General features: G+C 38.6%; 1 long non-coding RNA gene across 1 annotated transcript; it reads right to left on the minus strand.

Annotated features, from left to right (window-relative positions):
* Positions 1 to 16,613: 16,613 nt before the first annotated feature.
* Positions 16,614 to 53,099, minus strand: LOC129658558 (uncharacterized). The gene is made up of 3 exons (XR_008717403.1): positions 52,887 to 53,099; positions 30,714 to 30,794; positions 16,614 to 16,919 (listed from the first exon to the last, which is right to left on the minus strand). It is a non-coding gene; the product is annotated as an uncharacterized LOC129658558 (long non-coding RNA).
* Positions 53,100 to 72,089: the final 18,990 nt, after the last annotated feature.

Here is a 72,089-nt window from a genome sequence, read left to right on the forward strand (position 1 = left end):
CTTAGAAATACATCTTTTCCTATCTTCAAGACAACTTTTTTAGAAAAACAATCACTGAGTCAAACAATAAACTGCATTTAAGTCTTTTGATGCCCATAACCAGTTTACCCTCAAACAAAACAAAGCTGTACTTGTCCTCTGAAGCTAGGACAGCTGTTCAGAATTGTATTGACTTTAGCTGACTACGGATTTATGCAACCACAGTGATCAACCTAAAGAAGGAATGTGACTTTGGCTGAGTATTCTTGCCTGGAGAATTCCATGGAGGGAGGAGCCTGGTAAGCTACAGTCCATGGGTCGCAAAGAGTCAGACATGACTGAGCAACTTCACTTTCACTTTCTTTCACTTTTATTCTGCTAAGGCAATCTCCAAATCCCTGCAGATGACAGCCCCAGCAGCTGAACCAATTATGCTTCAGTGAAGAAGGACCTGCACCTTGCGTAATGTCCCCTACACTGATATCGCCAGTAGTTTATGAGAGAGCCCAGTTCCCCTCACTTTGATGTCACTTTCATCTTTGTTGTTTGAAAGGTGAATAACAATGTCTTGTTTGGTGGTTCAGATGATAAAGAATCTGCCTGCAATACAGGAAACCTGGGTTCGATCCCTGTGTCAAAAAGATCCTCTGGAGAAGGTAATGGCTACCCACTCCAGTATTCTTGCTTGGAGAATTCCATGGACAGAAGAGCCTGGCAGGCTACATACAGTCCATGGGGTCACAAAGAGTCAGACACAACTGAGCAACTATGCACACATATATGTATATATAGATAAATATATAATGTTATAAATATATAATATAGTAGATAAATATATAATGTTTAATTTATCTAGAAATTCTTGGTGAGATATATATATATATATATACACACACACACACACATATACATATATGTGGTAGGAAATTATGTTTTCCCAAATAGTCATCTGTCCCAGCATCATTTATCCAGTTGTCTATCTTTTTCTTCATAGCAGCATCGCTGACTCAGCATCGCCTCCTGCAGTCCATGGGGTCACAAAGAGTCGGACATGACCTAGCGACTGAACAATGAACAACAACAACAAATTCTTATTATACTAATATCCAAAGGATTTTTAATCACTGGAAAACGATTCCTGAAAAAACGCTCTCCAAAGTGTCAACTACATACAATGGTGCTCTATATAAACATTTTAGGCAAAGTTTCCTACCACTTCTCAAAAAAGAACAATTTGATATAAAGAAATTAAATATTAATAGGAATATAATTTTATATTTTGAATGATGATTTTTAATTAGGTCCAACAACTGCTTTACCTATAGAATGCTAATATTATTTAGAATCCTTATACACCACTTAGGCACATTTTGTTTAAATAGCTGAGATGATTCTTTCTCTATTACTCCAACCCATGAGATTAAATCCTATTAAAAGTAATTCACATTAGCATCATTAAAAAGATGATCCTTACAGTTACAGGCCTACATACAGTTCATTTCTTCCATTTTTTTTAAACAATGCAATTTAGCTGTGTGTTTATTTTCACTGAAAAAGAAAGAAATAGGAAGATAAAGGGGCTAATCTTTAGAAAATACTCTATTACTTTCTATGCCTTTCATCAAGCATTCAGAAGTGTGGTTTTCATTTCAGCCCATCTGTACACAATAAATTAGATAATAAAACAGAAGCAAGACATCATTTAATCAAACAATTTAGCTACTGAAACTCTATCCCATGAAGACACTCCCTCTCTGCCTTTTCTCAGAATAACGATACTCAGTCTCACACACTGGAATGCTTCAGCTGTGGGGGAAGAACTCTGACCTCAGGCCTTGTGCCACCTGGAGGAGTCCGAGGTGTCACCAGTCTCTCACATGGCTCGTAGTTGCTCAGTGAAATGAAAATTGTTCTGGACCACTCTATTAAAATAGTAACCCTACAGTTAGTTCTATATTAGTGCTCTTTGCCCAAATAAAACTTAACTCCCAATGTAATAAATCCTTAAAATGAAATTTAAAAGATGCTTCAGATATGCCTGCCTAATACTTTTACTTCTGTGAAAATGTGCAGGATAATCATGTCCATATTTCCATGTATATTATACCAGCTCCTGTCTACATATATCGTGCTAAGAATACATAACTAAAATTATATGGCAATATCTCCACAAATGATACTGTGGTTATTCAGTGGGGGAGCACAGGAATAAAGAAGAGAAAACTTGATCGATTACTTTCAAATAAACTGAAAAGTCTTTATTTGCATCATACATAGAAGTGTAGTGCTGATAAAGACACAAGATGAAACATCTGCAATGAACTCAGGCATTTTCTCTTTCCATTTCCCGCCCTCAGAGGACCCCAGAATTTACTCCCACAACACACTCTTGTTTTCCCTACTTCTGTATCAAAAGGAAGACACTTTCTCCTACAAAAAAATCTATCCTTCCTGTCTGCTCTCCATAAAGACTCAGCAAGAGACTTGCTCCAATAATTATTCTCTCTTCCTCCTGACCCTTCTCTCTCCAGGAGTTTCCTGCTTTTGGCCTATAATACTCATGCCCTCACTTCTAGTTGATCACATATTCTTTCTTTCCTTCAAGCTTCTGTATTCTGACTCATTTTCTCACCTATTTTTTCTTCAATTTGCTAAAATGTGTCTTCTCTCTTTAGCATGCCACTGAGACTGTTCTTGCTAAAGATCTAATTACTGAGTCCAATATATTATTTTCAGCCCTTGTATTATCTGTTGTCTTTGTTACATTTAACACTGGTAACTACAGGTTTCCTAACATCTTCTCCAACCTCTCTATAATGATTCTCATCCCTAGCTCTTTGGCTTCACTCAGTGCTCAGCAGCCTTGGATGATTCCTTTTCTTCCACCTGATCTTCATTCTGTAGTGTCACTGAGGTTCTTATACCAGGTTCTTGCATTTCTTCCTACATACATTCCTGGGAGGTGCCTGCCATCTAGATTGTGATTTCAAGCAGCTGTACACTCAAGGATCCCAAATCTCTATATCCAATCCAAATCTATTTCCTAAACCTTAGACAACTATGAAGTAGCTCTACAATAGAGTGATGAGCTGCCTTTTTGAGTCTACATAAAGATGATACAAACTCTTCAGTTTAAACTCCATAAGGTTATGCAAAATATAGACATGTCATCATGTCATTTAATTCATAATGCTAATGTGTATCTCACTATTCCTGAAAAAAAAAAAAGTTTCTACTACTCCAAAGACGAGAGTTTCTTTTTACTCTGCCAAAGATCATATAATAACTTTGACTTAAAAGAAACAGAACATAAGAATAAATGGTGATGTGAGATAATACATAAAATTTAATAACTCAAGACAATTTTCTTCCAAATGTATTTGGTAGGAACTCTCATTTGCATATTTTCCCAGTTGCTATTTTCAACTTTCTTAAATTGATAGGGTCACCTACATTACACTTGTTAATAATACATCTTTAATGTATGTGAGTATAAATGTTTGAATTAGTTAAAATATCACCAAAAGACCAGATTCTGTCTTGTAGATAATAGGGCTTGAGATGACTTCATTATCTAAAAATAACCAAACACAGTAGAGTTTGCTGTAATAAAAACTGATATACAATTCTCCATAAATATATTGTGCAGGAGTCTTAGATGTTGATCACACCTTCTTTGTATAAATGAAGGCTGAGTGAGTAATTTCTAGGCAGCATCATGTAGATCAAACAGAAAATGGTGCTAGCAGGAATATGTTTAAAGCCTTCAGGTTAAAGAAATGCAAATTTTGAAAGTGGACATTATCATCAGTGAATCCATTTAAACATGCTTGTTTTGACTATATAATTATTATGATTTGTCTACTAGAGACTTACTATAATATCTGCTCTCACATTTCAGTAAATCTCGATGGCCCTTCCTTCAAAATATTAATATATACAGAATCCAATTACTTCTCACCCTTTCCTCCACTACCACCTTAGAACAAACCATAATAATTTTTCTCTGATCAAGGCTATTGAGCTTACTGCATAATCTCCCTACTGGCACCTTTACTACCCCTACAGGGCATTCTCCACGTAGCACCTGGAGTATCTTTAGAAAACACAAATAAAATTATATCATTCTTCTGCTCAAAACGCTCACTGAGAATAGAATCCAAGGCCCTTGTAACAGTCTACAAGGCTCTACACAATCAGTACAACTCTTTTTCTTATACCCTGCCATGCCAGTCTCATCTCCTACCATTCTTTCCCTAAATCCATCTTTCAGTCTAATTGATTTCTTTGTCATTCTCATAACAGACTAAGGATATGCTCTCCTAAGGGCCTCAGCTCTGCGTAGAATGCTCTTTCCCCAGATACAGCTTAATCTTCTCTATACTTCCTATGTCTTTCTGAAAACTAAGGTTCAAATCCCAGCACCGCTCACCAGCATTGCTGTGACTCTACCACAGTTACCTATCCTTTTTCCTATCCCAGTCTCTTTTTTTGTAGATATGAAATAATAACACGTATCTGTGCCTTTGCTCTTATGGTTCTCTTTGTTCAGTAACCACTATACCCAGATTTCTGCTTAGGCCTACCACCTTTCCTTCAGGACTCTGATTATATTTTTTCTTTATCAGAAATCTTCTTTGGTCATCACATATAAAACAGCATACACATCACCCCCTTTATCTTCTATCTCCCTTTACTCTGTTTTATTTCTCTTCTGAGCCCTTTTTAACCACCTCCGGTATTGTCTCTTTACTCATTTGCTTATGGCCTGTCTCCCCTCACTAAAACAAAAAGTTCCTTTTTGACAAGTTCATCTGTTTTGTACATTGCTGTAACCCAGCATCTAGAATTGTGCCTGGAAAATACTCAGAGCTTAACAAATACATATTTGTTTAATAAGTTAAAGAATGAATGAGGGACATCCCTGGTGGTCAGGTGGTTGAGAATCTGCCTTGCAGTGCAGGGGGCACTAGTTCAGTCCCTGGCCAGGGAACTAAGATCACACAAACTGCAGGGCAGCTAAGCCCATGCACTGTAAGTAGGACCTGACACAACTAAATAAATAATCTTTTTTTAAAAAAATGAATAAATGAACATGAATTTCAGTCAGGGTGAATTAATTGTGAAATTAATCAGAGAAATTACTTCTGAAATACTACACAACTTTCAATATGAACTAAGTTTCTCCTGTATTACACAGTATATATCTAAAGAATGGTAGCCTTTACTTCAGTATGATTCACACTGTGTATGTTCACAAGATAAACTAGTTGTTGTTGTTCAGTCACTCAGTCGTGTCCAATTCTTGGCGACCCTATGGACTGCAGCATGCCAAGCTTCCCTGTCCATCACCATCTCCTGGAGTTTGCTCAAATTCATGTCCATTGAGTAGGTGATGCCATCCAACCATCTCATCCTTTGTCGTCCCCTTCTCCTCCTGCCCTCAATCCTTCCCAGCATCAGGATTTTTTCTAATGAGTCAGCTCTTCTCATCCGGTGATCAAAGTACTGGAGCTTCAGCTTCAGCACCTGTCCTTCCAATGAATATTCAGGATTGATTACCTTTAGGATTGACTGGTTTGATCTTGCAGTCTAAGGGACTATAAAGAGTCTTCTCCACACCACAGTTCAAAAGCATCAGTTCTTCAGTGCTCAGCCTTCTTTATGGTTCAAGTCTCACATCCATACATGACTACTGGAAAAACCATTGCTTTAACTATATGCATCTTTGTTAGCAAATTAATGTCTCTTCTTTTTAATATGCTATCTAGGTCTGCCACAGCTTTTCTTCCAAGGAGTAAGTGTCTTTTAATTTCATGGTAGCAGTCAGTATCTGCAGTGATTTTGGAGTCCAAGAAAATAAAGTCTGTCACGGTTTCCATTGTTTTTCCATTTATTTGCCATGAAGTGATGGGACTGGATGCCATGATCTTCACTTTTTGAATGTTAAGTTTTAAGCCAGCTTTTTCCCTCTCCTCTTTCACCTTCATCAAGAGGCTCTTTAGTTCCTCTTCGATTTCTACTATAAGGGTGGTGTCATCTGCATATCTGAGGTTATCGATATTTCTCCTTGCAATCTAGATAAACTAGGGACCTACCAAAATAAATACCAATCTAGACAATGCTAGCCCTGAGAGTAATTACAGAGTGGTTCAGAAACATACATTTTCATCAGCTATAATAATGAAATTATTTAACAACCTTTTGAAACCTCTAATCCATTTGTGTTTGCATAGTTTGGGGCATTAAATCCAAACTGAAGGATATCTGATATTATTATAAAAGCCAAGCAGGTGTGCAGGGATCCGCATTTATTGGCTCTCAAGAACCAAAATGATCATAGTTCCCATGCTAAGACCAGTTTAATTTCTTGTCAGCAGGTCTACTCATTGTTTTCCATGAAGAAGTACCGAGAGATTACATATCTTTAAGTAACAGGCTCATTTTAATGAACTCTTTTCCATATTTAAAACGACCCTACAACACATGTCTGCATCAAAGAGCCAAAAGAATTTAATCATCTCCAAAACTACATGCAAATTTTTAAGTTGAGGATTCTATTTTATATTGGAAATGTATCCTTCTTTAAGACCATTTTTTCTCTGGAAGCCATTCCTTGGCTAAAACAACATGAATTCCTAGCTGCTTTCTCAAACAGCAAATACATAAAGTTCAAATTAAATAGTGTAAAAAAGACCATCTTCATTATTAAAATGGGAAACCTCAAAAATAAATTTTCTACGAGACAGCAAAAGAGACACTGATGTATAGAACAGTCTTATGGACTCTGTGGGAGAGGGAGAGGGTGGGAAGATTTGGGAGAATGGCATTGAAACATGTAAAATATCATGTATGAAACGAGTTGCCAGTCCAGGTTTGATGCACGATACTGGATGCTTGGGGCTGGTGCACTGGGACGACCCAGAGGGATGGTATGGGGAGGCAGGAGGGAGCAGGGTTCAGGATGGGGAACACATGTATACCTGTGGCGGATTCATTTTGATATTTGGCAAAACTAATACAATTATGTAAAGTTTAAAAATAAAATTAAAAAAAACTTATATTAACTAAATCTATTAACTACTGCACTTTAAATTTCTGTCACGTTATTTTTTCTATTCACCGTAACTATGGGTATACTTCATTTTATTGCATTTAACAGAGAGTGTACTGTTTTTACAAACTGAAGCTTTGTTTGTGGTAACCTTGCCTGAAGCAATCTATTGGCTCCATTTTTGCAACAGCATTTGCTCATTTAATGTCTCTTTGTCACATTTGGGTAGCTCTCAGGATATTTAAAACATTTTCATGATTAATATATTTGTTTTGGAGATCTGTGATCAGCGATTTTTGATGTTACTAATATAATTGTTTGGGGGCACCACAAATCACACCCATGTAAGACAGTGAACTTATTTGAAAAAATGTTCTGTGTGTTCTGCCTGCCACTGACAGACTGATCCCATCTCTTATTTTCCCCTCAGGCCTCCCTGTTCCCTGAGACACCACAATATTGAAATTAGGCCCCCTAATAACCCTACAATGGCCTCTAAGTAGTCAAGTGAAAGAGTCAAACAATGTGACAGACTTCACTTTGTTTTATTTAAAAAATCACCAAAGCCACACTAACCTTCAGCTGCCAGCACCCTGATCAGTCAGGAGTTATTAATACTGAGGAAAGACTCTTCACCAGCAAAAAAATTACTCTTCACTGAAGGCTCAGATGATGGTTAGCAATTTTTAGCAATAAAATATTTTTTAATTAAGGGATGTACATTTTTCAGATATAATGCTATTTCACATGTAATAGACTACAGCAGTGTAAACATAACTTTTACATGCACCAGGAAACCAAAAAATTCGTGTGAGTTTCTTTATTGTGATATTCAGTTTATTGCAGTGGCCTGGAACCACAGTATCCCCAAGATATGCCTATATTCAAAGTTTTTGTAATATATCACAAGATTTAGTAGCTTAGAATTGGGTATTTTTATAATAGGCTTAGTCTGTAAAGAAAACATAGAAATGAAAAATGATTTTCACATTCACATAAAATAGAGTAGATGACTACTACTTGAAACTCTATACTATATTATTATATACAGTATGCTTCCAAACCACTTTGTGTGTATGTAAAGCTGGCTTTTACAATATGAAGCCATTGTCAAACAAATCACTTTCATGCTGAAGATGATGTAGAGAAAATAAATCAAGTCCAAATCAGATAAAACTCTATTTCATTATTTCCCTCCAGAAATATCAGAATTCATTTAACTATCCATTTGTCCTAATGAAATATTCTGTTGTACTCAAAATACAGGTGAGCTGAGCAGCATCCCCAATTTGATCTACTCTCACAAACCAGAACTGATATTTTCACAATGTGGTGCTGGAGAAGACTTTTGAGAATCCCTTGGACACCAAGGAGATCAAACCAGTCAGTCCTAAAAGAAATCAACCCTGAATATTCATTGGAAGGACTGTTGCTAAAGCTGGAGCTCCAGTACTTTGGCCACCCAATTCGAAGAGCTGAACTCATTGGAAAAGACCCAGATGCTGGCAAAGACTGAAGACAAAAGGAGAAGGGAGCGGCAGAGAAAGGGATAGTTAGATAGCACTACCAACTCAATGGACATGAATCTGAGCAAATTCTGGGAGACAGTCAAGGACAGGGGAGCCTGCATATTCCAGTCCATGGGGTTACAAGGAGTTGGACACAACTCAGCAGCTGAACAACAACAACACAACCAGAACAAACTACCAGAGTGGTGCAGCAGAAAGTACCATAGGTCTGGTTACAGCCCTGGCTCCTCAGCCACCTATGTGGCTTGATTCTATTTCCCCATGTGGGACATGTAAGAAATAAACCGGAGGACTTTTAAGGTCTCTTCTAGCTGTAAGTTTCTATATTTTCTTCCTTAAAACAAATATTTCTAAAAGAGTGAGATAGTTTGTTCCTTTGAACATTGCAGCAGTTGCATTTCTCTAAAGGTACAGAAGAGACCTATTGAGATGGACAGATTGGTAAAGTGGGAGATCTGACACTGTTGTCCACTTCCTGCTTTCAGAATTTTTATCAAAGTTTTTTCTTTATAAAATCTGATCATGTCATACCTCTTCTTCTCTGCTTGTCAATGGCCAATTTGGACATCTTTACACTTAGCACCAGAGACAACAATCATACAATTTAGTCCACTGAACTACTGCTGCCCCTTTCCCTGCCTTGCCTTTCCTTCTTTTCATATATCTCAGCAGACAACATCCTAAAACATTCTACACATCTGTACCTAAAGTTCCTCTACCTTTAATGTCTTTATTCCTTTGCCCCTTGGCAAACGCCCACCTATAGGGATGGTCCTTTAAAAAAGATATTTCTTTTTTTAACTTTTTGTTTTGTATTCGGATATGTCTAATTATGCCCAACATCAGGGGCGGTGACCGAGAGCATCATGCTGCAATGGTGCAGGAGGGGACGAGAGGAGCTACCCCATGTCAGAGGTCAGGGGCTGCGGCTGCACGGGTGCAGGAGGGTAAAGAGGAGCTATTCCACATTCAAGGTCAGGAGGGGCGACCTCGTCCAAGGTGAGGAGCAGCGGTTGCGCTTTGCTGGAGCAGCCATGAAGAGATACCGCACGTCCAAGGTAAGAGAAACCCAAGTAAGATGGTAGGTGTTGCAAGAGGGCATCAGAGAGCAGACACAGTGAAACCATAATCACAGAAAACTAGACAATTTGATCACATGGACCACAGCCTTGTCTAACTCAATGAAACTAAGCCATGCCGTGTGGGGCCACCCAAGATGGATGGGTCATGGTGGAGAGGTCTGACAGATTGTGGTCCACTGGAGAAGGGAATGGCAAACCACTTCAGTGTTCTTGCCCTGAGAACCCCATGAACAGTATGAAAAGGCAAAATGATAGGATACTGAAAGAGGAACTCCCCAGGTCAGTAGGTGCCCAGTATATTACTGGAGATCAGTGGAGAAATAACTCCAGAAAGAATGAAGGGATGGAGCCAAAGCAAAAAGAATACCCAGTTGTAGATGTGACTGGTAGTAGAAGCGAGGTCCGATGCTGTAAAGAGCAATATTGCATAGGAACCTGCAATGTTAGGTCCATGAATCAAGGCAAATTGGAAGTGGTCAAACAGGAGATGGCAAGAGTGAATGTCGACATTCTAGGAATCAGCGAACTAAAATGGACTGGAATGGGTGAATTTAACTCAGATGACCATTATATCTACTACTGGGGCAAGAATCCCTTAGAAGAAATGGAGTAGACATCATGGTCAACAAAAGAGTCCGAAACGCAGTACTTGTATGCAATCTCAAAAACGACAGAATGATCTCTGTTCGTTTCCAAGGCAAACCATTCAATATCACAGTAATCCAAGTCTGTGCCCCAACCAGTAACGCTGAAGAAGCTGAAATTGAACTGTTCTATGAAGACCTACAAGACCTTTTAGAACTAACACCCAAAAAAGATGTCCTTTTCATTACAGAGGACTGGAATGCAAAAGTAGGAAGTCAAGAAACACTTGGAGTAACAGGCAAATTTGGCCTTGGAATACGGAATGAAGCAGGACAAAGGCTAATAGATTTTTGCCAAGAGAACACACTGGTCATAGCAAATACCCTCTTCCAACAACACAAGAGAAGACTCTACACATGGAAATCACCAGATGGTCAACACTGAAATCAAATTGATTATATTCTTTGCAGCCAAAGATGGAGAAGCTCTATACAGTCAGCAAAAACAAGACCGGGATCTGACTGTGGCTCAGATAATGAACTCCTATTGCCAAATTCAGACAAATTGAAGAAAGTAGGCAAAACCACTAGACCATTCAGGTATGACCTAAATCAAATCCCTTATGATTATACAGTGGAAGTGAGAAATAGATTTAAGGAACTAGATCTGATAGAGTGCCTGATGAACTATGAATGGAGCTTCATGACACTGTACAGGAGACAGGGATCAAGACCATCCGCATGGAAAAGAAATGCAAAAAAGCAAAATGACTGTCTGAGGAGGCCTTACAAATAGCTGTGAAAAGAAGAGAAGCAAAAAGCAAAAGAGAAAAGGAAAGATATAAGCATCTGAATGCAGAGTTCCAAAGAAAAGCAAGAAGAGATAAGAAAGCCTTCCTCAGCGAGCAATGCAAAGAAATAGAGGAAAACAACAGAATGGGAAAGACTAGAGATCTCTTCAAGAAAATTACAGATACCAAAGGAACATTTCATGCAAAGATGGGCTCGATAAAGGACAGAAATGGGATGGACCTAACAGAAGCAGAAGATATTAAGAAGAGATGGCAAGAATACACAGAAGAACTGTACAAAAAAGATCTTCACGACCCAGATAATCACGATGGTGTGATCACTGACCTAGAGCCAGACATCCTGGAATGTGAACTCAAGTGGGCCTTAGAAAGCATCACTACGAACAAAGCTAGTGGAGGTGATGAATTCCAGTGGAGCTATTCCAAATCCTGAAAGATGATGCTATGAAAGTGCTGCACTCAATATGCCAGCAAATTTGGAAAACTCAGCAGTGGCCACAGGACTGGAAAAGGTCAGTTTTCATTCCCATCCCAAAGAAAGGCAATGCCAAAGAGTGCTCAAACTACCACACAATTGCAGTCATCTCACACGCTAGTAAAATAATGCTTAAAATTCTCCAAGCCAGGCTTCAGCAATACATGAACCCTGAACCGTGAAGCATATTAAAAAGCAGAGACATTACTTTTCCAACAAAGGTCCATCTAGGCAAGGCTATGGTTTTTCCAGTGGTCATGTATGGATGTGAGAGTTGGACTGTGAAGAAAGCTGAGCACTGAAGAATTGATGTTTTTGAACTGTGGTTTTGGAAAAGACTCTTGAGAGTCCCTTGGACTGCAAGGAGATCCAACCAGTCCATCCTAAAGGAGATCAGTCCTGGGTGTTCATTGGAGGGACTGATGTTGAAGCTGAAACTCCAATACTTTGGCCGTCTCATGTGAAGACTAGACTCATTGGAAAAGACTCTGATGCTGGGAGGGATTGGGGGCGGAAGGAGAAGGGGATGACAGAGGATGAGAGCGTTGGATGGCATCACTGACTTGATGGACATGAGTTTGGGTAAACTCCGGGAGTTGGTGATGGACAAGGAGGCCTGGTGTGCTGCGATTCATGGGGTTGCAAAGAGTCGGACATAACTGAGCAACTGAACTGAACTGATGTCTAATTAACAATGTTGTGATAGTTTCAGGTGAACAGTGAAGGGACCCAGTCATACATACACATGTATCAATAAAAGCCTTTATTATATTCTATTGTAACTTCTCTGTTAAAGTCTGTCTTACTAAAGCATTTCCTTTTGTGGGAAAGAGACTGTGTCTTACTTATCTTTGTGTTGCCAGTGCCTAGTACCATACCTGCTACATAGTAAGTATTCTATAAGTATTTGCTTTATATGGAACTATAGATAGATTGAGGCAATGAAAAATAACTGTGAACTATCTCAGTTGCTGCCTATATTAACACAGTTATCTAAAAATTACAAAAATATCCCAAGGATATAACAAGTATCCTCATAAGAAGTATAGGGGTGAAAAGGTTTATCAGTCAAAAAAAAATTAGCACATCCTTCACCTTGTATTTTTTAAAAAGCAAAGAGTAGTTATCAACAGAAATTTATTCATAAACACATTGGTTTGTTACCAGTGGATGAAACAAATTAACAGAGCTTGCTTAGTAATGAGAAATTTGGAAATTTGAGAGGTCAATTTTGCCCCCAAAAAAATCTGCTCCTGGACATCCTCTGTCACTTCTAAGCTCCTTTGAGCCTCACCATTTGCTTGTTTAATGAAGTCAAAATATAACAGAAAAGGATCTCTCTGCAAAGTCAGTAAAGTTAAGACTGCTGGTCATTAGGAAAAAAATAACTATTAATCTGGTGTATTGCAAATTATTTACGCAAACTGTTATTATTGCAATAGTAGGAGCCAGCTTCATACTATTTTGGGAAGAGTCTCCTATAAGCACAAAGTTATTGTCCTGAAATGGCTCTACAAAATTAAAATAGACTTTTAGAGAGCCCAGAAATAAATCAATGCATCTACAGTCAACTAATTTTCTTCAAGGGTGCCAAAACAGGGAAAGGACTGTCTCTCCAACTAGTGGTGTTCCACAAACCCAATATCCCAAAGCAGAAGAATGAAATTGGAGTTTTATCTCACAATATAACAAAAAATAAACGCAAAATTTACTAAAGACCTAAACCTAAGACCTAAACTTGTAAAACTACTAGAAGAAAACATAGGGAAAAAATCTTCTGATGTTAGTTTTGGCAATGATATTTTGGATATGACATCAAAAGTACAGGCAACAAAAACAAATGAACAAATGGGACTGGACAGAAGAAGACAAAAGGGATTGCATCTAACTAAAAAGCTTCTGCAGCTCCCAGCCTTAACATCCTCTTCTTGGAAACCTCTGAATAATAAGAGACAAGTGGAGGAAGAAGCAAATGCACAGGCTGAAGCACAAAAAAAGAAAAATGAAGTAAAGGTCCAAGTAAACTGCTAGCTGGTTTACAGGAGCAACAATATGGGAAGCTGGAGACCAAGGATACTAGTAGAGAATGTTGGACTGGATGCTACTGTCTAGAACTGTCTCACTGAATCTAGGCCATCCATTGCCATGTAATAACTCAATCATAACCATCTTCTAGGTAGGAATTATGATTTCAGTTTTTCACTTGAGACTGAAACAGAGATTACATTATTTTTCATATCACTTGACTAGTTAGGGTCAGAGCTACATTAACAAATCCAGAACCCACACTTGTAATCACATCACCCCATTCTTCAACACTGGACTACATTAACGTCTATACAAGAGCAATTTATTAAAAAAAATAATAACTTTTATTGGTGATTTTTCCTGAAAATAAAAATGAATCCTGTTCATTCGAGAACATTTTTGTAATCAAAAAAAATATAATAAAATTATATTTTAAAAGAAAATAACCCAAAGAGGTTGAAATACTACAAATTGTACCAGTGTGGTAACAGAATTAATTGTGGAATTTTAGGACCCACAGAAAGAGAGCAGTAGACCTCATTATCAATGTGTAAATCATGCTCCATTCTATAGATGATACTCTTCTTGATGATAAAGCAGCTACTACCTCAATATTATGTGATATTTTATGGATAAGTATAGCTGTAACACCAAAAAGTAGGGTACCAGTGGTCAGAAACATCTCTCTATAGTTATTATTCTTTGCTATGATTCACAAGAGTATAAAAGCTTAACATGAAAGGCATTTTTGTGCCAGCAAAGCATGTAATAACTTTTTCTGATAGGTTCCTCAATTGCTTAATTTTATTAAGAAAACATAGAAGAATATTAGAGTAGACTCATGATGTTTTTTTTTATTTTATATAACTTGGATAACATGAATATAAAGGTTGCTAATGCTAAGACTCTGGTTCGATCCTGGGTCAGGAAGTTCCCCCTGGAGATAGGTTCCCCTGAAGGGATAGGCTACCCACTCCAATATTCCTGGGCTTCCCTGGTGGCTCAGATGGTAAAGAATTTGCCTACAACGCAGGAGACCTGGGTTTGATCCCTGGGTTGGGAAGATCCCCTGGACGAGGGCATGGCAATCCACTCCATTTTTCTTGCCTGGAGAATCCTCATGGACAGAGGAGCTTGGCAGCCTACAGTCCATGAGGTCACAAAGAGTCAGACATGACTGAGCAACTAAGCACAAAGTTAAGACTAGGAAAGGATATTAGAATTGATCTAATTATATCTTTATCTTTTCTTACTTGGATATATTGTATATCAAAATCACATAGAAATTTCTAAACTTTTCCTATGAGTTCTTAATATGGTGATCTTATATGAAATATGGATCTACCCTGGAATGCTAAAAGGCCTCCATGAAGCACTAGAAAATTAGAAGAGCAAAACTTTAATTTTTTAGAATACTTCATATTCACTATGTAATTTACATAATAATATCAACTATGTGTTACAGTGACTACAACAACTTAGGTAACTATCTTGTGAAAATAATTATAGCAGATATATGTGTATATTATATTTTAAAATACTGATATAGATATATATTCATCCATCTAACAATATAATGTTGAAGGCAATAACATCCAGCCTATTAACATTTAGCAAGTGGTCGGTGCAAAATAAATATTACAAACTATAAGTATGTTTTTCCAAAAATGACACTTTCATTATTCTTTATTACAAAGGTTAAATGAAACAACAGAAATTGGCATGTGTAATATTTTCAATGATCTAAAATAGATTAGAATTGATTGAATGCATCTAAATGACATGAGATAAAGCATCTCTGTTTCTAAACTAAATTAGGATGAAATCTACATCTAAATCTATTTAATGCATCCTAGGCTATAAATGAAACAGTAGACATGCAGTGATAAATTATGTCAGTATTTTCTAGGCCTTAGCTTTTTAAAAAACAAAGTTCAAGTAGATCCTTTGATCAGAGTCAGACTGAAAATCAAGTGTGATGGATTTCAGCTGTTAGTCATGATTAGTGCTTTTATGATATTTAACAGAGGAAAATTTTCACATACCAAAAAAAAAATCCCATAAGATTATTGGTATTTTTTGATTAATCTGAAATCAATGAAGTGAGCTTCATCAATTATGTCATTCTGCCAAAATAATTAATTGCAAAATGTGTCTCATCTTCAGAGAGCCTGCTACTTAACTTTATCATTCTTATGACATTGCATGGTGGGGAAATTAATCACAGATGTATTCAAAAACAGTTATATAGAAATAAGTATTTTTATAAATTTCTACCTTCATCTTTGTATATGCTATAAACTGATGCCAAAATATCACAGATTGTATGTTATTTCTGAGTCTTTCCTGCTTATGTTCTCTGGAGTTCATGTAAAAGAAATTCTTAATCTTTTAGGAATCACGGACCTATTTAGAATCTGATGAAAGCTATGATATTTTCCTTTTAAAAAATGTACATATTCACAGATGGCATCCAATTTCAGATAATCTATGGGTACAGTTTAAGAACTTGTGTTCTGTAACAAATACTTGATTTTTCCAGAGGGGTGTATGAAATGTGTTGGACTTCTTAAAGAAAAAATGGATCAGTGAGCTTATTGAAGATAAGGAATCTTAAATTTTTGGGGGGGGGGGAGGTGGGGGGGATGTGATTACATCATTACGTATACCATGGGAAGTGGAGTTTATCCATCTATTGAGAAACATATCTCATTTCCATAGATAAATGCTTTTACATTGACAATGTGGCCTCCACTGGCTTATTCTTCTCTTTGGTGAAATGGCTTTTCCAAGTCTCTCATCACTGTCAATTCAAGTGGCTTAGTGTTGTCAGCACATGTCAAATGCTTTTTCTCCCCCATCCATCCATTTATTAAACAGATATTTAGGGGCTCTGTAACAATCTAGCGGAGGGATGGGGAGGGAGATAGGAGGGAGGCTCAAGAGGGAGGGGGCATATGTATACCTATGGTTGATTCTTGTTGATATTTGACAGAAAACAACAAAAGTCTGTAAAGCAATTATCCTTCATTTAAAAAAGTAAATTAATTTTAAAAACATATTTATTGAATACCTGTTACATGCTAGAATCTTCCTAGAATACTAGGCTTTGAGGATACAGGCACAAACAAAAAAATACAAGGTTCCCACTCTCATGCACCTTGCTTTCTAGTGGAAAGGAAGAGAACAATGGCCTGCATGCTCAATCATGTCCAGCTCTTTGTGATCCCATGGACTGTAGCCCACCAAGCTCCTCTGTCCGTGGAATTTTTCAAGCAAGAATACCAGGCTGGGTTGCCATTTCCTCCTCCAGGCGATCTTCCTGATCCAGGGATTGAACCCTGGTCTCCCACATTGCAGACAGATTATTTACCATCTGAGCCACCAGGGAAGCCCCAGAGGAAAAAATCAAACAAAGAACAAAGATAATTTCAAATAATGATAGGTTCATGATGATGATAAATAAAGGTCATGGGATAGATAAGCCACAGAAGTGAAAGGAAAGACTCTAGAATGTGATATTGATCTGAAATCTCAAAGGATGAGGAAGAGTCAACTGTGGACAGATTTAGGCAGAGAGTATGCAGCAGAGGGACCATCAAGAAAAGGGCCCTGAGATGAGAGCATGCTTGGCTTATTCAAGAAACATTTATGAACAGTATGACTAGAGTATTCTAAAGGTAAGATAAAGTCAGGTGGGTAGTGGGGTACAGACGCTGTAGGACCTTGCATATTATTAAAAAGATTTTAGATTTTATTCTAAATGTGATGAGAAGCCATTAAAGGATTTCAAGCAGAGAAGTGACTAGCATAACCAGATTTGTATTTTTTCAAAGATGATTTTGCCTAATATGACCCTAGACTCTATTGTAGCCACACTAGAGAATGCAGCAAATTCCATTCAGGGAAGATAAATGAAAATTTCTACTACTGCTGCTGCTACTGCTGCTAAGTCACTTCAGTCGTGTCCAACTCTGTGCGACCCCATAGACGGCCTCCTACCAGGCTCCTCTGTCCCTGGGATTCTCCAGGCAAGAACACTGGAGTGGGTTGCCATTTCCTTCTCCAATGAATGAAAGTGAAAAGTAAAAGTGAAGTCACTCAGTTATGTCCGACTCTTAGTGACCCCATGGACTGCAGCCTACCAGGCTCCTCCGTCCATGGGATTTTCCAGGCAAGAGTACTGGAGTGGGTTGCCATTGCCTTCTCCATTTCTATTACTAATACTAAGTAAAGCAAGTTACAGTCTGTAAGTAAGAAGTTATCTTATGACTAACAACATATGTTTTTTTAGATTTGCTATTAACTGTTAATTTATAATAATGTGAGATATAAAAAACCTCAGGTTCTATCTATACCTTATTGAAAGCTCTAACTTTCCATTTGTCTAATAAGTAATTATTGAACAACTTCCTTACCCAGTTATTGTTCTAGCCTAGTACTTTTCAAACTATCTGTGGAGAAGGCCCAGTGTTTCCATGTTGACCAATATTTTTATAAAATGCAATAAAAATAAAGACATAAAGACAAGCTTAATTTATTATCATCAGGTGCAATAAACAGATAAAATTACATAAAATTTCAATAGATGTACTCAGAAGAAACATACCAAAGCAGAGAAAAAGAATTACAAAGAACTGCAAAACTAAGTGATTTCTAACACACTTGTACTTTTTTGTCATTCCACAATAGTAACTGAAGACTATGTGAGGAAATAGTGATTTCCCATATTAAATGCCTATTCACACACTTCAAAGAAACACCAAGATATCAATACTTAACGTTTTAGTGCAATAAATGAGCTTGCTTCTTGCTTGTCATATTAGCTAATCGAGATAGGATTGACAACAATGTATTTCTAAACAACTTCTTCTTGTTTTTAATAACACTCAAAAGTAGAGAAACCAGTCTTGCAGAAGAATATCAATAGGAATGCAAAAGATTTTTAAAGCAATTCTGGCAAGCTCAAGATACTCTTAACTTCTACACAAAATGAGGCAAGTGTGGAGGGAGGAGGGTTCAGGATGGGGTTCAGGATAGGGAACACATGTATACCTGTGGCGGATTCATTTGGATATTTGGCAAAACTAATACAATTATGTAAAGTTTAAAAATAAAATAAAAAAAAAAAATTAATCCTCAATCCCTCATCATAGATATACCAAATGACTCTCTAAAAGTATAACTAAAGCCTAAACTGTCTATTCCCATTCAATGACTACAGTCGTAGCTTATGAGTCCACTGATCATGAACTAGAATGTTGCAGCAATGTCGAAAAATTACTGTAGAAGTTTCCAAATCCTTACTTCAACTTTTGCCTGTTTCTCCTCACAGTTCTTAGACCCATACCCGCTTATGAACTTCAGTTTGGAGAGCACTATTCTAGATTACCCTTTCTATGAACAACAACAAAAAAACCTTTATGTTTTCAAAATCATTAAACTCACTGTAGAGGGATGCTTTCTACTCATCAGTGTTGCTGCTGCTGCTAAGTTACTTCAGTCATGTCCGACTCTGTGCGACCCATAGACGGCAGCCCACCAGGCTCCGCCGTCCGTGGGATTCTCCAGGCAAGAACATGGAGTGGGTTGCCATTTCCTTCTCCAGTGCATGAAAATGTAAAGTGAAAGTGAAGTCGCTAGTCATGTCTGACTCTTAGCGACCCCATGGACTGCAGCCCACCAGGCTCCTCTGTCCATGGGATTTTCCAGGCAAGAGTACTGGAGTGGGGTGCCATTGCCTTCTCCGCATCAGTGTTACAGATGGCAAATAATAAAAATAGCAGCAATAAAGTCAGTGTTAGAGGGATTTCTCTCCAGATAAAAAAAGATTTGGGGTAATTCATGTCTCTGACAACCTGGCTCTATTTCTGATGTCTGGGATTTGTTGTAACAAAGAGTTTTCTGCAATGATCATCTATTTAGAAGTACTCAGATAATTTTCTTGCTTCACTCCTCTCAAAAACAAGCAAGTAAAAAAAAGAAAAACACAAAACATACATATATATTAATTTAGCATATAACAAAATCTATTAGGACTTTTAAAAACTTCATTTAAAACCTTATAATTTCAATTTTTATTAGGTCAACTGAGTATTTATAAAAATGGAACTAAAATCACTGGTTGGCTACAGTTGGCTCATACTAGTTTGAGAGAACCAATTACATGCATTATCTTCCCACTCAGCATTTCAATGACAACAGGTTGGTAGTTGAAATCAGCCATGGTGAAAGTATTTACACTGTGGAAATTAGCAAACACTACTAGTTAAGCTTTTTTTTTTTTTTTTTCCTAGAGAGCTGGTTATTAAACATTTACTAGTAATAACTAGTTGCAATTAATATTAACCTCAAATTTCTTTAGAGTAAGAAAAATCACTGCAGATGGTGACTGCAGCCATGAAATTAAAAGATGCTTGCTCCTTGGAAGAAAAGCTATGACCAACCTAGATAGCATATTAAAAAGCAGAGACATTACTTTGCCAACAAAGGCCTATCTTGTCAAAGCTATAGGTTTTGCAGTAGTCATGTATGAATGTGAGAATTGGATTATAAGAAACTTGAGCACTGAAGAATTGATGCTTTTGAACTGTGGTGTTGGAGAAGACTCTTGAGAGTCCCTTGGACTGCAAAGAGATCCTACCAGTCCATCCTAAAGGAAAGCAGTCCTGAATATTCATTGGAAGCACTGATGCTGAAGCTGAAACTCCAATTCTTTGGCCACCTGATGTGAAGAACTGACTCATTTGAAAAGACCCTGATCCTGGGAAAGATTGAGGGCAAAAGGAGAAGTGGGCAACAGAGGATGAGATGGTTAGATAGCATCACCAACTCAGTGGACATGAATCTGAGCAAACTCCAGGAGATAGTGAAAAACAGGGGAGGCTGGCATGCTGCAGTAAGTGGGGTCACAAAGAGTCAGACAAAACTTAGCAACTGAACAACAAAAGAAAAAAAAAGTCTTCCTGGATTACATAAAAAATCTGTCATTCAGGATAAATTTATACATACACATGCCAAATCACAAATAAAATTAGAAATAGGTATACAAGAAGAAGAAGAGTATATGTGTGTTTATGCCTGTAAAATTGTTTTCAAATAATTATCTTTATGTTGGCCATAATATACTGCTGCTGCTGCTAAGTCGCTTCAGTCGTGTTGACTCTGTGTGACCCCACAGAGGGCAGCCCACCAGGCTCCCCCATCCCTGGGATTCTCCAGACAAGAACACTGGAGTGGGTTGCCATTTCCTTCTCCAATGCATGAAAGTGAAAAGTGAAAGTGAAGTCGCTCAGTCATGTCCGACCCTCAGCGACCCCATGGACTGCAGCCTACCAGGCCCCTCCGTCCATGGGATTTTCCAGGCAAGAGTACTGGAGTGGGGTGCCATTGCCTTCTCCATAATATACTAGAAAAAGTTCAATAATTTATTCTAGATAGAGCAAAATCTAGAGCTAATGAAAAGCTTTTTGAAGCAAGAGGAGAAGAGAATTCACATATCACTATACAGGTGAAGCAGAGAAGGCAATGGCACCCCACTCTAGTACTCTTGCCTGGAAAATCCCATGGAGAGAGGAGCCTGGTAGGCTGCAGTCCATGGGGTCACTAAGAGTCGGACACGACTGAGCGACTTCACTTTCACTTTTCACTTTCATGCATTGGAGAAGGATATGGCAACCCACTCCAGTGTTCTGGCCTGGAGAATCCCAGGGACGGGGGAGCCTGGTGGGAGTCAGACATGACTGAAGCGACTTAGCAGCAGTAGCAGCAGCAGCATACAGGTGAAGGCTGTATTACTGAAAATATTAATAACAGCATTCTTATTTCCAATAATAGTATTAAAGATAGAACTCATGCTTATTTCTATAAACAAATAGCAAGCTACACTAAAACAACTTAAATCCATTACTGGAAAATGATATAAATTTTAAAACAGAATCATTTTTTAAAAGAAGTCAGAAAATGATAGATGAAAGAGTGGATAAATATTCAGTTCAGTTCGGTTCAGTTCAGTCGCTCAGTCATGTCCGACTCTTTGCGACCCCATGAATCGCAGCACGCCAGGCCTCCCTGTCCATCACCAACTCCCGGAGTTCACTCAGACTCACGTCCATTGAGTCAGTGATGCCATCCAGCCATCTCATTCTCTGTCGTCCCCTTCTCCTCCTGCCCCCAATCCCTCCCAGCATCAGAGTCTTTTAAAGAAACAACCAAATTGCCTTGCTAGTTACAGTGAGGTTCCAAAGAAGTTAAGGACAGGTTCAGTTCAGTTCAGTTCAGTCGCTCAGTCGTGTCCGACTCTTTGCGACCCTCATCACCAACTCCCGGAGTTCACTCAAATTCATCTGCATCGAGTCGGTGATGTCATCCAGCCATCTCATCCTCTGTCGTCCCCTTCTCCTCCTGCCCCCAATTCCTCCCAGCATCAGGGTCTTTTCCAATGAGTCAACTCTTTGCATGAGGTGGCCAAAGTACTGGAGTTGCAGCTTCAGCATCAGTCCCTCCAATGAACACCCAGGACTGATCTCCTTTAGGAAAGACTGGTTGGATCTCCTTGCAGTCCAAGGGACTCTCAAGAGTCTTCTCCAACACCACAGTTCAAAAGCATCAATTCTTCAGTGCTCAGCTTTCTTCACAGTCCAACTCTCACATCCATACATGACTACTGGTAAAAACATAGCCTTGACTAGACGGACCTTTGTTGGCAAAGTAATGTCTCTGCTTTTGAATATGCTATCTAGGTTGGTCATAACTTTCCTTCCAAGGAGTAAGCATCTTTTAATTTCATGGCTGCAGTCACCATCTGCAGTGGTTTTGGAGCCCAGAAAAATAAAGTCTGACACTGTTTCCCCATCTATTTCCCATGAAGTGATGGGACCAGATGCCATGATCTTTGTTTTCTGAATGTTGAGCTTTAAGCCAACTTTTTCACTCTCCACTTTCACTTTCATCAAGAGGCTTTTGAGTTCCTCTTCACTTTCTGCCATAAGGGTGGTGTCATCTGCATATCTGAGGTGATTGATATTTCTCCCGGCAATCTTGATTCCAGCTTGTGCTTCTTCCAGCCCAGAGTTTCTCATGATGTACTCTGCATAGAAGTTAAATAAGCAGGGTGACAATATACAGCCTTGACGTACTCTTTTTCCTATTTGGAACCAGTCTATTGTTCCATGTCCAGTTCTAACTGTTGCTTCCTGACATGCATACAGGTTTCTCAAGAGGCAGGGCAGGTGGTCTGGTATTCCCATCTCTTTCAGAATTTTCCACAGTTTATTGTGATCCACATAGTCAAAGGCTTCGGCATAGTCAATAAAGCAGAAGGACAGGTTAGGTCACTCTAAACTGTGATCCTAGAGGGAACATTTAGTCTGACTGAAAAATGAAAGCCTAGAGCCACAGGAGAAAGCCAGCAAATTCGATGATTCACCACTACAATGAATAACTTACTGGTAACATACTAATTTATCATTCATTACTCCTGGGGGCAGTGGGACAGTAGCCCAGCTTTTGATACGAGGGGCTTCATAAATCATTAACCTCTATCTTATTTGTAGTCATCTCTTCTCCTAATCAAGCAAAAGCACAGTGAAAACCAAGCTGGAAAGAACAATTTTATACTTTAGAATAAACTGTTTTTCAAATATCATGAAAGATGTTTACAACAAAAATGTTTAACATATTAGCCTCATCTGCACCTTCCAACATTATATGTTCAAAAGAAATCATCTTAAGGATTGATATATTTTCCCTTGAAGAGTTCTTTTTTATGTAATTTGAATCTGAGTTATTTTTCACAGCACAGCAGAAACAGGATCTTATGGATAGATAAGTACTACTTAAAATAATGAAATAGAGAATTAAGAAGATATTCTTATCATAGTATATCCACCCTTTCCACTTTGTAAGGATTTGCTTACATTGAAAAATATTTTTTAAATGACTAGGAATCAAAAGTCCACTTCCTTTTAAGTTGTATGACAGGTGATCTCTCTAGTCTCAGTTTCTTGCTTTCTTTTCTCGTTCAGGGAAGAAAAATCTCCATCAGAGTGCTGCTCATAAGCCACTGAATGTGTGTGTGCGCGGATGTTCGTGTGTGCTCAGTTGTGTCTGACTCTTTGTGACCCCGTAGACTGTAGCCTGCCAGGCTGCTCTGTCCATGGGATTTTCCAGGCAAGAATACTGGAGTGGGTTGCTGTTTCTTTCTCCAGGGGATCTTTCTGACAAGTGATGCAATCCACGTGTCTTGTGTCTCCTGCACTGGTGGCAGATACTTTACCACTGAGCCACTTGGGAAGACCATAAGCTACTCAGTAGTCTTAAATGAGCCGTGTCAGTTGATTCCCTGACACCTGTAGCCTTTTAATCACTCCCAGTGATGGCTGAGTGCCCATGGTTTTATCAACTATCTGTATCTTCCTTGAACATTTATTACACTCAGACAAAATAAGGTTTATGTCAATATTAACATCAACAATATTCATTTAGCACCTACAAAAAAATTTTAATTAAAATATGAAAAATGTGCCAAATTTCAATCATTGTAAACACTGAAGAAAAACAAGATGTCCTCTCCATTTTTGGATCTCCCTGCTTTTGATTCATAAATTTTTTAAGTTGAAAATTACAATGACAAATATGATATATTCCTGGGGTTTTCAAAAGGCTGCATAATTGTCATCAATTGATATTAACGTCTTCACTTGAAATGGTTTTCTTATCACAGGATTAGGACACACCTGCCACTAAGTAATAGCAGTAAATAAGATCAAATCTTAATAAAAAACCTGTGTTTAAGTTGCAAGAGGCATGTTCTCAAGAGTAATTATATATTCATAAGTCATAAACTTAGCTTCATCTATTTCTTTATATTTTGGGAGCTAATAAAAGAAATCTCACCACATTTAATTTTTAAATGGCTGTATTTTTCCTTCATTGTCACATACAATCCCCACATGAAGAATGAACTATTACTATTTCCATTTTATGGATGAAGCAATGGGGATAGGGTATAAATGACTTTAAGTTGAAGCCAGTGCTCATTTACCATCCCCCAAATCCTAGGACTCTCAAGAATTATGCTACACCTACTCTGTGTCTGCTCTATAAATTGAACAACAAAGCTTGGCTGACTGTACATCTGTTTACAATTTGGTTTACTGAAAGTTTTAAGGCCACTGTTGAGACATGCTGCCCAGAAAAAAAAAATATTACTGCTCATTGACAATACACCTGGTCATCCAAGAATGTTGATGGAGATGTACAAAATTAATGTTGTTTTCTTTCCTGCTATCACAACATTCATCTGTAGCCCATGGATCAAGGAGTCATTGTGACTCTCAAGTCTTATGATTTAAGAAATACAGGTTATAAGGTTATAACTGGCATAGATATTAATTCCTCTGATGAATCTGGGCAAAATTTATAGAAAACCTTATGGAAAGGATTCACCATTCTAGACATTACTAAGAACATTCATGATTCATGCTGCTGCTGCTGCTGCTGCTAAGTCGCTTCAGTCGTGTCCGACTCTGTGCGACCCCAGAGACGGCAGCCCACCAGGCTCCCCCATCCCTGGGATTCTCCAGGCAAGAACACTGGAGTGGGTTGCCATTTCCTTCTCCAATGCATTTCACTCTCATGATTCATGGGAAGAGGTCAAAATATCAACATTAACAGGAGTTTGGAAGAAGTTGATTCCAACTCTCATGGATGACTTTGAGAGGTTCAAGACTTCAGAGGAGTAGTTAAATTGTTTCAAATTCCACCACTGAAGATGTGGTGGAAATAGCAAGAGAACTAGAAGTGGATCTGGATGATGTGAGTGAACTGCTACAATCTTGCTATAAAACTTTAATGGATGAGAAGGTGCTCCCTATGAAAGACCAAATAATGTTATTTCTTGAGATGAAATCCTCTCCTGGTGAAGACTGTTGAAATGACAATAAATGATTTAGAATATTACATAAAATTAGTTGAAACGCAATGGCAGGGCTTGAGAGGATTGGCTCCAGTTTTGAAAAGTTCTACTGTGGGTAAAAAGGTAACAAACTTCTCATGCTACAGAGAAATCATTCATGAAAGCGAGTCAGCTGATGCAGCAAACTTCATTGCCTTAAGCGTCGCCACAGCCGCCCCATTGTTCAACCACCATACCCTGACAAGTCAGGAGCTACCAATATGAAGACAAGATCTTCTACCAGCAAAAATTATGACTTTCTAAAGGCTCAGATAATGGTTAGCATTTTTTAGCAATAAAGTATTTTTAATTAGAGTCTTCCTGGTAGCTCAGTGGTAAAGAAGCCATCTGCCAATGCAGGAGAAGCTTCAATCCCTGGGTCGGGAAGATTCCCTAGAGAAGGAAATGGCAATGCCTGGGAAATCCCATGGACAGAGGAGCCTGGCAGTCCATGGGGCTGCAAAAGAGTCAGACATGACTTAGCAACGACACAATGTTTTTAATTAAGGTATGTACATCAGTGTCTTAGATAGCATCCTATTGCCCACTTAATAGCCCACAGTATAGTGTAAACACTTTTATATGCACTGGGAAACCAAAAAACTTGTGACTTGTTTTACTGCAATATTTGCTTTATTTGCTTTGGGTTAAAACCAAGCCCACAGTATCTCCAAGGTATGCCTGTAATCTAATAGACTGCACTGTACTTGACCATATATGAAAGAGCCAATATAAGACACAACTAGTCATATTGACAATTCAGTACTTATTAGGTAAAGAAAACTAAAAACTAGATCTCTTTTGTCACATTAAAGTTACTTGCTTGCAGCTAGACTTTAAAAAATAATTTGAAACACTTTTTACTTAATGGAAATGTATTTTCTATTATAAAGTAATTCATGTATTCTGTGAAAAATTCAGACAATATGATATAAAAGTCATCTTGTAATATTAATCTTGTTTATAGTTTTCTAGGTAAATCTTACTTTGCCCTTGTAAAGTATGTGTTTTTAGAGCATCTTCTAAGTTCCTAAGTAATCATAGAATCTCAAAATTATAAATGGAAAAATGAATAAATTGTGATCTTTAGACAAAGCAATGCTTGTAGAGACAGAGAAAAAATAAATTCCACTGCCATTGAACAGAAAGTATGTATTGTTTACTCTTGCTTCTCTAATCCATCTGTTTATTATTTCTAAACTCAATTACTTTAATCTATGACTATTTGGTGTTACTAGAAGTTGCAATTCTTTGCCATAATCACTCATTTAATTTTTATTTTTAAATTTAATTTACCCATAAGAAAATAGCTATTACAACAAAACAGAAAGCTCACGTTGCAATTTGTATAAATTGCTGGACTTATAATACTTTGAAGAGATCAGATTTTAGATCTCTATCATTGATTCACACTTTAAGTGCATATTAGAATTATCTAAGGGAGAAGGCAATGGCAACCCACTCCAGTAATCTTGCCTGGGAAATCCCATGGATGGAGGAGCCTGGTGGGCTACAGTCCATGGGGTCACGAAGAGTCAGACATGACTGAGGGACTTCACTTTCACTTTTCACTTTCATGCATTGGAGAAGGAAATAGCAGCGCACTCCAGTATTCTTGCCTGGAATATCCCAGGGACAGAGGAGCCTGGTGGGCTGCCGTCTATGGGGTTGCACAGAGTCGGACACGACTGATGTGACTTAGCAGCAGCATTAGAATTATCTAAAGAGCTTGTCAAAACACAGATTGCTAGGCCCCCATATCTAGTCTTTCTGAATTCACAGATCTGGGACTGAAATAAGAGAATTTGTATTTTGAACAAGTTCCCAGGCAATAGTATTGGGGCTGGCAAAGACCATATTTTGAGAACTAGTGATCTATATAAGGCATTAAACATCATTTCAGAGCTCGTCTTTCTAAGATTTATTATCACTTGGTCTTGATTTTAATGGACAATTCAGTACTGTGTATATAGCAGCTTTCAGTAAATGCTGTTAACTGATCAATTCTAAAATTAAATATAAAATAAATTGAGTTATAAATCTATCAGTTATTAAATAGCCCATTCCCCCTCCATAATTTGCCAGTTGAAAAAATCTTGGCCAAGTTTTCAGATAGCATAGATATATCAAATACTCTTTGGATGCAGAATCTTTCTACCTATTAAGTTTCTTTTCAATGCACTTTTATTTTATTTACTGAAAATAACAATCACAGTCATCCTGGTACAGGGAATATAAAGGTAAAATAAAATACAATGAAATATTAGTAAAATTGTTGATTAGATTGTTGATTCCAAAACTTTTTTTTAGAACAGTATTTTGATAATAGTAGAGAATGATTTTTGGAACAAAATAAATCACAGCTTGATTTTTTTAGTTTTAGTATAACATTAAGCTTGTGTTGGTAAAATCTGCACTGTGTCTATTAGTTTGTTTTGATACCTATCTCTTACTCTGCATGATTAATTTAAGCAAGACATTTCTTTTGTTTCCAACCCTACAGTGATATGTTTAAGTCCTTTCTCATAGTTACACAAGCTCTACCAAATTCTGAATTCTTGTTGAAATATCAGCGGAATTGGGAGAAAATATTTAATGATTTTTCCTTTTTCTTTGTCAATATGTTATGGCATTCACATGACTCCCTCTGGTGGCAAATGCAATATGGAATGTTAATCTTTTTCAAGAAATGTACATGTATACATTTCTCTTCCTATAAAGAATTTCTCCCCTCTGCCTGAAGTGTTCTCTATCTTAATGCTACCCACAATCTAATGTGACCATTGGAAACCATCAAAAATTATTAGTTCAATCAATACAAAGACTGCACCTCTTGGTCACACAATCACCCTGGAAAATAGTGTCAAATTATTTTTGTAGCTTTTTTATAATCACACCAGAATAGTAAAATACTAAAGCAACTGATTAGAAAATAACTCCCCAAACTCAACCTCAATTCTTCTAGACAGTCTTAACAGTCATGTATAAACTTAGTCTAAGAAACTTAAGTGTTTGCATTCAGGAAATACCTCAGAGCTCCATACAAATATGATGTAGAGTCATGCAGAGATGAATCTGAATTCTACCTCTGACACTGATGGAAGAGTAACCTACATCAGGTTATGCAACTGCTAAAAGATGTGATTTTCATACCCATAAAATGGAATAATACCTACTTCATGAAATTTATAAGACAATGCATTTAAAGACCTGTCCCTGTGTCTAACGTTTAATAAGATACTAGCTATTATTATAGTTATTCCTTTTAATTAACAAACAAAACACCTCTCAAATGTATTATTTACAGGAATTATTATCAACTGCCCCCTTGCCTGCACTCTGTCTCACATAGGATCATTTCAATTATACCATTTTACGATGCCTACATTTATGTACTCTCACTGTCCTCTTGTTCATCAGTCAGGGCCCCAGTAGCAAAAAAGATGTTACAGAAAGCTACATAATTTGAGAAGAGCTTAGTAATGAGAATATTTACAAAGAAATGATTGGGTCTAAAGGAAACCATAAGGGTGATGCAGTACCTTGGAAGTTACCTCCCCTAGGCCATAACAGGCAAGAGTAGTGAGCAGTTACCCAACCTGGAGAGGAGAGCTATATGGATACGGTTGCTGGAGACTCGGTATAGGCTTTGCTGGATGCCAGCCTGTAGTGACCAAACTGGGAGGGATCTGCGGGAGCTAGTATCTCACCCTCACTCTTCTTTCCTCTGATCATTTACAGGTATCTCTCATTGGCCACATTTACCTGGAAGCCAGAGGGCAAAGCTGATTACCCTGTAAGAGGCAGCTTCCCAAAGCCCAGTGTAGCAGAAAGAAAGGTAGAGGGGGGAAATGGTGATGCAACAAAAGAATTCAAGCACATCCTGCAAACCCAAAGCTTTAATTTTACTACAGTGGCCATCATCTCCTGCCTGGATTATTTCAATGTCCTGCTAACTGGTCTCTGCCTCCAGTCTTGCCTCCTTCTTGTCTATTGTTCACACAAGACAGAGTGATCTTTCTAAAAGTATAAACCTGCTTATGTCATTTCCCTAATAAAGTTATCCAGTGGCTCTCCCATTGGTCCTGGGATAAATTCCAAACCACTTAACATGTGTTTTATGAGGGCTTTGACTATCCAGCCTTGAAGATTTCTCCAGTCTCATTACTCACTGTTTTCCTGGTTACTTTCCACATAAACTGAAGGGAATTTAAGTCCTCTAATAAGTCAAGCTCACTTTCTGATCTATCTGCATGATTGTCCTTTTGCCTGAATGCTTTTTGCCACCATCTCTGCAGGTTTAGCTCAAGACTACCTCCCAAATGTCTCCTCCTCTAGGGAGTTTTCTCCATCCTCCCAGAATTAGGTCATATGTCTTCCTGGAACAGCTCCATCTGCTCCAGACATGGCACTAATACATTATTTTAATTGCCTCTTTACTTATCTATTCCCCCCTAGAGAATCTAGGCTACTTAAGCACAAAAGATTATATTGTTCATCATTGTCACCCTGCCTCCAACCCAGGCTTGGCATCATGTGGGCACCTGGGGAACATTTACTGAATGATTAAATAAACTAAGAAGAAAAAAGTCCAATCTCTTAATCAAAACTTTCAGACTCTCTGAAACCTACCTGACATTACCTAGCCACCCTCCTTATATTTATCCTATCTCCAATATCTATTTCCCCCATTCCCACTCCCATCATGAACTCATCTGTCCAACAATCTTTCTTCTCTAGGGAGGAAATTAAAGGTCCCTTTTCCTTCCCTACTCCATCTCCTAAATAATGGATTAGAATGTAGGCCTCCCATTCTATCTCCAAGGAGAAGGAATGTGATCCTTGATTACAACACAGTACAAGAAGGTAGAGTATTAAAAAGACTGAAAGATTACTCAAATATAAAGATGGTTCCTTGGGGCTTTTTTTCTTCCTTTCAAGAGACTGAAAGGTAAGGCGGGTCTCCAACCTGCCCCTCTGTTTTTGCGCAGTGAAGAAGATAAGCCTGCAAGTCCTTCCCTTCCGCCACTTCACACATAGGCACTGAGGCAAATCCTCTGTCTCTTACACACTCTTCACACTCTTCTGTGTCTTGCTATCATACGGGCTCACAAAACACACTGGAGTTGTAGGTAATCTTAGAGTCCAACCTTCCAGGGCATACCACTGAGGTTTAATGCTAAGTCCTCAGATTATAATCGAGGGTTAGCTTACCTGGTTTCCATTGTGTGAATTGCTTTCTTGGGATCTCAAGCATCAGGTACCTCATTTGAGGTAAGACTATTTTTCTGTGAACTAGAAAAATACCATCTTGTCAGTTTTTGAACTTGTTGCTGTTTCAAATTTTTTTTTCTTTTTTAAATACCATAGGTACATGGTAAAAAATTCAAAACTGTATAGTGAGGTAAGTGTCTTTTCTTCCCACGTTCTGTCACCTAGGAATTAGAAGTGTCTGCTAATTATATTTTACTACTATCATATCAATCTCAGAATTGATTAAGTATTCTGGTGGCAGACAACAGGTGGGAAAACAGGCAGGTGGCCTCAGACAAATGATCACAAGCCCAGGTTTGACTTGGTGGAGAACTTTAATCTTTTTAACCCTGGAAATGTTATGAGGCTGACAGCACAGAGATAACCAGGATGCCAGGAGAGCTTGGTCAAGGCCAAAGCAAAAGGCAGATCCCATTATTAGAATATGGGTATGAGGCCAAAGTTAGATTAGTCACACAGATGATGAATGATGATGAAGCCCACCACGACCAGCCAACTACTCCTCACATCTCCCCAGGTCGGGAAGATGAAGTAACTTTCAGAGGCTAGAAAATCATGGCAGAAGGAAGGCAAGCACAGCAGTATGGAAACAATCATTGTTACACTGGTATATGATTTGTCTTGTCTATCAGCTAAACCATGAACACCTTGAAGCTAAGTACCAAGGTTTTCCCTATATTTGTTCTCTGTAATAAACATTTTACCTAATTTCTGTGTACCCACTACTTGAATTATAATTTTGATAATTTTGTCTATCAAAAAGTTTACTGTCTGAAGTAGAATGTGCTAGTCACTCAGTTCAGTTCAGTTCAGTCGCTCAGTCATGTCCGACTCTTTGCGACTCCATGAATCGCAGCACGCCAGGCCTCCCTGTCCATCACCAACTCCCGGAGTTCACTCAGACTCATGTCCATCGAGGCGGTGATGCCATCCAGCCATCTCATCCTCTGTCTTCCCCTTGTCCTCCTGCCCCCAATCCCTCCCAGCATCAGAGTCTTTTCCAATGAGTCAACTCTTCGCATGAGGTGGCCAAAGTACTGGAGTTTCAGCTTTAGCATCATTCCTTCCAAAGAAATCCCAGGGCTGATCTCCTTTAGAATGGACTGGTTGGATCTTCTTGCAATCCAAGGGACTCTCAAGAGTCTTCAACACCACAGTTCAAAAGCATCAATTCTTCGGCATTCAGCCTTCTTCACAGTCCAACTCTCACATCCATACATGACCACAGGAAAAACCATAGCCTTGACTAGACAGACCTTTGTTACTCAGTCATGTATAACTTTTTGCAATTCCATGGACTTCTCCAGGCAAGAACACTAGAGTGGGGTGCCATTCCCTTTTCCAAGGGATCTTCCCCACCCATTGATCAAACTCAGATCTCCTGCATTTCAGGCAGATTCTTTTACCATCTGAGCCACTTCCCCCCAAAATTAAGTGTTTCTGAAAACTGGAATGAAGCTATTTTTCTGGTATACACACCCTTTGCCTGCAAGTAGCTAGAAGCAACCAGATTCATTTCAGGTCAGTCGCTCAGTCGTGTCTGATTCTTTGTGACCCCATGAATTGCAGCACGCCAGGCCTCCCTGTCCATCACCAACTCCCAGAGTTCACTCAGATTCACGTCCATCGAGTCAGTGATGCCATCCAGCCATCTCATCCTCTGTCGTCCCCTTCTCCTCCTGCCCCCAATCCCTCCCAGCATCAGAGTCTTTTCCAATGAGTCAACTCTTCGCATGAGGTGGCCAACGTACTGGAGTTTCAGCTTCAGCATCATTCCCTCCAAAGAAATTCCAGGGCTGATCTCCCTTTGACACAAATGTCATAATCAAACTAAACTCCCCCATTTTGACCTTGAATCAAAATGTCAGCAATATGATTAACTGACTGTTTAGAGTAAAAGATAATCATTTCTGAGAGGTCCAGTATGATTAAGATCTGATTGTTCTTCACATTTTGCATTCTTTTCAGGGGTTTTTATACATACTGTGATTGGATACACCAGAACAATTTAATATCATCCAGAGTGACATCAACTTCAATGGAACCCATTAGATTACTTATGAAAAACCTTCCATGAAGCCTGAAATACCTGCCAAGTGTGCTGCTCAGGAAAATGTGAGTTTTAATGTCTAAATTATTAGGAGTTGAGGGCTTCCCTAGTGGCTCAGATGGTAAAGAATCCACCTGCAAGTCAGGGACCTGGATTAGACCCCTAGGTCAGGAAGATCCACTGGAGAAGGGAATGGCAACCCACTCTAGTATTCTTGCCTGGAGAATTCCATGAACAGAAGAGCCTGGTGGGCTACAGTCCTTGGAGTGGCAAAGAATCAGACATAGTTAAATGACTAACACTTTCACTTTCACTTTACTGCTGCTGCTGCTAAGTCGCTTCAGTCGTGTCCGACTCTGTGCGACCCCATAAACGGCAGCCCACCAGGCTCCCCCGTCCCTGGGATTCTCCAGGCAAGAACACTGGAGTGGGTTGCCATTGCCTTCTCCATTGTGTGAAAGTGAAAAGTGAAAGTGAAGTCGCTCAGTTGCATCCGACCTGTAGCGACCCCATGGACTGCAGCCTACCAGGCTCCTCCATCCATGGGATTTTCTAGGCAAGAGTACTGGAGTGGCTTGCTATTGCCTTCTCACTTTACTAGGAGAGAAATAAAATAACTAACACTTTTTATTATCACTTTCACTTTATAATGCTCAAAGAAATAGCCCTTCCACTGTAACCCATTACCCCCTATTACTCTCCTCTCCGCCCATTTCACTCTAGCTTCAAAGAGGCCAGGCTTGCCTCAAAAACATTAAAACCTTCCCTTTTCCCCCTCCTTGTGTATTCTTGCCTCAGATAGCTACATGGCTGACTCCCTCCAGCCTCCTTCCTCGATGTTTCCTGTGTGGAGCCACCGTCTCTGACCACAGAGAAATCTATGATTTTATGGTACCTATGCTTCCTCAGGGATCAATGCAAAGAAATAGAGAAAAACAATAGAATGGGAAAGACTAGAGATCTCTTCAAGAAAATTAGATAGCAAGGGAACATTTCATGCAAAGATAGGCTCAATAAAGGACAGAAATGTTAGGGACTTAACACAAGCAGAAGATATTAAGAAGTGGCAAGAATACACAGAAGAACTATACAAAAAGGATCTTCACGACCCAGATAATCATGATGGTATTATCACTCACCTAGAGCCAGACATCCTGGAATGTGAACTCAAGTGGACCTTAGGAAGCATCACTACGAACAAGGCTAGTGGAGGTGATGGAATTCCAGTCGAGCTATTTCAAATCCTGAAAGATGATGCTGTGAAAGTGTTGCACTCAATATGCCAGCAAATTTGGAAAACTCAGCAGTGGCCACAGGACTGGAAAAAATCAGTTTTCATTGCAATCCCAAAGAAAAGCAATGCCAAAGAATGCTGAAATTACCACACAATTGCACTCATCTCACACGCTAGTAAAGTAATGCTTAAAATTCTCCAAGCCAGGTTTCAGCAATACGTGAACTGTGAACTTCCAGATGTTTCAAGCTGGTTTTAGAAAAGGTGGAGGAACCAGAGATCAAGTTGCCAACCTCCACTGGATCATGGAAAAAGCAAGAGAGTTACAGAAAAACATCTATTTCTGCTTTATTGACTATGCCAAAGCCTTTGACTGTGTGGATCACAATAAACTGTGGAAAATTCTGAAAGAGATGGGAATACCAGACCACCTGACCTGCCTTTTGATAAACCTATAGGCAGGTCAGGAAGCAACAGTTAGAACTGGACATGGAACAACAGACTGGTTCCAAATAGGAAAAGGAGTACGTCAAGGCTGTATATTGTCACCCTGCTTATTTAATTATATGCAGAGTACATCATGAGAAATGCTTAGTTTTCAACATTCAGAAAACTAAGATCATGGCATCTGGTCCCATCACTTCATGGCAAATAGATGGGGAAACAGTGGAAACAGTGTCAGACTTTATTTTTCTGGGCTCCAAAATCACTGCAGATGGTGATTGCAGCCATGAAATTAAAAGACACTTACTCCTGGGAAGGAAAGTTGTAACCAACCTAGACAGCATATTAAAAAGCAGAGACATTACTTTGCCAACAAAACAGTCTAGTCAAGGCTATGGTTTTTTCAGTGGTCAAGTATGGATGTGAGAGTTGGACTGTGAAAAAAGCTATGCACCGAAGAATTGACGCTTTTGAACTGTGGTGTTGGAGAAGACTCTTGAGAGTCCCTTGGACTGCAAGGAGATCCAGTCAGTCCATCCTAAAGGAAATCAGTCCTGGGTGTTCATTGGAGGGACTGATGTTGAAGCTGAAACTCCAATACTTTGGCCACCTGATGTGTAGAGCTGACTCATTTGAAAAGACCCCGATGCTGGAAAAGATTGAGGGCAGGAGGAGAAGGGGATGACAGAGGATGAGAGGGTTGGATGGCATCACTGACTCGATGGACATGGGTTTGGGTGGACTCTGGGAGCTGGTGATGGACAGGGAGGCCTGGCGTGCTGTGGTTCATGGGGTCATAAAGAGTCGGACATGACTGAGTGACTGAACTGAACTGATGCCACTTTGTATCTATTCATTATTTACTTCTTTTGTCTAACTGAAATTTCTGTCAAGACAAGGACTTTGTTTTATCCCCCACTGTCTGTAACAGATAGCCATTCAGGACCAGATATATGTCAAAAACAATTTTAAAGGACATGGTTATGAAAGGAGTTTACATTATAGAAGAGTGAGAGGTAGACAGACAATAAAAGTACACAAGTAAAATAGCATAATAGTTCAGACAGTACCCAATGATTTGAAGGAAATAAAACAAGGGAATGTGATAAAGAGTGACTAAGGGTTTATTTCAGTCAGTTCAGTTGCTCAGTTGTGTCTGACTCTTTGTGACCCTATGGTCTGCAGCACGCCAGGCTTCCCTGTGCATCACCAACTCCTGGAGACTGCTCATACTCATGTCCACTGAATCGATGATGCCATCCAACCATCTTATCCTCTGTCATCCCCTTCTCCTCCTGCCTTCAATCTTTCCCAGCATCAGGGTCTTTTCCAATGAGTCAGTTCTTCACATCAGGTGGCCAAAGTATTGGAGCTCCAGCTTTAGCATTGGTCCTTCCAGTGAATATTCAGGATTGATTTCCTTTAGGATTGACCTGTTTGATCTCCTTGCAGTCCAAGGGACTCTCAAGAGTCTTCTCCAACACCACAGTTCAAAAGCAGCAATTCTTCGGTGCTCAGCTTTCTTTATAGTCTAACTCTCACATCCATACATGACTACTGGAAAAACCATAGCTTTGACTAGATGGACCTTTGTTGGCAAAGTAATGTCTCTGCTTTTTAATATGCTGTCTAAGTTGGTCATAGCTTTTCTTCCAAGGAGCAAGCATCTTTTAATTTCATGGCTGCAGTCATCTCATATGCAGTGATTTTGGAGCCCAGGAAATAAAGTCTGTCACTGTTTCCATTGTTTCCCCATCTATTTGCCATAATGTGATGGAACCAGATTCCATTATCTTAGTTTTCCGAATGTTGAGTTTTAAGCCATCTTTTTCACTCTCCTCTTTCACTTTCATTGAGAGGCTCTTTAGTTCTTCACTTTCTGCCTAAGGGTTGGAGGGTTAATTTAAGTGGTCTGGTGGGGAAGATCTCTCTAAGGAAGTAACATGATTTGAGATGAAAATTATTGACATATGAAAGAGATAGCCATGAGTGGTCCTGGTGAGCACTCCAGAAAGAGAAAGTGCAAAGAACTCAGATCAGGAATATCTTTGACATGAAGAAGCATAAAGTTCACTGTGTCTAGAGCTTCATGAATGACAGGATGAAACGAAATGGGAATGGCAGGCAGAGGGCAGTTCATACAGAGCATTGTAGATCATGTTGAAGCATTAGATTATCTTGCCACCTATATGTAGAATAGATGATATGTGAGCAAGAACAGAATCAGCAGGGAGGTGTATCCTGGCATTGTTATGGGAGATAACAATGACTTGGACCATGTGTAGGTAGGGAGAAGTGGAAAAATGAATATAGTAGAGCTGGAGATAGCAGAGGTAACAAAGTGCTGATGGACAGAATGTATGCAGTGAAGGAAAAAGGAATCAGGGATGACTCCTACACTTTGGTCCAAACTTATTTGGTGGATGGATGGCATTTCCACTCACTAAGGCAAATATTCAGTGCTTGTCACATAATAAGTGCTTAATAGTTATTGAACATATCAATCAATACTGAGGTTCTAGGTGAAATTTTGTTTGAACCAAAAACAGTTCTGATGAAAACAGAGGTTGGAAACTACTGCAATTAGAGGGATTAGAGTTGTACACACTAGCTTTAATATCATTTGGCTGAATTGGAGGCGATGGCTCTTCTATTACAATTTCCTTTAACAATGTCTCAGACAGAGTAACAATGGGTACATGCATTCAGAGCTGGCTTCTGGTATAATGAGGGTAATGGGTAGTCCTTAACAGGTTTGAAGATTATACCCTATGAAGCAAGGGCAGTTTGGTTGTGAAGAAGTTCTCAATTGTGAGAAAAATGGCTTAGTCAAATACGGTACAGGTTGATGTTGATTAACAAGGAATTATAAAAACTAAAAAATCAAAGAGTGAACAGAAGTTTTAATTTCATCTAGGGAAGATGACTGTGTCCCCAAAATTATTTAAATCCTTTTTAATAAAGTAATTTGAGACCTTCTAGGCATGCCAGTTTTGTAGGAAATTAATCCCTAGAAATTAGATGGGGAATGAGAGACTTTGCAAGGTATAGCAAAGTCCTTTATTGAGGGTCTTGTAAATCATACCATAGAAGCAGTTACCTTCTTTTTATTTTTTAAATTTCTCATGTATTTTATTGACATCTTTATTTCTCCATGTAGCTTTTGTTTGTGTGTGTTTTTTTTAATCCTTTTTCAAATTCTTTCCCCATTTAGGTTATTGCAGAATATTGAGCAGAGTTCCCTGTGCTTTAACTATACTTAAGGCCACCCATGGGTCTGATTGATTGAAAAAAGTTATTGTGTTTGGAGAGATTATCCACCTTGCAGAAATGCTGGCAGAGAAGTTAGAGCAGAACCAAAAGCAAATACTTTATCTCCTGATCAACACTGGAACTTTAGGTTGCTCAGACCTGGGTAATCTAGAGCCCTGCTGGCTGACACTGACCAGGCAGCTAATAGGAATAGCAGCAGCCGCACAGCTGCCCAGGATAGAAACCTACTGGGGCATCTGCAGTTGAAGATTATAGATGTCCACTGGTGTGTCCTCTCAGGAAAGTTAGAAGTCAGTTTCAGCAGGATTATGAGGTTTAATTGATTAGTGCTGCTAAAGTGTGTACTATCTTGTTGTAGAGTTTGTAGTCTTAGCTTTGTAGTTTTAGGATTGAGTTATTTTTCTCCCAAGGGAGACATGTGCAATTTTCTCAAGTGATAGCTTTAACCTAATACCTTTAGTGGTTAAAATCTTGATAGTTGAAAGTTAACAGGTTTCTAACAAGCTATTCCCAACATATGCATAATTTGTTTTGTTTTTTTTTCATGGTAGTTCCACCTTAAGGTTGAATTGATAAAACAAAAGAAATGCAAATTTCTTCTTCAGAATTTGGTTTCTGAGACAATATCAAGTGCCAGACTTATTGTTTAAAAACAATGGCGTTTTCATTTTCATTGAAAAATACTATCATTTTCTGGCTATAAGAATTAACTATACTGAATTAAAATTCTACCACCTTGTATCTATGTAAACTCAGGCAAGTTACTTAATTTCTGTTTAAGTCTTAATTTCCTCATCTATAATACAGAAATAACAATAATTGTGACTATTAAATGAGATAATGCAGAAATGAGTTAACACTTATTTGTCAGATATTTTCTGTCAGTTTATTTTTATTATTAAATGTTTTGAGAATTGGTTTTATCCTCCTATTAAATAATTAAATATGTGGATATTTAATTTGAAGGACCAAATTTGAGCTCCAAAACATGAGTGAAGACAAGTATTTTAAATGATGTTTCAATTTATTTGCTGTTATAACTTTGTGTCAAATCTGTCTAGTTTATCTGTCAGAACACTGGCTAAAATAAAGTGATTATTATCGTGACAATTCTAATTATCTAATCTTTTAAAGATTCTAATGTTGGTGTTGTTTAGTGGCTAAGTCATGTCCAACTATTTTGTGACGCCATGGACTGTAACCTCCTACGTGGCTCTGTTTATGGGATTTTCCAGGCAAGAACACTAGAAAGTGAAAGTGAAAGTGAAGTCGGGTCAGACTCTTTGCGACCCCATGGACCATAGCCTACCAGGCTCCGCCGTCCATGGGATTTTCCAGGCAAGAATACTGGAGTGGGCTGCCATTTCCTTCTCCAGGGGATCTTCCCACCCCAGGGATTGAACCCGGGTCTCCTGCATTGCAGACAGATGCTTTACTGTCTGAGCCACCAGGGAAAGGTTGTCAATACCTTCTCCAGGAAATCTTTCTGGATCTCCAGGGATCGAACCAGTGTTTCCTACATTGGCAGGCAGATTCTTTACTGCTGAGCCACCAGGGAACCCAAAGATCTTAATGCACATACACATTTTCACAGAAATCTTTGAAAGCTTCAGCTTGTTAGTTAAGGAATGGCCTGTTGACAAAAATCGTTTTTTGTCCATATTTACAGAGCGAAAGGGCACATGCTACTGTTCTGTTTTATTTGTTGAAATAACCTGGGTCAATTCCTAATTTTACTTTCTATGATAGTCTTAAAGAAGAACAGTATACTTATATTCAATTCAGTATCCTTCTCTATCCTGCCATGTGCAAGGCACTGAAAAAAAATAATTAGGTCACTAAAAAGTAGGAGAAGCAGCTGCATCTACTGTATAGCTTGTCTATACCAGAAGCTGGTAGATCCTGAGAAAAAGGCTGTTTCAATAATTAAGAGAGCTTTCTCAGTCTCTAATATAAACTATAAAGTAGTTTAGTGAATGAGTGAATATGTATTGAGAACACACCACTACCCAAAAATCTAAATCTACATTTAAATCTAATAATAAAATATATTTAAAGCTATAAAATGTGGCTCTTACTTTTTTTGTTGACCCTTGAAATTGTCTTAGGCTCTACATTCAGCCACACCTAACCAGGACTGAGCCATACTCTGCCACTAACAATAGGAAATTCAGAACAATATGCTCCCTAGCAACAGAGTAAATTCAAAAGTTTTTATGGTAGAAAAGTAAACTTTAGTTGAGTTTGTCCTTTGGATCACTGAGCAAATTTAGAATAACAGAACCTATTTTTCTTTTGTACAAATACTTAGGAAAAAAACACAACAAACAGCTTTAAAACTATAGAAATGTATGTATTAAACTTTATGTAGTATAATGCCAATATTATAAAACAATTATCCTTCAATTAAAAGTAAAGAAAAATTTTTAAAAACTTTATGGATTACAATGAAAATAAAATTTTGAATAGCATAAATATTAACAGTGATGATTAATGACTTTTTAAATCAATCATGTCTCTCTTTTCACAAAACATCTTGTTCGTTATGCTAAATTAGTATATATAAACAAGCAGAGTTTTATCTGTAAAAAATAGGTGGTATATTTAGTTTTATAGATTTATATACATATATAATATGGCTGGATGGCATCACTGACTCGATGGACGTGAGTCTCAGTGAACTCCGGGAGTTGGTGATGGACAGGGAGGCCTGGCGTGCTGCGATTCATGGGGTCGCAAAGAGTCAGACACAACTGAGTGACTGATCTGATCTGATCTGATAATATATATATATCAGAATCTAATCAAAATATGCTTTTATTAAAAAGCAGCAAGCTAATAAATAAGCCTGCCACAAACTAACATACAAGCTACTTTGAAGTTAACAAGTTAGCCCTGCCAGTTTTATGGGTATTGGTAGAAGACATGAAACCCTGGATCAGAGATAAAGGACAAGTTATTACTCAAAGCAATGGCAATAACTAGACTGTTAACATTTGCACTGATACCCAGACCCACCATTCCCATAGCATTTAATAAAAACAGAGGTACCCTGACCTTAGGGAACACAAATCTTGTGTTTGTAAGAGTTCCTGCCCATTGCTCCAGAGAGAGATACTATCTCTATCTTCCTACTATAAACAATCCTACCCTTTCCTTTGGAGAAGACAATATCTCCATCTTCCTAACAAACATCCTTGAAAATATAGTTGAGAACAAAAAGTAGTCACTGCCTTGCTTTATAAGAGGTGCAGAAATGCAAGACTCATGAATAATTGTCTCTCAACAAATCTAAGCAGTGATTTCTGGGGCAAGAGGTTGAAAGAAGAGAGAGAATCCTCTCCTGGTGACTTTTCTGGGGCTGAGGTTAGATGAGCCCTCTTCATCCTGGATAATCTGATGAAAAAGTTTAGTTTGGGGTGCACTTCTACTGCCACATGTGGCCTGACAAGAAGAAAATTCTATCTCCTATTCTTCCTTTTTGCCCTCTCTCAATCTCTCAGTTTCCCAGAACATATTTTAGTTGCGGTCTTGGCATCCTAAAGTCTGACTTGGAAATCAATTACCTTAGAAATAATTTACAGCGTCAAATTCCCTGACTATTCCTCTCACTGCCTCCAATCTCAACCTCCCCAAAGGCCCTATTAACCCGTAATGTATCTGATTTATAGAACATTCAGTTTCAACTGCATTTTAAATTAAATAAGCATGGCTGGCTAGCTGGAGACCATAAGCACCACTTATGCCGTCTCTAGTATGCCGTCTCTAGTATTCTTTATTAATGAATGCACTTAAATGATTTTATCAGCCATGCCTCTTATTATATTATATCTCTGTATTTAAAAATCAAGTTTTTAGCATGTTATTAAATTCACTTTTGCAAATGTCTGAAAGATGGCACTATTTTCTGTGGCAGCAAAAAAGTTATCCCAAGCCAAAAGCCTGGAGAAAAAGTAGACTTACTAACAGGAGATTAAAGTTAAGTGTAAGAGCCAACATGCTGTCAAATTATTGTATTCTCTCCCTAGAGAAGTATGATGGCCAAAAAGTAGGCGGTAAAAGCAATAAATATTTTAATGATAATTCACAAAATCCTTGAAAAAGTGAATAGCTTATAATATGTCAAAGAGAAAAAATAAACAAGGAATTATAGCTCTCTCATCGGACAAGGATTGTACCTTTGAGAACCTCTCTGAGTATTTCCAATTTACATTCAAATTCTCATATTTTGAAGGGCTCTTGCTATGCAATAGAACATTACCACTTGTCATCAAAATATTCTCTGTGATATTTGACTTTCAAGTTTACTTTGCTTGACTTCACCCCCATTGCACAGAGCAATAGGATCTTTTCTTATCTGCATTCCCATTTAGAACTTGTCAAACATTATCATTTTGTATCAATTCTTACATATTTTTTTAAATTTATGTTCCTTTATTTCTGGTTGAAAATAATCCAATTAGTTCTATTTTTCCTGTATGAAGACACTAGACTGAAAGCAGACTAGCAACGCCAAATGTGATCTTCCCCAGCTGTAGTGAGAGGGACATTCACTATTTCTGTGCTCTAAAAGACTGATGACATCTTTTAAAAGCTGTGAAAAGAAGAGAAGTGAAAAGCAAAGGAGAAAAGGAAAGATATAAACATCTGAACGCAGAGTTCCAAAGAATAGCAAGAAGAGATAAGAAAGCCTTCTTCAGCGATCAATGCAAAGAAATAGAGGAAAACAACAGAATGGGAAAGACTAGGGATCTCTTCAAGAAAATCAGAGATACCAAAGGAACATTTCATGCAAAGATGAGCTCGATAAAGGACAGAAATGGAATGGACCTAACAGAAGCAGAAGATATTAAGAAGAGATGGCAAGAATACACAGAAGAACTGTACAAAAAAGATCTTCACAACCCAGATGATCATGATGGTGTGATCACTAACCTAGAGCCAGACATCCTGGAATGTGAAGTCAAATTGACCTTAGAAAGCATCACTACAAACAAAGCTAGTGGAGGTGATGGAATTCCAGTTGAGCTATTCCAAATCCTGAAAGATGATGCTGTGAAAGTGCTGCACTAAATATGCCAGCAAATTTGGAAACTCAGCAGTGGCCACAGGACTGGAAAAGGTCAGTTTTCATTCCAATCCCAAAGAAAGGCAATGCCAAAGAATGCTCAAAATACCACACAATTGCACTCATCTCACACACTAGTAAAGTAATGCTCAAAATTCTCCAAGCCAGGCTTCAGCAATATGTGAACCGTGAACTTCCTGATGTTCAAGCTGGTTTTAGAAAAGGCGGAGGAACCAGAGATCAAATTGCCAACATCCACTGGATCATGGAAAAAGCAAGAGAGTTCCAGAAAAACATCTATTTCTGCTTTATCGACTATGCCAAAGCCTTTGACTGTGTGGATCACAATCAACTGTGGAAAATTCTTCACGAGATGGGAATACCAGACCACCTGATCTGCCTCTTGAGAAACCTATATGCAGGTCAGGAAGCAACAGTTAGAACTGGACATGGAACAACAGACTGGTTCCAAATAGGGAAAGGAGTTCATCAAGGCTGTTTATTGTCACCCTGTTTATTTAACTTATATGCAGAGTACATCATGAGAAACACTGGACTGGAAGAAACACAAACTGGAATCAAGATTGCTGGGAGAAATATCAATAACCTCAGATATGCAGATGACACCACCCTTATGGCAGAAAGTGAAGAGGAACTCAAAAGCCTCTTGATGAAAGTGAAAGTGGGGAGTGAAAAAGTTGGCTTAAAGCTCAACATTCAGAAAACAAATTTCATGGCATCCTGTCCCACCACTTCATGGGAAATAGATGGGGAAACAGTGGAAACAGTGTCAGACTTTATTTTTCTGGGCTCCAAAATCACTACAGATGGTGACTGCAGCCATGAAATTAAAAGACGCTTACTCCTTGGAAGGAGAGTTATGACCAACCTAGATAGCCTATTCAAAAGCAGAGACATTACTTTGCCAACAAAGGTTCGTCTAGTCAAGGCTATGGTTTTTCCTGTGGTCATGTATGGATGTAAGAGTTGGACTGTGAAGAAGTCTGAGCGCCGAAGAATTGATGCTTTTGAACTGTGGTGTTGGAAAAGACTCTTGAGAGTCCCTTGGACTGCAAGGAGATCCAACCAGTCCATTCTGAAGGAGGTCAGCCCTGGGATTTCTTTGGAAGGAATGATGCTAAAGCTGAAACTCCAGTACTTTGGCCACCTCATGCGAAGAGTTGACTCACTGGAAAAGACTCTGATGCTGGGAGGGATTGGGGGCAGGAGGAGAAGGGGATGACAGAGGATGAGATGGCTGGATGGCATCACTGACTCGATGGACGTGAGTCTGAGTGAACTCCGGGAGTTGGTGATGGACAGGGAGGCCTGGCGTGCTGCGATTCATGGGGTCACAAAGAGTCGGACACAACTGAGCGACTGATCTGATCTGATCTGACTAGATGGACCTTTTTTTAGCTCACTCGGTTGACCATTTTACTCTAAAGGACATGGGGAGTCACTGGAGGGTTATGAGGACGTAAGTGCTGATATAAACAGGCATGTTTCTAAAAGATCACTCTGGATGATGCATTCAGAAGACACTGAAATGTTAAGGGTAGAAGGTGAGACAGATGTTAGAAGTCTAATTAGGAAGTATTGCAGTAATCCAGACAAAGGATGATGGTGGCTTGAACAAAGAAAATGGAAGTGATGAGAGGTGGTTGAATTTTGAATACATTTTGAAGATACAGTCAATAGGATTTCCCAATATTGGTCTGGATTGGGTCTCAGCCAGGGGCCATTTTCCACCGAAGAGGCATTTGGCAATGTCTAGAGACATCTCTTTGGATGAAAGTGGAAGAAGAGAGTGAAAAGCTGGCTTAAAACTCAACATTCAAAAAACTGAGCTCATGGCATCTGGTGTCATCGTTTCATGGCAAATAGATGGGGAAACAATGGAAACAGTGAGAGACTTTATTTTCCTGGGCTCCAAAATCACTGCATATGAGATGACTGCAGCCATGAAATTAAAAGACCCTTGCTCCTTGGAAGAAAAGCTATGACCAACCTAGACAGCATATTAAAAAGCAGAGACATAATTTGCTGATAAAGGTGTCCATCTAGTCAAAACTATGGTTTTTCCAGTAGTCATGTGGACTACTGTGAGAGTTGGACCATAAAGAAGGCTGAATGTTGAAGAACTGATGCTTTTGAACTGTGGTGTTAGAGAAGACTCTTGAGAGTCCCTTGGACTGCAAGAAGATCAAACCAGTCAATCCTAAAGGATGTCAACCCTGAATATTCATTGGAAGGACTGATGCTGAAGCTGAAGCTCCAATACTTGGGCCACCTGATTCAAAGAGGTAATTCATTAGAAAAGACCCTGATGCTGGGAAAGATTGAAGGTGGGAGGAGAAGAGGGTGAGATGGTTGGATGGCATCACCCACTCAATGGACATGACTTTGAGCAAGCTCTGGGAGGAAGTGAAGGACAGGGAAGCCTGGTGTGCTCCAGTCCATGGCTCGCCAAGAGTCAGATGCGACTGAGCAACTGAACAACAGCACAGACATCTCTGATTGTCATGACTAAAAGCATGCTGTAGGCATTTAGTGAACAGAAGTTAGGACTGATGCTAAACATTCTGCACTGCACAGGACAATTAACACAACAAAGAATTATCTAGTCCAAAATGTCAATTATGCTCTCACATGCACTTTGAGAATCATCCTGTGTTTCCCTACTATATGCTTTAGGAGAGCCCTCTGTAAGAATGTTGGCACTAAGCTAAAACTATTGTTCAAATGCCCATGGAAGAGGACAGACTCTAGCAAAATCCATTCTGCCAGTGGACCCAGCCTAATGAGAAAGAAACCTCCACAATGAGCTCATTTTAGGAATAATGAATAAGCCTGTTTTGAGGTGGCTTTTATTCACCACATCCAGATGAGAGGGTAACCATAGTCAGGACTTCTGCTTAGACCCCCAGCATCCAGCCTCTACAAGAACCATTGAAGTCTACATTTATGAGAGTTCTTTCTTAGTTTCCTGGCAGAGAAAGAGGAACAAACAGGGACAAAGGCTTACCTCATGAGCCCAAGTGGAGCGTGCCCTGACCAAATGTCTCAAGCCCATTATTTTAGAGGAGGGAACTGTTGACCAGAGCAAGGTGGCCACTGAACAGATTTGCCATTTTAAGAATTACTCTAGATGGATGTCTTCACTTTCTGAAGACATATCACCTTCATGATAGATGTCCAAAAATTACAACTTGGAATTTGGAGCACTACTCTATGAATGTAGTTATCCTCTTACTTTTAGAAATCTTTGGTTTGAGAAGAGAATCATCAAATCTGTAAATCCCAATTCTAGAAGGTAGAGCTAATAGGTTGGAACCAATATTAAAGTAATGTGGATGCTTCTATTATCAGTAACACATTCGGACAGACAAAGCCATAAGATTCCTGACCTGAGTAGATAACAAAATTACACAGGCCATTCTTTTTATCCATGTAGGTATTCTTCCAGCTGTCAGACTTACAAGGTTTCATAGGCAAGCAAAACTATTATGACAGAAGAATATTTGCTAAGGAACTCCCACACATAAAATTAATTCATACTCAAAAATCTTTTCCTGCTTCACACTAGCTTTTATCCTATGCACCATTTTCATATCTTTGTCATTTTCCTATAAAAATTATGATATAATTATCAGTGAAATTGAAAATCTTACAAAAGGTGCAGGATTTCTTGAAGTCCATAAAAGTGAAATTAGAAAACAGATAAGTCATTGAGAAATAAAGATCTGATGACAAAGTAAATCCTTCAAAAGAGGCTTTGAAGAAGCCCTTGAATATTTTGTAAAAATAACTCCCTTTGTGAGCATGCTGCAAAAGTCAAGTGAGAAGTGAAGAATGTCCTACTGTGCTCTTCTATAACTTGGTTAGAAAAATTAAACCCTCAAAAAGCCTTTGATTTATTTTTTTGTGCATCCTAAGAATTAGCATAATAATATGCAAACTCTAACCTAGATGTTGTTAATTAGGAGTCTACTTTTATATAGACTAACAGCTTTATTCTTCAATATAAAAATTCACAGGAATTTTCCTCTAAATTCCCTATTTCCCTGTCATTCCTACCGCTCACATTATAAACTCAGTTAAACTTAAAGCTACAGTTGGCTTCTGTCTTCTCATTACAATCTGAAATGTATCCTCTGCCTCAAGACTAGTACAAATTCCTTTTCTGTTCAGTGGTTATATACTCCTAGATTAGTCATTGCCATTAGTTGTACACATCTACAAAGAACTATAGGACTACCTCAAAGTACCTCAAGAAACTCCAGAACCCATTGTAATGTCCTATTAGGTTAAGATCATTTCCTGTTTGAGAAACTTGTAATCTAAACAAATGGACTATCCTCACAGAATGCCAGAATGCCCTCTATCCAGAAAAACTTGCCAAAGTGGCAGAACAGCTTAAAGTTGAACACTCTAAACAGATACGTCCAAGCTTTAGATGATTCTAGCTTGGTCTATAATCGGTCAACTCTCCAATTATAGAGTCAAACAAAACTCCAGCTGTGTTCCAGGAGAAATTCTTCCTTTTTGAACTTTAGAGATTGACCTGGTTCCAGAATGACTTTATTACTGTTGCTTGACCCTCATAGCAATTCAGGCCCAGCTCCTGCTAAAGTCCATTTACAGACTGGGAACCTCAGGTTTAGAAGGATTAAGAAACTGTCGCAAGGTCACAGACCTAATGTATTAGTGGAGCTGAAATGTGAACCACAACAACTTGATTCCAGACCCTTCCCATGTCACCATTCTGTAATACTGACGACACTGGCAAGAGCATCAGGCAAAAATAGGAACTAGTTCACTAGCATGCCACTGAGAGAGAGATTTAATAAAGATGACACTCTAGTGGTGAAACTTGAATCACACTAAGAGCAACTGCCTGCTACGCCTACACATAAGATGAACTCAGCTATGAAGAAATTAACAAGTTTAAATCCCTGGAAATTCCTTCCAAAACAAAGGCTGTTACAAATCTTACATTTAAAAAAAAAAATATGCGGTCTGGTGTTTAAAGCTAGACTAAAATTAAAACAGCAAAATGAACAAACCAGCAAAAGTAATGATCCTATGTACTTATCCTAAGTCTTAAGTATCAAGCCTTGGGAGCATCAGGAAAACTTCATGCATCTCTATATCCATCTTAAACATGCAGCAAAATAAGCAATGATGCTTTCCTACTTCCTCTCAATAGCACTGCGAGTGCAAATTAGTGTTTTAAATGTCAATATTCTTTGAGAACATCAGAAAAAGGATGTCAAATAATACATAACCCATATTTAGCTCACTTTTAGCCACTTCTGCTATTTATATACTTGTTTGCACCACATTCAACTCTTTCTTGTCTGATAACCTCAAGTCATTGCTTGTACTTTGTACCATGTGTATGTACAGTTACAGAAAGAAATGGATCCATTATTACTAACTTATCATTATATTATTTTCATCATTAAACAACCAAGAAGATTCCTTCAAGGAGCCAATCCATGGAAAATTGGGTCGTTTTCTTAAAGTAAAACACAACCACTTTTGTATTATATCAAAGTACATACCAATTATTTTGTTCTCTGTTATTTTGTTTTTAATGTAACAGGACAACCATTAAGGGTTTTTTTCTTATTATTTCTATAACATTCGTGAGGCTTCATTGGGTTATGAGCTTTTAGTAGGGGTAGTGGAGAAGGCAATGGCACCCCACTCCAGTACTCTTGCCCGGAAAATCCCATGGATGGAGGAGCCTGGTAGGCTGCAGTCCATGAGATCGCTAGGAGTCGGACACGACTGAGCGACTTCACTTTCACTTTTCACTTTCATGCATTGGAGAAGGAACTGGCAACCCACTCCATGTTCTTGCCTGGAGAATCCCAGGGGGTGCCTGGTGGGCTGCCATCTCTGGGGTCGCACAGAGTCGGACACGACTGAAGCAACTTAGCAGCAGCAGCAGCAGCAGTAGGGGTAGGGGGTTGTACATTTCACTGATTTGAAGCTTTTTTTCCTAAATATTTTTACTTATATCTCATGTACCTTACTAGGTATCTCTTTTTGTTGATAATATACTAAATATGTTTCAAGATCTCCAAAACTGTTTCACTGGGTACCTTTTCTTCATATCTTTTTTTAAAAAAAGAAATACACATGAATACAGAAAAATAGACATGTATAGATATGAATATAGCTATGTCAGAAGCATAATTATTTTAAGTTCACTTTTACAGCCAATGTTAATTGCACAGCCTCAGTTGACTGTGTAAAGCCTCAATATTTTTAAAAATTATTGATTTATTTGGCTGCACTGGGTCTCATCTGTGGGACACAGGATCTTCACTGCAGCATGAAAACTCTTAGCTGTGGCTGTGGAATCAGTTCCTTGACCAGGGGTCAAACCTGGATCCCCCTGCATTAGGGGCACAGAGTCTTAACCACTGGACCACCAGAGAAGTCCTAAACCTCAATATTTTTATTACATACAATCAAACAAGGCTTTTACAAGTAAAAATTTCTAAATTTAGAATTTCCTTTTGCTGACACAAAAGTTCCTTTATAATCGTGGTTTGCAAAGGGTGGTCCCAGGACCAGCAGCATCAACATCCTCTAAGAACATTTTAGAAATGCAAATGTTTGTTCCCCAACCACTGCCCATGTCTACTGAATCAGAAAGTAAACGGTAGTATCTGGCAACCTCTGAATAAGAGCTCCATGTGATTCTGATGTTTGAGAGCACATCACAGAGAGTATTTATAAGGTCCTTGAAATTAAGAATGGTGTCTTTTTCATCTATATCATTCCCATTTGTGTCTAATACTATACCCTGGCACATAATAGATATTTAGTAAATATTTCCTATGTGAATAAATTTAATGTGTGATCATTTCTGTGATTTGTTTGACATTGTCTTCTCCTGACTTCTCTCTTCTTCACACTTATCATCCATAAAATTGGGGTGATAGAATAAAGAAATGTTAAGTGTGAACCGAACATGACTCTCACCAGGCTGTCACTGTTCCCCCCACACGATATTCTCACAGTGTCCAATGTTTTAAATTCTCCATGATCTGTATTTTTCAGAATGCTTAGAAGTATCTTGCATACCAAGCAGGAAGAAAACAAAGAAACTGCAGGATTTTGTACTGTGCAGAGCACTACATTACACTTATATTATCACATCTTATTTCTCTGCACAGTGCAAGAGAGAAAGTCTGTCATCAAATAAACATTTAGCAGTTTCTGCAACATTGTACCCAAATATATAGCCATAAAGAATAACAATGATATGTGAAACTGTAGATATAATTCTCTGCTCCAGAAGTAGTATTTGCCTGACCTGGAAAGTATATAAGGAACATTGTTAACGGGTGTTTTTCTTCAAAGAAAAAAAATACCTTCATGAAGCTATCAAAAACACTGTATTTCTATTTTTCATGAAATATTTACAGATAATGACAGGTTTAGGGAAATTATGTAATCAGCAATTCCTAAATTGCTACCATTATAATTACTGTTTATTTGAAAATCCTCAGAGAAAGACAGAAGACATGTCTCCAGTTTTGTAATGATCTGAGATAGTCTCCTGCTGCTCTTCCACACACCTGGGCTAATACCAATGTAAATCAGATAATGCTAATTTGAGCATATTGATGAGGGTCAAGCGTTACTGTTCCCATAGCTAACTTAAAAAAAAAATTTCCTCCCCTTGGCACTATTTCTATCAACAGATTCTCATCCTTGCAAACACAAACATAACACTAAAGAATAGAAACCTCCTCCATCATGCTTCTAACATCTCATCTCTCTTAAGATCCTCTTGATTGCCATTTCTAATAGCTTTGTCTGATGTATTGTGAGAATCCTTCTATAGTATATAAACCCTTGTACTTGGGTTCTAAAAACCTGAGTTCAATCATTTAGCCACTGTTAACAGGAATCACTGCTCCTTTGAACTACAATCCCCACATTTGTAAAGAAAAGGTGATAGTTTGGTGAAAGGGACCTTTAAAAGTCATTGATAGAGCTGCTATCAAAACAAAACCAAACTTCAAAACAATCAGAATATAAATGTTGGCAAGGCTGGAGAAAAATTGAAGCCCCTCTTCTCTCTTGGTTGGAATGTAAAACAGTGCAGCTACTTAGGTAAAAACACTATGATAGTTCCTCAAAAAAATATAAATGTAATTACAAAATAATCTGACAATTCCATTTTTAGGTATATACCTAAAAGAACTAAAAGCAGCATCTCAAAGAAATATTGGTACACCCCTATTCACAATAGTCAAGAGACGGAAACAACCCAAGTGTCCATTGACAGATGAATGGATAAACAAAATGTGATACACACATATAATGTAATATTATTTAGACTTAAAAACAAAGAAAATTCTGACACAAATAAATAAATCTTGGGGACATTATGCTAAGTGAAATAAGCCAGGCATACACTCAAAAAAACAAAACAAAACAAAACACTGTATGTTATATGAAGTATCAAAAGCAATCAAACTCATAGAAACAAAATGCATATTATTTCATACCTGCTACAAAATGAATGAAACTGGAAAACACTGTGCTAAGCAAAAGAAGCCAGTCACAAGAGTTCACATCCTGGTATAAAATGTTCAGAAAAAGTAAATCTATAAAGACACAAGACATTAGTGGTTGGCAACAACTGGGATGGGGGAGTCAGATGGTATGATCGAAGCATGATTGTTAAAGGTCATATTTTTTTTAGGTGATGAAAATTTTCTAAAATTAATAGTGGTAATGGGTACACAATTCTATACTAAAAACCATTAAATTGTACACTTTAAAAAAGAAGTAGAATGGTTGTTGTCAGTTGGTAGGGGGAAGAGGCAATGGAAAGTAGTTGTTTGATGGGTATAGAGTTTCAGTTTTGAAGATGAAAAAGTTCTAGAGATTGGTTGCACAACAATGTGAACATATTTATTACTAAACTGCACCCTTAAAGTAGTTAAGGAATTAGAACAACAATAAGATATCATTACACACCTATTTGGAAAAGGAAATGGCAATCCACTCCGATATTCTGGCCTGGAGGATCCCATGGATAGAGGAGCCTGGCGGGCTACAGTCCATGGGGTTGAAAAGAGTCGGACACAACTGAGCAACACACACACAACCCACCCACCCACACACCTGTTAGAATGACCAAAATCTAACACTCATCTGCTCTTCTTTTGCTTCTCACAATCCCTTCCTTTCCCCCAGAATGAAGGTCTCATGAATGGAAAAACCAGCATAAAGAAGGAAACTTTCTCAAGGCTCCAAAGGCAAGCAGGGTGACAGTTAAGCTATTCTCTGGAGAGTTCAATAGACAACCAGTTGGAAGAAATGTCTTCCCGCCCCCCCTTTCAGCCCTCTTGGCCATAAACAGAAAACTAAGGGAGTAAGTTGGACTAGTTCTCTTTCTTTCACATGTGGACTAAATTGTAAAGGAAGTCCAACTTCTCCTCAGTTGACCCTACACCTCTACCTGCCACCACCACAGCCAAAACCACCTTCTCTCTGCTGGCCCCCCTTATCAGAGAGTGTCTCTCCCCTGACCAGCCCTCTCCTCACTGCTCCTAAGATTCAAGAAGCAAACATTCCAGATTCTAAACATTTTCCCCCTCCATTTCTCATCCCTCTTCTTCAGAAATCAAAGATTTTTCTTTCTAAAGCTCTCACACTGATGACAAACTAGCTCACATGCCATACTGGTTGACGCTAGGTTTTATCTCCAGAATAAATCCCATTTTAGTTACTCCCAGTATTCAGTGCCCAAACATAAAGTGAAAAATTGTAAACCGAAGGTGAGAATTCCAGGTACTATGTTACATCTGCCAAATTAAGGGACCAAGCAGTCTTTATACTGCCTTTCAAATCACATCAAGTAATTAGCAGCCTGCTTTGCTATGCATGAGCTGATTTTACTCTCTTAATTTTGCTCATGCAGTTGTTTGCTCATCACCAGAAAAACCAACTGGGGTTCCTGAGAAAAATAAGACGGTATTTAATGATAAGATAAAGTCTAACCTCTTCTTAGTCCAGTTTCATCTGCCTATAGCTGGCATGTGCAGAAGCGTTGTGCATGTTGCCTCAGAGGTAAATTTCCACAGCTGACTTTTGTGTAGACACCTCATTCAAGATGGTAGCCGCATTTTCTGCATACAGCAGCCACTTGGAGCACCTCAGTCTGAAGTGTGGCGTAAGCAGCAGAGCCAGACCTGAGCCACGAGAACTCACCCCTTCTCCCCACAACCCAGGAGAACCCTATAAGGCAGCCTTGCCCACCTGCTATTGGGAAGAGCTGTGCTCTATTATGCAAGCTCGTATCTCCCTATTCTTTCATTGAAGAATAAAGCTTTCTCATATGTACACACAGGGGCTTCCCAGGTGGCTCGGTGGTAAAGAATCTACCCCAGTGCTGGAGACTCAAGAGACATGGTTCAATCCTTCCGTTGAGCAGATACCCTGGAAGAGGAAATGGCAACCTCTTCCAGTATTCCTGCCTGGAAAATCCCATAAACAGAGAAGCCTAGCAGGCTATAGTCGACGAGGTCACAAAGAGTTGAACACAATTGAACACACACAAACACGTATACATATAGCTGATCCACTTTTTTGTACAGCAGAAACTAACACAACATTGTAAAGCAATTATGTTCCAATAAAAAATAAATTAGTGTGTAAAAATAGAAAAAAAGAATAAAGCTTTCTTTTGCTACCAAACGGAACTCTGTCTCATTCTCTTGGCTCAAATAACACCAAGCAGGAGGACCCTGGTTGGGTAGTGACTCGAGAGGGTTGGTAACCTTTTCAATAATTACTTATTAAGCCCATGCTGAGTACAGGATACTGTACTTTGCACATTTCCTCAGCAACCCTACACAGAGCCTTTCCCCACTGCTCACCAAAATGCCAAAAAAGACACAGAAAGAAGAAAGCAACTACCACACTGGTAATCAAGACAGTAGCTGACCTAACTCTGATATGTGGGAAAGAGTAATGCTAATTTCAAAACAAGGAGAACTTGATAGAGGCATCTTCTCAGAGAAAAGCACATAACATTTACCACCTTCATTATGTGAAAAAGATGTTCTTAGAGAAAGGTGGGGGGAAAGCAATGAATAGTGCATTGCTTTTAAGGCCTGGATCCTAACATAGAACTTAGCTGTTATTCAGCTGCTAAGTAGTGTCTGACTCTTTGTAACCCAATGAACTGCTGCACACCAGGGTTCCCTGTCCTTCACTGCTTCCCGGAGTTTGCTCAAATTTATGTCCATCGAGTTGGTGATGCCATCCAACCATCTCATCCTCGGTGGCCCCCTTCTCCTGCCCTCAATCTTTTCCAGTATCAGGGTGTTTTCTAATGAGTTGACTCCTAGCATCAGACGGCCAAGGTATTGGAGCTTCAGCTTCAGCATCAGTCCTTCCAATGAATATTCAGGGTTGATTTCCTTTAGGATTGACTGCTTTGATCTCTTTGCTGTGAGGTGACCTGGGTTTGATCCCTAGGTCAGGAAGATTCCCTGGAGAAGGGAATGGCTACCCACTCCAGTATTTTTGCCTGGAGAATTCCAAGTACAGAAGAGCCTGGTGGTTTTAAACATAGAATACAGTAAATTTTTTGCACAAGTAATTACGATTCATGATAAAAGGTGTTTTCCTGTTCAATGTTACCGTTATCTCCAAAGAGGCTTGCTTCTTCTGCAGAGTTCATTTAACTCTGGGTTTAAAATATACAATTGAATGGGCTTTACTTTCTCAATTTTTATATTATACTGCTTACCTAATCCTGTATAATAAAATGATAATAAATTCAACATATTGAAGCCAAATTTGCATAGATAATTGCCTCATTTATGCATTCCTTTTTTTGATAACAGCATTTCATGGCTGACTCACATCCAGTTTAAAGTATGCTAACACTCCCAGGGCTCAGTTTCTTTCCAATATTGCCATTAAATATTCTTCTTCTGTAACTGATTTTCACTGATTTTGCCAGTCCTGGGCTTTAAAAATAGTATCTGAAGTGCAGAACAGTTGCACAGTCAATACAATTCAAATAAATTCAGTTTTTTTTAAAGAGAGAATACATCAAAAATGTAAGTAAAAAACAAATTTGCTCTGTTCTCAAGCAAATTCCATGTTAAAAAAATTATCCTGATGCATTTGAAACAAATTAACAACCCCCAAAGATGAGAGTTAACTGGCATAAAAATTACTTAAATTATTCCACCTGTAGAAAAGAAAATGCAAGAAAGACAATCACAGATTTAAGGCTTAAAGGATTATTTTTAAATGTATATCAAATAGCAAACTTGTCCAAAATTTATGCTCATTTATAGATGAAGAAACAGAAGTGCAAAATAATCATTGATCAATATAGGTAGAAGAATAGAAGTTTCTGAATTTAAGAGTCTTTTTAGTTTGTTTTGTACTCCAGCCAGTATTCCACTTCTCCATTTAAAATGCATTGCCAAATAATCAGAATGGAAAGAAAAGGAACATGAAGAAAGACCCCAGGCTAAAAATGACATAAAAACAAATCAGGAACATATAAATAAGTAGTTTAGGCATAGTCATGTTCGCAAGTAACAATTTTGTGGAAGATAATGAACTATCATATGGGTATAAGGAACTAAATGTTCAGTACTGATTCTCTAAAATAATGTTACAAAAAATGCTCATTTTGACAGCCCTGTGTCGTTTATTAAATACTATCTGCCATAGCCCAGATGTAAATCTGACCTAACTTTTGATACAAGATAGCCTATGAGCAGGCTAGAAAAGCTAAATGTCAGGATTATGCAGAGCCAAAATTAGCTGAGCATGGATAAAAGTATGGAGAGTTATACCCCAAATTACTAACAGTAGTTGCCCCTTCACGATGGAAATAGAGTTGAGGAAAGAGAATTATCACTTTTAAATTCATGTATTTTCCATTTAAATTTTTTGTTTAAATTGATTATAATAGTCACATATTACTTTTATAATTTAAAACATACATTACTGAAATTTCTGACCAGTTGTCAAATAATGTTGCTTCTCAGTTGAAGCAGTTCTGACTTAGAGAAATAGCACTTACTGGTGATCCACAAATTTCATTCCCTGAATCCTATCTCAACCTTTTCTCCCTCTAGCTAGACATACCAGTGGCCCCATAGAAAAGTCCCAGAGCTGTTGCCAGGTGAGCTATCATAACATGTAAAAAAGGAGGCGTACAGGTAGGAGAAATTCTTTTAGACAATCCTTACATTCAGAAGAGTGAGTAAGAGAAGCAGTTGTGAAGACAGTGAATGGACCCTGAATCCAGATTCCCAAACAGACCTTCTTGCTTAAATATTGTCCTGCATGCCCAAAATACTTCCTCGTTTGTTTGGGTTTTTTACACTTCAGTTATTACACCATAGAGTTAAACTATGGAATCCTCCCCAAAAGATCTTCCTCTGGCTTATATCTTTCCTTAAAACACAAATTCTTCTTGAAAGGGTAAATGTCTCTCTACTCTCCACACATTAGCACATGTTAGCTTAAACACATGTGCTCATGACATCCAGATGAAACTAGACTTCCTGATGAGACCAAAAGCATATGAGAGAAGGTAATTGACAACGGGAGATCTGGATGTTGAACTTAAGAGGACTTGGTACGACTGAAAGCATATATGCCTGGGAATTATAAAAAGGACCTCAGAAAGTTATTTTAAAAAATAGATGTGTCATAAATGAAGGTAGTGGATATCAAAAAAGCTGTGGACTGCTGAAAAAAGCACCCAGTGGAAAAAAACACTCTGTTTCCTTCCCTTTCTTCCCTTCTTTCCTCTCCTTCCTTCTCTCTTACTTCAAATACTAAAGTGAGTATTGTACCATATGTGAGTTAGATACAATGGCCTAAATAAACTTCAGTTGAAGGTCCCTTTTCCATCTCTAGATCTCAAATACTCACCATCACCTCCCACAGCCTAAACACACAATCGTTCACCCACTTTCAGGAAAGGGTTTAAGAAATAGCCCATTGAAGCCTGCCAGCCAGAAATAGATTTTGTCAACGATATATCTGTGGACTGGATGTTTATGTCTCCCTCCCATAATTCTTATGTTGAAGCCTAATCCCCAGTGTAATGGTATTTGGTGATAGGGCTTTGGGGAAGTGATTAGATCATAAGGATGGAGCCCTCATGAAAGGAATAAGTACCCTTATAAAAAGGACCACAGACAGCTTCCTAGCTCCCTCCCCCAATGTGAGGTTACAGAGAGAAGCTGCCATCTATGAACCAGGAAGAAGGGCTTCACCAGACACCAAATATGCCAGTGCTTTGGTCTTGGACTTCCTGCCCTCCAGAACTGTATAGAAATAAATTTCTGTTGTTAGAAGTCATCCTGCTGCTGCTGCTGCTAAGTCTCTTCAGTCGTGTCCTGTGCGCAACTCTGTGTGACTCCATAGGCGGCAGCCCACCAGGCTCACCCGTCCCTGGGATGCTCCAGGCAAGAACACTGGAGTGGGTTGCCATTTCTGTCTCCAATGTGTGAAAGTGAAGTCACTCAGTCGTGTCCGACTTTTCATGACCCCATGGACTGCAGCCTACCAGGCCCCAGTTGATGGTATTTTTTCATAGTAGCCTGAACGCAGTAAGATAGGCATGAAATTTACATTGAGAGGATGAAATTACACCCCAGAGGGACACATCTGAAAAATAATAGATGGCTGATCATTTTGCCATGGTGGAAGTGAAAACCAAGGAGAAGAGCCGAAAAGCTAAGGCTAGTTGCTGGGGACTATAAAGGGATGGGATGAAGGGACCAGAAGAGAGAAGAAACCTTGAGCAGGAAACAAGAATATTGAAGATGCTATTATGCAATCTGAGTCCTCTTCCTCAATTCCCTACTACATCCTTAGGAAACTATCCACTTCTCACTATTGGAATTAGCTCTATTTTTTTCAGGTAAGAAGTTGAGGGAGGTAAGCATAAGGTAAAACAAAGGCTTTCTCTTAGAGGCCTGTAATATTCCACTTTATCTAAAGATAGAGTGTTAATATTTATGTTTGTGACAAGATAAAAAGAATTGTTTTTATAGGGTGATGACCATCTAAGTAACTTTCTTTTCTAGTATTATTGTTACACTGTTTTACAATACAAAAATATTTTGTAAATAGGAAAGAACTTTGAATTCTAGTTCACATATATATTGTCCAAGGCATGGGAAGTTTCCAGCAAGGTCTTCTCTCCAGCCTGGCTGAGTCACAACGCCTCCGCCAAAGTTTCATATTACATTTGCCTGCAGGTTTTAGAGCTCTTCAGAACACAGACATGAAACAAGACTCTGAGATGAGTCTTCTGTGCATCCCAGAGAGAAAGTAAGTCATCCAGAAGCAGAGATGGCTGTGCCTTATAAAACTGAGGTAATGAAATTCAATCAGGACAGTCAGGGATAGAGAACTCACTATACATACCATCAAAAATGGTTGATAAAGTGAGCTGAATGAAAGAGTGACATTCACTAGAGGTGTTTTCTTGATTTCCCTGAGTTGTTTCTCAATTGAGGATGCCTGATACTTTTAAAGAGGATTGGGAAGAAAAGTGAGATGGCATACAAACTAGAACTCTGAATTCAAATCCAGGTATCCCAGGAGTAGCTAGGAAATATTTACCTATAATATATAGGCCATGGAGCTGATATAAATAATTTTTAAAAATAAATTTCAAAAATCTTTGAATAATTTTTGACCATCAGTTTATATTAACTTCCCTCAAACTTATGCTTTCCCAGCTATTTCATCTTTCTTCCTCTCAGTAGGAGTGCACTAGAAGAACACCAGCATTCTGTTGAAGCAAAAGTAGTATTTAAAGCAGTATCATAGACAATGACGTTTATGAAGACAAAATCCGGAGGACTTGGGGGAAAATGGGGCTTAGGCAGCTTCGGGGAACACATTGGTTTCCCTTGTAGCCTTTGTGATTCCAATTTCAATTTTTGTAATTCATTTAGCATATTAAGGTTAATGGAAGGATTATAACTAGAGTTTCATAATGCATGCATGCTAAGTCACCTCAGTCTTGCCTAATTCCTTGCAATTCTATGAACCTTAACCCCCCCAGGCTCCTCTGTCCATTGGATTCTCCAGGCAAGAATACTGGAGTGGGTTCCCATGCCCTCCTTCAGGGGTTCTTCCTGACCCAAGTATCGAACCCACATCTTGTATGTCTCCTGCATTGGTAGGCGAGTTCTTTACCACTAGTGCCACCAAGGATCCCCTAAAAGGAACATTAAAATGTGTGAATATCATGGAATTGTAGAATAATAGAGCCAGATGGTCTAGATTCAAAATCTCAGCTCTTCCCCTCACTAACTGCATGGCCTCTCTGTGCCTCAGTTTCTTCATTTATAAAGTTGGGATAGTAAGTTCAGGTAAGTTCAATTCAGTTCATTTCAATTGCTCAGTCATGTCCGACTCTTTGTGACCCCATGGACTGCAGCATGACACGCTTCCTGGTCCATCACCAACTCCTAGAGCTTGCTCAAACTCATGTCCATCAAGTGGATAACTCCATCCAACCATCTCATCCTCTGTCATCCCCTTCTCCTCCTGCCCAACATCAGGGTTTTTTCCAATGAGCCAGCTCTTCACATCAGGTGGCCAAGTATTGGAGTTTCAGCTTCAGCATCAGTACTTCCAGTGAATATTCAGGATTGATTTCCCTTAGGATTGCCTGGTTTGATCTCCTCACATTCCAAGGGACTCTCAAGAGTCTTCTCCAACACCACAGTTCAAAAGCATCAATTCTTTGGCTCTCAGCTTTTTTTATAGTCCAACTCTCACATCCTTACATGACTACTGGAAAAACCATGGCTTTAACTAGATGGACCTTTGTTGGCAAAGTAATGTCTCTGCTTTTTAAAATGCTGTCTAGGTTAGTCATAGCTTTTCTTCCAAGGAGCAAGGGTCTTTTAATTTCATGGCTGCAGTCACCATCTGCAGTGATTTTGGAGCCCAAAAAATAAAGTCTGTCACTGTTTCCATTGTTTCCCCATCTGTTTGCCATGAAGTGATGGGACCAGATGCCATGATCTTAGTTTATTGAATGTTGAGTTTTAAGCCAGCTTTTTCACTGTCCTCTTTCACTTTCATCAAGAGGCTTTTTAGTTCCTCTTCACTTTCTGCCATAAGGGTGGCATATCTGCATATCTGAGGTTATTGCTATTTCTCCCTGCAATCTTGATTCCAGCTTGTGCTTCTTCCAGCCCAGCATTTCTCATGATGTACTCTGCATATAAGTTAAATAAGCAGGGTGACAATATACAACCTTGACGTACTTCTTTCCCGATTTGGAACCAGTCTGCTGTTCCATGGACAGTTCTTAACTGTTGTTCTTGACCTGTATACGGATTTCTCAGGAGGCAGGTAAGGTGGTTTGGTATTCCCATCTCTTGAAGAATTTTCTACAGTTTATTGTGAGCTAGTTTGTTGGGATAGTAAGTACCTACTTTCTAAGTTTGAATAAATTGAATAAATTCATATCAAGTGCTTAATACATAGTCTATCATGTAGTAAGACCTCAATAAACATGACCATTAATATTAGAAGCATCAGATTGACTTTTGTGGCACTTTAGAAACTCATAGTGTGATTTGCTTGGAGTTGTCACTGGAAGGTAGGCAATAAGACTGCAGAAAAGGGCTATCTTTACTTTCACAATCATTTTGAGAGTTGTTCAGCTTGTAAATGGAGAAATATAAAGGTTTCTTGATAATATAATGATCCTATAAAAATAACCTTGCACAAAATTTATAATTTACTTATGAGTCACTGAGATTAAATTATCAGTGTGAAAATTGAAGGAAAAAAGAAATAGAAATTTTATTTGCTGTTAATGAAGTGAGTTGTAGTGTTGGAAATGACTTTCCACTTGCTTGCATAACAATAGCAAGGGCATAAATATTAAACAATTTCTAGTCTTGTATTGGAGAAGGCAATGGCAACCCACTCCAGTGTTCTTGCCTGGAGAATCCCATGGACGGAGGAGCCTGGTGGCCTCCAGTCCATGGGGTCGCTAAGAGTCCGACACGACTGAGCCACTCTACTTTCACTTTTCACTTTCATGCATTGGAGAAGGAACTGGCAACCCACTCCAGTGTTCTTGCTTGGAGAATCCCAGGGATGGGGGAGCCTGGTGGGCTGCCATCTATGGGGTCACACAGAGTTGGACACGACTAAAGCGACTTAGCAGGAGCAATAGTCTTGTATAATTTTAGGTTCCACCATAGTTAAAGGAAACAAAAAGGAAACATTAAAAACTTTGCAATAAGCAAAGAATAATTTTTAACACTAGAATTGTTCGTTTTACCTGACAGTTTAATATCCTACATAAAAGTGAGATAGAACCTAACACATGCCGGTAAAACTGGTTGGGTTAGAAAAGCTGATATTGAACAATTACATAAAATGACTCTTGGCAAACAAAGAAAAACCAAAGAATGACTGCAAATGTTCCATTGCCGGTAATTTGATGCTCCTGAAATAGGTGAATAAAATAACAGAGGAAATTGGGAGGCTGTTAAGGAAATGCTGAAGCAGAGCTGTAAGTTAGAAATACGAGGTTGCTTTAAAAAAGAAAAATCAGAAAATTTCAAAATAACATGGATTCCCAAGTATTGCTTAATAAGTACTCTGAATGCAATAATACTATAATCGTCTCTGCAACTTCAAGGTTTCTTGCTGTTCCCAAAGACAAACACATGGGACTTCTGGTTTAAGGGGATAACAAAACCAAAACGCATGGGAAAATCACCCATTTGAAAGGCATTATTGCAATTGCAATATGTGTTAACTTTTAAAAAAACACAAAATGATGAAAATAACTGGATGTAATCAAGTTCAAATAGTCTAAACTGTGCTCCCAAACTTTAAATTGATTCATACTAAATGATGATTTTAGTAGTTGAAGTAGGAGTTACAAGTGTAGTACCACAATAGAACAGATTTTAATTAAAATATCTTAATAAGAAATGTAAAAGTTAAAAATAAGCAAAATAACAAAAACATCTAAAATCAGAGTAGTCTTCTCTTTAGTTTGATTTCATATTGATGTCTTAAGTGTACCATCTTTAGGCTTCTGATCTATTAATATTTCTGTTTTGTTTCATTTTTGCCTCTTTGACTTAAAATAAATTTTAAATGTAATACTTTAAAAATTTTCCACTTTCACATTTTTACAACTCTTTTAATTTGTGCTTGAAGTTAAGGAACCTTCAAAAATGTTTTCATACCTTGAATGAGTAGCATTCCTCTTATTTACAAAGGGTCTTTACTCTGAGATAATTGATACCAGAATTATATTTATAAGAATCCAAAACCCAGAGTACCAAATGAATAAACATGCATTTTCTACAATTTATCATAGATCTTAGGGAAAACAAATAAAAATTTTCTCTAGGAAGATAATTAAAATAAATTGAATAATTAATAATTATATGGGTTATTTTATCCTATGATTCATAACTTTTTTCTGAGCCAAAACTTTTACTTTGGAAGGTTTTATGATTAACTTCATCTGACCTAAATCAAATTTATCATTCTAAATTAAGATATCAATATAAGAAAATTTAGTAATCAATCTTTAGTTTATTGCAGTTATCAAATCATTTATCAATGAATAATTTAGATCAGTTCAAAAGAATCATACCTTTCATCCATTCATTTCCCAAATATGTATGGTAAGGAATAGCAGTAATTGTACAATATGCTACCAGTAATTTTACTTTATTTTCACAAAAATCAACTTTATATCAAATTATTTTTCATTTTTATTCTTTTCCTCACCTGTTAAAAAATAGAATAATATACACTTTCAGTTACCTGCATTCATGGCCAGATTTTTTAATAAGTCGGTTAAGTAGTGGATCCATATATTACTTGAGATCACCATCAACTTCTTCTTATTAGGCACATAGCTCATCAAGGTGGGTATATCAGATGATTGTCAAAACAATTAAGTGTCTTGAGGGCAGATTTAATGTTTCCTTATAAAATAAAATGCCACACAGAGAGAAGTCACTCAAACAACAAAACAATACAAATCTGAAGCTAGAGTGTTTTAAATTCTAGGAAGAAATAGCATGAAATGCAAAAATGTATAAATAGAATGTCTTTTATGTGAAAATACTGCAGGCTAAAACAGCTATCATATTGAGACTTGATATTTTACAAGTTAGGGCCCTTCTGTAGGTATGCAGCCAATAATCTCCATATTTAAATATATTAACAGTTTATATCCATGAAACCAAAGTCATAGAAGATTAATGTGTATCAGGTGCAGGTAGACAACTCAATAGGTACAATTCTTAAGACAATTAGAATTGGTACTATCCTGAGGCTATGGAAGGAAAAGGCGGTTGCCAGGAACATAAAACCAACTGACTGGACATGTATGGCACTCAGATGCTTTATGATAACACTGAGTGCATGAGGGCACACGCAGAGGAGCATACACAGAGGGTGCACTGATGTACGTGCAAGAGCTCATTGGATGTTGCCATGGAGGCAGCCAGTAATGGTGTACAGGGAACAAACAGAAGGACATAAAAAGAGATGACTGTGCCGCATGTACTGAGAAAGAAACCTGTGAAATCCTCTCTGCTCATTGGCCATCACTATGGAGACAGCCTTTCAAAGCCCATAGGAAATGGAAATTTGATTCTGGTTTAAACACGCACACACACTTCATAGTGGTGAGTATCATCATGAAATATATTTAAGGTCAATTTCATAAGCTGTTTTCAGGAACAATCACTAATGTACAGCAAGGAAAATCCCCCTAGACAGAAAACATTGACATTATTCAATAATGATGGAGAGAATCGTTTCTTCCTACCCTGGTATTCATTCTTAAAAGTTACTCATTTCACTCAATTTTATCTCTAGCTTATATGTCAAATACCAATACCACTGAATCCCATTAACACGTCATTCTTTCAAGTAATGAATACAACTCTGTGCTGCACAGAAAGTACTTAAGAGACCTTGAAACCTTGATGTTTGACCAGTAGATATATTTCAAGTTTTATCAGCTCTGTATGCATTTGGCAAATGTTTTTCAGTGATGCATTACCAGCAAGTCTCCCTGGTACTTGGTATCCTGTTATGTAAAAAAAAAAAAAAAAAAAAAATCGGTTGAGCTTTAACCAGCTGCTCAAGAGGCATAAAGGAAATCATTGTTTCTTAAATTATCCTCTTCTGCTTTTCTTTTGAATGATAGTAGTTTGCCCTTACTCAATTACCAGTATAGCCATGATCTCTTGAATTCTTTCCCATTTTTCATTTGCTTAATCTTGTTATGTTAAGCTGCCTAAGCTTAGGTTTATCCTGGTCCCACAAAATACATAGACACATACAACTTGGTATAAGAAATATACATATTGCAGGGGAAAATACAAAAATGATGCCTTTTGAAAATATGGAAATTAATCACCACTGTGCTCTGCTGTGCTCAGTCATCAGTCATGCCCAGCTCTTTATGACCCCATGGACTGTAGTCCACCAAGCTCCTCTGTCCATGGGGATTTTCCAGGCAAGAATACTGGAGTGGGTTGCCATACCCTCCTCCGGGGGGTCTTCCCAACTCAGGAATCGAACTGGGGTCTCCTGCATTGCAGGTGGATTCTTTACCACTGAGCTACCACGGAAGCCCTAATCAGCACTACTTATTGACTAAAAAAAGTACTCAGAAATTAAAAAGTGGAATATCTTATGCGAAATAATTAAAGGATTTTTCCTTCCCTTTGTGACACAACACTGTTAAGTAATAAATTGAGGAAAGTGTATGGGTTTGAATTTTCTTGACATTTCTTATTAGGTAGAATTGCCCCAGGGGCTGAATTCTTTAGACGTCTGAAACAGGGTTACAATAAGTACATTTGAAGTGACTTGGAGGTAGGACACATGGGTGTAGTTTATTACTCTTTATAAGGACTATTCTAACCATGGAATGGAACTTGAGAGAGGGGCAAAAGAGAGTCACAGGTAGCAAAACTCCCTAATTTACTCCTGGCAATTTTAAAATAGAAATTCTACAACCAAGGGAGGCACATGTTTCTATTGCAAAAGTAAGAATATTAATAGAGGTATAAATTACTGTGGAATGTTCCCCTCTAGCTAGGTGGAAGGGTTATGTCTTCTGCCTGAGAAAGAGAGCACTAGAGAGAGAAGGCAAAAATAAGGGTAAACTTGTCCACCAACTCTATGCAACCAAACATTTAAAACAAACACTTCTGTCATCCAAAGGCATAGCCAAACGAGATAGTTGATGACAATGTAGCTGAGTCCTCACTGATGCCCCCCAAATTACAAATTTTCTTGACTAGGGATCAGCCTGTATTTGGAAATGATAAAGCTCTATTCATGTACTTGGGGTTAGAAGCAACCGTGATCCCAGGGTACCTTAGCGTTTGTCGAATACATCTGCTACAAGCTGCCTACACAACAGTGGAACAGATTAGGAAGCACCAGCACCAGAGGATTAAGACTGAGAAGTGTGCCTACATGGGCTCTGAAATATTCCACAGTACCTAACTTTATTTATTTGATGCCTAAAAACTTTGACTCAACCTTTAAACATGTCTGGTATGGTATTTTTAATCAGAGGGGGATATCTGGTTCAGTGTAAATATTAAGTATTATTGTTTATATAGGTCCTTTTATACTAGGATTTGACCCAAACTTTTAGCAAGTTGAAGAATGGATTGTGAAGCATATTATCACATTCCTTTGATACTACACACTATCCTCAGAAATTTCATTTGCAGAGTAATCTTTATTTTCAAGGACTTATTATATAAATAACAATAATAACAACTTATTTCATGCTATCATAAAGCTGTAAAAAAAACCTTTTAGAGAATTGTTTAACTTTCCTGTTGGGAGTCTAACACTCTTATTTTAGGTTATTTTGCACAAAGATCATTGATATTTTCTAAGTTAATTGACTTTCCATACTCTAACTTTAGTTTCCACTATAGACATTTTCAGTTGAAAAAAACAAATAAAAACTCTCTAGCGGTTATTTCTAAGTTACATGCCTGAAATTTTTGTCATTAAACAGCCAATAAATGGGAGATCCTAGGCTATGGCCTGGAGAAGGCAATGGCACCCCACTCCAGGACTTTTGCCTGGAAGATCCCATGGACGGAGAAGCCTGGTAGGCTGCAGTGCATGGGGTCGCTAGGGTCATTTACGACTGAGCAACTTCACTTTCACTTTTCACTTTCATGCACTGGAGAAGGAAATGGCAACCCACTCCAATGTTCTTGCCTGGAGAATCCCAGGGATGGGTGAGCCTAGTGGGCTTCCACCTATGGGGTCGCACAGAGTTGGACACACTGAAGCGAATTAGCAGCAGCAGCAGCAGCAGCAGGCTATGGCCTCCAGATCCAAAAACTCTGACTTTCCATTACTGTATAATGAAAACAAAACACTTATTTATAACAATTATGTTACTTCTATAAAACATTTACTCACATTATGATGTTATCTTTCATGTGTAAACATAGCAAAGTGTCAATATTCCTACAAATATGTTTGTCAAATCAGTAAGAAAAGACACAGAAATCACAATAACAGATAAGAAAGGGCACGAATGAATCAACAGTTCACATAACATGATGACTGTAAAAACTGTTCAACCTCACTAAAATTTAAATATGCAAAATGAAATAATATTTTAGCATATTATAGTTAAATTGTCCAAAATAAATAATGGTGTATCTTCAGTTCAGTTCAGTTCAGTTCAGTCCCTCAGTTGTGTCCGACTCTTTGCAACCCCACGAACCGCAGCACACCAGGCCTCCCTGTCCATCAGCAACTCCTGGAGTTCACCCAAACTCATGTCTATTGACTTGGTGATACCATCCAACCATCTCATCCTCCATCATCCCCTTCTCCTCCTGCCCTCGATCTTTCCCAGCAACAGGGTCTTTCAAATGATTCAGCTCTTTGCATCAAGTAGCCAAAGTATTGGAGTTTCAGCTTCAACATCAGTCCCTCCAATGAACACCCAGGACTGATCTCCTTTAGGATGGACTGGTTGGATATCCTTGCAGTCCAGGAACTCTCAAGAGTCTTCTAACACAACAGTTCAAAAGCATCAATTCTTTGCTGCTCAGCTTTCTTTATAGTCCAACTCTCACATCCATATGTGACTACTGGAAAAACTATAGCCTTGACTAGACAGACCTTTGTTGACAAAGTAATGTCTCTGCTTTTTAATATGCTGTCTAGGTTGGTCATTGGAGAAGGCAGTGGCATCCCACTCCAGTACTCTTGCCTGGAAAATCCCATGGATGGAAGAGCCTGGTGGGCTGCAGTCCATGGGGTCGCTAAGAGTCAGACATGACTGAGCGACTTCACTTTTCACTTTCATGCATTGGAGAAGGAAATGGCAACCCACTCCAGTGTTCTTGCCTGGAGAATCCCAGGGACGGGCGAGCCTGGTGGGCTGCCACTTATGGGGTTGCACAGAGTCAGACACGACTGAAGCAACTTAACAGCAGGAGCAGCAGGTTGGTCATAACTTTCCTTCCAAGGAGTAAGCCACTTTTAATTTCATGGCTGCAATCACCATCTGCAGTGATTTTGGAGCCCAGAAAAATAAAGTCAGCCACTGTTTCCACTGTTTCCCCATTTATTTGCCATGAAGTGATGGGACAAGATGCCATGATCTTCGTTTTCTGAATGTTGAGCTTTGAGCCATCTTTTTAACTCTTCTCTTTCACTTTCCTCAAGAGGATGTTTAGTTCTTCTTCACTTTCTGCCATAAGGGTAGTGTCATCTGCATATCTGAGGTTATTGATATTTCTCCTGGCAATCTTGATTTCAGCTTGTGCTTCATCCAGCCCAGCGTTTCTCATGATGTACTCTGCATATAAGTTAAATAAGCAGGGTGACAGTATACAGCCTTGATGTACCCCTTTTCCTATTTGGAACCAGTCTGCTGTTCCATGTCCAGTTCGAACTGTTGCTTCCTGACCTGCATATAGGTTTCTCAAGAGGCAGATCAGGTGGTCTGGTATTCCCATCTCTTTCAGAATTTTCCACAGTTTATTGTGGTCCACACGGTCAAAGGCTTTGGCATAGTCAATAAAGCAGAAATAGATGTTTTTCTGGAACTCTCTTGCTTTTTCCATGATCCAGTGGATGTTGGCAATTTGATCTCTGGTTCCTCTGCCTTTTCTAAAACCAGCTTGAACATCTGGAAGTTCACAGTTCATGTATTGCTGAATCCTGGCTTGGAGAATTTTGAGCATTACTTTCCTAGCGTGTGAGATGAGTGCAATTGTGCAGTAGTTTGAGCATTCTTTGGCATTGCCTTTCTTTGGGATTGGAATGAAAACTGACCTTTTCCAGTCCTGTGGCCACTGCTGAGTTTTCCAAATTTCCAAATGGTGTATCTTAGAGCGTACAAATTTATAACCTATGATAAAATGTTTTTAAAGATTAGATTATTTAGATCAAAGTCTGAAGAAGTACAAATACTTGGGTAAAATTTGAGAGCATCTTTATTAAATGTAGCAATTATGAACCTTAATCCAATTTTATTCCCTACAGATTTTTAAACAATTTTTCTTTTTTAATTTATTTCTTAATTGGAGGAACGTGACACTGTTGTGTTGGTCTCTGCTGTACAATAACACAAATCAGCCATAATTATACATATATCACCTTTTTTTTGAGCCTCTCTCCCCTGCTCCACCACTACAGATTTAATCAGAGTATTCATATTCTCAAGTTTTAAAAGTCCAAATTTCCTCAATTGTTGGAGTTAAAATTTTACTGCACCTTTTCTCATTTTAATAGTTATCTATGATCTCAGCTTACCTTTGACTTAGTGAATTCCCCAGAGGCTTAATTCTCTTTGCTTCAGAGTTCTAACTTTTCCTTCCTTACAGGATTTGACAGAAAGAGCCCAAGGTTCAATATGTCCTATATTTCCCATTATAACTTCCATGTGACAGCATTTTTCAAATCAGCAGAAAATTTTCCTTTTCTGACCATGTTTCTTTTTCATGCCCATTCTTTTCTCTTTTTCAAGCCAGGGCTTCAATACAAATTTGAAGTGCAAAGTATAGTGCAAATACAAATACAAATTTGTACTATACTTTGGCTCATATTGCATTTTCTCTCAGTAATAGGTATAGCAGGCTTTAGATTATGCATAAATTTACTTGTTTTTGTTGTCATTTAAAAGGGCATGCCCTTCTCATTTCAAAACAGACTATCAGATCAGATCAGTCACTCAGTCGTGTCCGACTCTTTGCGACCCCATGAATTGCAGCACGCCAGGCCTCCCTGTCCATCACCAACTCCCGGAGTTCACTCAGACTCACGTCCATCGAGTCAGTGATGCCATCCAGCCATCTCATCCTCTGTCGTCCCCTTCTCCTCCTGCCCCCAATCCCTCCCAGCATCAGGGTCTTTTCCAATGAGTCAACTCTTCGCATGAGGTGGCCAAAGTACTGGAGTTTCAGCTTTAGCATCATTCCTTCCAAAGTAATCCCAGGGCTGATCTCCTTCAGAGTGGACTGGTTGGATCTCCTTGCAGTCCAAGGGACTCTCAAGAGTCTTCTCTAACACCACAGTTCAAAAGCATCAATTCTTCGGCACTCAGCCTTCTTCACAGTCCAACTCTCACATCCATACATGACCACAGGAAAAACCATAGCCTTGACTAGACGGACCTTTGTTGGCAAAGTAATGTTTCTGCTTTTGAATAGGCTATCTAGGTTGGTCATAACTTTCCTTCCAAGGAGTAAGCCTCTTTTAATTTCATGGCTGCAGTCACAATCTGTAGTGATTTTGGAGCCCAGAAAAATAAAGTCTGCACTGTTTCCCCTGTTTCCCCATCTATTTCCCATGAAGTGGTGGGACCGGATGCCATGATCTTCGTTTTCTGAATGTTGAGCTTTAAGCCAACTTTTTCACTCTCCTCATTCACTTTCATCAAGAGGCTTTTTAGTTGCTCTTCACTTTCTGCCATAAGGGTGGTGTCATCTGCATATCTGAGGTTATTGATATTTCTCCCGGAAATCTTGATTCCAGCTTGTGCTTCTTCCAGTCCAGCATTTCTCATGATGTACTCTGCAGACTATAACATACATTTAAACATATATAACATGGTTTCTTTCTCTATAGCAATTAAATAAACTGTCCTCACAGTTACTCTAAAGCACAGATTCAACCTGGAGTGGGTAGTCTTTCCCTTCTGCAGGGGATCTTCCAACCCAGGGATTGAACCCAGGTCTCCTGCATTGCAAGTGGATTCTTTACCAGCTGAGCTACAATGGAAGTCCAAATCAGTGCTACTAGAACACAAATTACAAATTCAGAAATTTCATCATATTTCTTAATGATATGGCTATATTAACTTTTGATATTGATAAAATAATGTTGCTTACTTGGAAACAGATAAAATATTTTTGAACCCACACTAGCTTACCAGATACTTTCAGGAATTGAAAATAAGCTCTGTATTTTCAGTAGCTAAGTTATTTTTTAAAATCCTTATTTGCGTGCATGCATACTAAGTCGCTTCAGTCGTGTCCAACTCTGTGTGACCCTATGGACCGTAGCCCACTAGGCTCCTCTGTCCATGAGATTCTCCAGGCAAGAATATTGGAGTGAGTTGCCATTTCCTCCTCCAGGGGATCTTTCCAACCCAGGGATAGAACTGCATGTCTTAAATTTCCCGCATTGACAGGCAAATTCTTTACCACTAGCACTACCTGGGAAGCCCCCAAATTCCTATTTATATAGCATTTAATAGTAAAGTTAAAGATTCAGGTTACCAGGTGGGTATTCTACAATTCTGATTCTATCCATTGAGAGATAGGCTCAGATTCCACAGTTAAGGGCCCAGCCCTACAAGACTGCCCTTCCCCTCATCTGAGATACTGGTCAGTCCCAAGTTCAAGTTTTTACCTGTGCTTTTGACAAATTGGCTACAAACAGGAGGTTCTAACAACCTCCTCCAACTCAAGAATGGCAATCACAAGCCCTGGTTACCATCTGTATGTCTGACCAAGGGGCTACAGACCAGAGGCTCCAACAAGTCTCTCTCTGAGTTTGAATAATTCACAACAGTGGCTCACAGTACTCAGAAAACCTATTTACTCACTAGATCATTGGTTTATTAAAAAGGATACAATTCAGGAACAACCTGATGAAAGTGATGCCACATGGTAAGGTATGAGAAAAGGGCTCAGAATTTCCATGCTCTCTGGAAGTGCCACTTTCCCGGAATCTCCTCATTTACCAACACAGAAGCTCTCCAAACCCCATCCTTTTGAGTTTTAGGAAGCCTTCATTACTGGGAAATGGTGAAGGACAGAGACGCCTGACATACTGTAGTCCAGAGTCAGACATGACTGAGTGACTAAAAGCAACATTACATAGACATGATTGATTAAATCATTGGCCATTTAACTCCAGCTCCTCTCTCCTCCCAGCAGATCAGGAGGTGGAACTGAAAGTTTCATCCCTCTAATCACCTGGTTGGTTCACTTAGCAACCCGCCCCCACCTTAGGTTACCCAGCTAAGTTGCTTCAGCCATGTCTGACTCTTTGTGACCCCACGGACTGTAACCCACCAGGCTCCCCTGTCCATGAGATTCTCCAGGCAAGAATACTGGAGTGGGTTGCCATTTTCTCCTCCAAGGGGATCTTCCCAACCCAGGGATTGAACCCGAGTCTCTTGCATCTCCTGCATTGGCAGGCAGGTTCTTTACCACTAGTGCCACCTGGGAAGCTAGGTTATCCAACAGCTTTCCAAAAATCACATCAAGACATAACAAAAGACACCTTTACTGCTTCCATCACTTAGGAAATTCCAAGGGTTTTAGGAGCTCTATTCCTTTAATGCAAATGAAAACTATATGTATATTTCTTATTATTAATCACAGTATCACATAGCTCACAAGTTTCAGCCAAAATAAATATTCAGTGCCCTTGAAGAAGAAAAAGATACCTGCACATTTACATATTACAGGCATTCAAGACTTCATAGACTCTTGTTTCTCAATTCTAGTCCTAAAATAAGATTAAGCTGAGTATCTTCATCCTTAGGACAGCCTGATCTGATAATGGATGGGATGATAATCACCTCATTGAACCATTCTCTAATTTATGGAATCATATTCTTCATTTATCCCTGGTTCATGGAGAATATCTTGTAAACTTTTATTTACA

This window comes from Bubalus kerabau, chromosome 8 (assembly GCF_029407905.1).
Source record: "Bubalus kerabau isolate K-KA32 ecotype Philippines breed swamp buffalo chromosome 8, PCC_UOA_SB_1v2, whole genome shotgun sequence".
Classification (NCBI taxonomy): domain Eukaryota; kingdom Metazoa; phylum Chordata; class Mammalia; order Artiodactyla; family Bovidae; genus Bubalus; species Bubalus kerabau.